The 72,089-nt window shown below is 44.9% G+C and overlaps 2 protein-coding genes and 1 pseudogene across 3 annotated transcripts; 2 read left to right on the plus strand and 1 right to left on the minus strand.

Moving 5' to 3' along the window:
* Nucleotides 1-5,521: 5,521 nt before the first annotated feature.
* On the plus strand, nt 5,522-8,263 carry LOC123449172 (thaumatin-like protein 1). Its single transcript, XM_045126281.1, has 3 exons — nt 5,522-6,158; nt 6,270-6,957; nt 7,677-8,263. The coding sequence occupies exons 1-3, from the start codon at nt 6,104-6,106 to the stop codon at nt 7,918-7,920; spliced, it is 987 nt and encodes a 328-aa protein (XP_044982216.1). The 5' UTR covers nt 5,522-6,103; the 3' UTR covers nt 7,921-8,263.
* A 3,758-nt stretch (nt 8,264-12,021) lies between these two features.
* On the minus strand, nt 12,022-16,225 carry LOC123449173 (calmodulin-lysine N-methyltransferase). 2 transcript variants are annotated; one of them, XM_045126282.1, is made up of 8 exons: nt 16,038-16,225; nt 14,861-15,083; nt 14,573-14,648; nt 13,799-13,859; nt 13,610-13,661; nt 13,276-13,391; nt 12,982-13,114; nt 12,022-12,446 (listed from the first exon to the last, which is right to left on the minus strand). In XM_045126282.1, the coding sequence occupies exons 1-8, from the start codon at nt 16,174-16,176 to the stop codon at nt 12,152-12,154; spliced, it is 1,095 nt and encodes a 364-aa protein (XP_044982217.1). In that variant the 5' UTR covers nt 16,177-16,225; the 3' UTR covers nt 12,022-12,151. The 2 variants fall into 2 exon arrangements, with proteins under 2 accessions (XP_044982217.1, XP_044982218.1); XM_045126283.1 differs by lacking the exon at nt 13,610-13,661 and having other exon boundaries at nt 14,569-14,648.
* Nucleotides 16,226-16,990: 765 nt separating this feature from the next.
* Nucleotides 16,991-19,329, plus strand: LOC123450667 (annotated as a pseudogene).
* The last annotated feature ends 52,760 nt before the right edge of the window (nt 19,330-72,089 follow it).

A 72,089-nucleotide genomic window follows, 5' to 3' on the forward strand; every position in this document is an offset into this window, starting at 1 on the left:
TAGAGTTTAATGAATGCAAAAAACCGCAGCCAAAAGGATCACCTCTCGAGAATGTATGGATCAGGTTCTCTGGTGTCCCTGAGTCACTTCGTAATGACTTCCTTATTGTCTGGAGTCTCGGCACTTTGCTTGGTAAGACGGATAAGGTCGATATGCCATTCACCCGCAAACACGGGATTGCGAGGTTGTTTGTTGGTGTGCTTGATCCCGAGTTCTTGCCACACTTTGTTCCATGGTCATATGATGGATTGCATTATGATCTGGATGTGGAGGTTGAGGAAATCTCAAAGCAGGTTAATGATGATGCGAATGGAGATGTAGATATGATGGATGACAGCGATGGTGGTGGAGATCATGGAACAAAAGAGAAAATTGGTAATAATGAGAATGAGGTCTCAAAAAGCCAGCAATGTCAACCGTCAAAATATGTTGCTTCATCACGCGAAAAGGGTTCAGCTCCTTCATCGACAGCCATGGCTCCTCTCTGTTTTGGCTCTTTCAAACCGGTGCCCGCTCCGAGCAGCTTGTGGGGGGTTCATGCGGACATGGATGATGGATGTGTAACAACAAAGTTGGATTTTGCTACGCAATGTGATAATGTGCTAGAAGATGGCGAGCTTTGCATGCTTCAGATGCCACGGTCACAACTGGCGTTCGATGGAGGGTCAGGCCCAGGTGATCGTGATCATGTCGTATAAGCAGATGGGGTCATAGGATCTCACGAGGTTGATCATGAGGGGCATCCTGCAGGCATGTCAATCCCCCCATTATCGGCCTCGGGGGTAGGTGACAGTCCGGCGCTAGAGGCTGTTGTCGAGGAGACAAATGCAGCTTCTGGTCATTGTTCCGGCGATGGAGGGACTCTGACAGCTGGTGTTCAGCCGATGGAGGCGTCCATGGAGGATGTCATCCGTTTCGGAGGAATTCCGGATCCTTCTACTGGGGAGCGGCGATTCAGTCACCGTATCGAGGGACAGCCTGATGCTGATGACATACTGATGGGGCGTGCTATGAGGGGCTCTAAGATTCATGATATCGAGGTGAACATAGGTATGTCAGTCAATACTGATTGTTCATTTCTTCATTTCTTTGAGCATGAAATCATTGACAAAGCACATAACCTACGAATACCTTTGGGGTGTAATGAAAAAGAAATTGTGAAATCTGTTAATGACATTCTAGACTTAGAGGCTGAGAGAGCCATGGAAATTATCACAAACCTAGCAACAATTAAACCTATGGATGATAGTGAGATTAGTAACCTAGGGGCCACAAAATTGCAAAGCTTTTGTGTCGACCTAATGGAAGAAGAGGGTGAGGAGGTGGAAGAGGAAGTATTGGATCACATGGGTATATGGCCCCTTCGATGTGTGACTACTTTCCTCATAATGCGCCCATCAATGGCCACGATAGCATGCTACATGATAAACCTAATAGACCTTGGAAGATGAAGGTGTGTCCTGTATCAGCGGTGCGGAGAAGCGCCACAATCAAACAAAAGAAAAAATTCCATGATGAAATATGAGAGGAATCTTTTGGAATAGCAGAGGTCTAGCGGACTTGTCTAAAATAAGATTTCTTAGGGAGGCTTCACTTGAGCATAAGCTCGAATTTTTAGAGTTGCAAGAATGGGGTAGAGACAACTTGACGCTGCAATTTCTTAGCAACATTTCTAGAGGAGTTGAGTTTAATTGGCATTGCTTGCCAACAAGAGGTAGATCTGGTGGGATCCTTCTTGGTGTTAAGTGTGATACATTAGAGGTTTTAAGTGTCGTTTATGGTGAGTTTGCCGTCAAATTTCGTGTAAGGTCAAAGATTGATGGCTTCAGATGGATCTGGTGGTTGTATATGGGGCGGCGCAACCGGAGCTAAAATCTGATTTTCTGGCTTATTTAGTGATAATCTGTGGTAGTGAAAGGCTTCCCATTCTGGTTAGGGAGATTTTAACATCATAAGAAGGAAAGAAGAAAAAAATAATGATAACTTCGATGGAAGATGGTCATTTATGTTCAATATGATTATTGAGAGTCTCGATTTGAGGGAGATTAACCTCACTCGTAGACAATTCACATGGGCTAATTCATTACCGATGCCAACATATGAGAAGTTGGACAGATTGTTGAGTAGCTTTGTGTGGGAGCAGAAATACCCGCTTATCAAAGTCCATGCCATGCAAAGGGCAATTTTGGATCACACACCACTACTAGTCGATTCTGGGGAAGCGACACATGTAGGTAATAAGAATACCTTCACTTTCGAATTAAGTTGGTTCGAGATAGAAGGATTCATGGGTCTTATTGCCTCTAAATGGGCAAGAGATTATGCTGGATCTTCTAGTATGGAGAGGTGGCAAAACCAGATTAGACACTTGCACTAGTTTCTGAGAGGCTAGGCAAAGAATCAATCTGGCAGTTACAAAGTAGAAAAAGACAGACTTATCAAAATCATTAATGAGTTAGATGTGAAAGCTGGATATTCTCTTCTAAGCACTTAGGATCGGGATATTAAGATCGAGGCTGAGAAGAAACTGCAAATCCTTCTACGAGAGGAAGAGATGAAATGGGCCCTTCGAGCAAAGGTGGCCAAGGTAGTCCATGGGGATGACAACATGCACTTCTTCCATATGATTGCAAATGGCAAGCATAGGAAGAAGAAGATTATTCAGCTAGAGCAAGATGAGGGTACAATCATAGGACAGGAGAACCTAAAATTGTACATTTCAAAGTATTACAAGAAACTATTTGGTGAACCGGAACACATTTTCGTCTCTCTTGACGAGACCGAAAATGGTGACATACCTCAGCTCAGCTCGGATGAGAATGAGATTTTGTCAATACCATTTACGGAGAAGGAGGTGTTTGACGCAATAGCACAAATGAAACCAAACAAGGCACCTGGATCGGATGGGTTTCCAACCGAGTTTTATAATAATTGTTGGCATATTATAAAGGATGATCTGATGCCTATGTTTCATGATCTATTCGATGGTGAGCTTTAGCTTTTTCACCTAAACTATGGAACAATAACATTGTTGCCAAAAAAGGTGGAAGCTATCTGCATTGAGCAGTTCAAGCCGGTATGCCTACTCAATGTCAGTTTCAAAATTTCCGCAAAGGTTGGAACGAATAGGCTAACGCAGATAGCTCATTATGTTGTACAACCAACTCAGACTGCTTTCATGCCTGGACGACACATCCTAGAGGGGGTTGTCATCTTACACGAAACATTGCACGAAATTCATAAAAAGAAACTTGATGGGGTTGTCTTTAAGGTGGATTTCGAGAAGTCTTATGATAAGGTCAAGTGGCCTTTCCCTCAGCAGGCCTTACGTATGAAAGGGTTCAATGAGTCTTGGAGGGATCAGCTGTCCTCTTTTATTCAGCAAGGAAGTGTTGGGGTTAAAGTTAATGATGACATAGGTCATTATTTCCAGACTCACAAGGGACTGGGACAGGATGATTCAATGTCCCCAGTGTTGTTCAACATAGTAGCGGATATGCTGGCAGTCCTTATTGTTCAGGCTAAAGTGAACGGCCATGTAGGAGGGCTGATCCCACACCTGGTAGAGGGGGAGTATCCAAACTACAATATGCGGATGACGCGATAATTTTTATGGGGCATGGTCTTTCAAAAGCTAGAAACATGAAGCTAGTGCTTTGCCTTTTTGATAAGTTGTCTCGACTTAAAATCAATTTTGACAAAAGTGAATTGTTTTGTTTGGGGAGAGCAAATGAGGAACAAGACGCGTATAGGCAGCTATTTGGGTGCGAAATGGGATCGCTACCATTTAGTTACCTAGGAATCCCCATTCATCATAGACGTTTGACGCATAGGGAATGGAAATTATTGAGGATAGATTTGAAAACAGACTAAGCTGCTGGAAGGGCAAGCTGATGTCGTATGGAGGAAGGCTGGTGCTGATAAACTCGGTGTTATCAAGCTTGTCGATGTTTCTTCTGTCTTTCTTTGAAGTATTGGTGGGGGTACGAAAAAGATTAGACTTCTATCGCTCTCGTTTCTTGTGGCAATGTGATGAGGTTAGGGGTACATATAGACTAGCTAAGTGGGAGATTATTTGCAGACCAAAAGACCAAGGGGGCTTAAGCATAGAAAATTTAGAGGTTAAAAATAGATGCCTTCTTAGCAAATGGCTATACAGGCTGTCTACTGAGACTGGTGGGATGTAGCTACAATTTTTGAGAAATAAGTACCTACATTCTAAGTCTGTGGCTCAGGCCACTGCTCAACCTACTGGCTCACCTTTTTGGAAAGGGTTAATGAAGGTGAAGATAGCTTTCTTTCAGAGGGTCAAGTTTTTGGTCGGCGATGGAGCCATGACCAGATTCTGGGAAGACGCATGGCTGGGGAATACGTCGTTGGCTTTGCAATATCCTTCCATTTATAATATTACAAAAAAGATTGTGTTGCGACAGTATTTCGATCAATACCTCTAAATATTCAATCCAGGTGAGCCCTAGTGGGAGAAAGATGGAATGCGTGGATGCACTTGATCAGACATTTGATGAATGTTCAACTGTCAGACCAGGTAGATTCCATTCACTGGAAATTAACTACGTCTGATAGGTTTACGGTGAAATCAATGTACACTGATCTAATTAATTCTCAAACACTTTCAAGATCTTTACATATTTGAAAGATTAAGGTGCCGTTTAGAATTAAGATTTTCATGTGATTTATACACAAGGGGTTGTGTTAATCCAAGATAACTTGATAAGACGATGATGGATAGGCAGTCCTAAGTGTTGCTATTGTGATTAAAATGAAATAGTTAAACTCTTTTTTCTTGATTGTCCTTTGGCTAAACTTTTATGACGCACTGTATATATAACTTTTAACATTACTCAACCAACAAGCATTAACACGCTATTTGGGACGTGGCTCAACGGAGTGGACGTAACTATAGCGAATCATATCAGGATTGAAATAAGTGCGCTATTTTAGGCTATATGGAACACGAGAAATGATTTGATTTTTAATGGCAAAAGTATTCACAACTTTTTGCAAGTTATTTACAGAGCTACACCTTGAATCCGTAAACGATCGTTACTCAGCCATGTGGACTTCAGGGAACTTATGAATACTGTGTGCAACCGGTGGGAGACGATGGCACGGGCTATCTTCGTCCGGATTCGATGGTGAGCTAATAATAGACTAATGTATATGCATCGTAGTTTATTTGTTTGTTTTCGTCGAATGTGAGAGTTATTTTCCACTTGTAAGCGGTTTTTATTCAAGTTTTGATCTATACTTCAAAACTTAAGACTATGTTTGGTTTCTTTCTTAATAAAATGACTGCATGCATCGATTGATGCAGAGGGGTGAGGCTTGATCCTTCTTTAAAAAAAAACATATTTACCGCTCGCTACATCAGGAATCAAACGAAGCAACAGCCGGTCGAGTACTGAGCTTTCAAAGATCAGCTCGGAAGCATTTAGCCAACAAGATTTTCAGCAAGGTTCCTCGACATTCCATTATCTTATCCTCCAACAATCCTCGCAACTGTCGGTTAAGCCATAGCCATCCTGGCCCTCCACTAAATCTCATCGCACAATCCGCAACTTTCTGCCAAAAGATACGGCCATCACCAAGCACCAAACCTCGATACAATCCTGATCGGCAGCCCATTCCATGGTGGAAATCACAGGCAACAATTTAGCCACAGGCCTTGGCCTCCCGATGCAAATTGCAGAGAAGAAAAGGTTATCTGAATCCAATCAAGCCCCATTCCATGCTTTCACTTTACTGAAGAAGGCATGATAAAGGTTGGTCAGTGAACGGCCGCTCCCGGGCTATAAATACGGCCGTGGAGGGAGTGCTCAGATTCCCCTTCTTCCCGCTCCTCCACTCTCTCATCCTAATCCTGATAGTTTATGGGTGGCTGCTCCTCCATCCTAGGTCGAGACTTCTCTACCTCCCTGTACTGTCTCCCACTGCTGTACTAAACTAGTACTGCGGCCGGAGTTGCTGGACTGCCAGTACTGATACTGACAGGTTGCGTCTACGCTGTAATGTGACACTATATACCTCTCCTTGCCCTCGCCATTAGTGACCACCAACACCAACACCAGCCACAGAACAGAACATGGGAATCCAAAGAGTTTGCTTCGTCGTTGCGCTGCTTTGTATGTGCCTGAGAGGTAATTCGATCGTCGTAGAAGAAATCGAGTGAGGTTTGATTGTAGGAGGAGTTCTTGTAATGGTGAGCTGGATTATTGACACCGTCTGTGTGTTCTGTTTGTTTGGCGCAGAGGGAGGAGCTGTGACATTCACGTTCCTGAACCGGTGCACGGGGACGGTGTGGCCGGGCATCCTGTCCAACGCCGGGACGGCGAGGATCGAGCCCACGGGCTTCGCGCTGCCGCCCGGCGCGGCGCGTGCTCTGCCGTTCCCGACCGGCTGGTCAGGCCGGCTGTGGGCGCGCACGGGCTGCGCGCAGGACGCGGCCGGGCGGTTCGCGTGCGCCACGGGCGACTGCGGCACGGGCACGCTGGAGTGCGCGGGACGGGACGGGGCGACGCCCGCGACGCTGGCCGAGTTCACGCTCGACGGCGGGGGCCACAACGACTTCTACGACGTGAGCCTCGTGGACGGCTACAACCTGCCCATCCTGGTGGAGCCCGCGGGGAGCAGCGCCACCGGCACGACGTGCGCCGCGGCGGGCTGCTCCGCGGACCTGAACCTGCGGTGCCCCGCGGAGCTGCGGTCCGCGGGCGGCGGCGCGTGCCGGAGCGCGTGCGACGCGTTCGGCAAGCCGGAGTACTGCTGCAGCGGCGCGTTCGCCAACCCCAACACCTGCCACCCCACCGCCTACTCGCAGGCCTTCAAGCTGGCGTGCCCGCGCTCATACAGCTACGCCTTCGACGACCCCACCAGCACCTTCACCTGCGCCGGCGGCCGCGACTACACCATCACCTTCTGCCCCGTCGCCACCCCAAGGTCCACCACGCGGCTTAACCACTGCATTAATTCACTAGCTAAGGCTTGCTTTCGCGTGACGTTTAGGTCGTGCGCGGTTAATCACACCATGATTTGCACGCACTGTTAGGTAAGCATGCGTCTTCTTGGAGACACGATGATGAAATCGGCATGGCTGGTTGGTGCCTGAACAATGGGCACTCCATGTCACCTTATCTCACTCACATACTACAAAGTGTTTGCAAGTGCGCGGTATTCCAATACGCCGTGCTTACGAAACGGAAGGGGACACTGAGAGCGAGAGGTTTGGGAGATGATGCATTGTGATGATTAGTCTGGACTGGAGTTACCAGTATATTTAGTAGGTCGTAGATGTCTCATTCATGTTGCATTTTTAGTGGGTGCTTAGCTTGTCGAGGGTGGTTTGACCCCCCGGTGGCTTCACTTTTCACTGCCGTCGGTTTGCACATCAACGTCAGCCGTCCGAGCAGGGCAGGGCAGGGCAGTCATTTTCTTATCTTGTGACGAGGTCAGAAAAGGCTAGGCTATAGGAATGATGGCCGATGTCGCCATGAAACTACCGCAACACTTTAGCGGAAAGGATAAAAGGGAAAGCTCAAAAACCAGCTTTCAGTGCTACTCATCCTCTTTTATTTTACTGCATGCATGCATTCATTCATTCGAGTCTTCACCAGTTGGAGCGTGAACTCATCGTACTCTGCCATTCTTTTCGTGTGCAGCCTGAAATCGGCGGGTGGGGCGACGGTGGTGCCGACGCCGACGATGCCGGGCTCGACAGCGTTCGCGCCCCCGGTGATGCCAAGGCAAGCAGGCGGCCAGGCCGACGGGCAGGGCGTGATACTGGGGGACAACTCCTGGCTCGCCAACATGGCCACCGGCGACATGTCGGCGGCGACGCCGAGCAGGACGGCGATGATCCCGGCCGCGCCGCTCGCACTGCTCATCCTCCGGCTGCTTCTATAGCATCAGATCCAGATCATTAGAAGACAAGGACTCGCCATATCCATCCATCCATCCATCCAAACAAACCAAAAAAATCAAAAACAGAGAAATTTGGGTCAGAAGCCCAACAGAAGAACACACTGTTTGTTTGCAAGTCGGCACGGTCCACCGGAGCGAAAGCGCTCCCGTGCCGTTGCTGCCGCCGTCGGCTGTGGAGTGCACGGCGAGTGGGGAATGATTCGATTTGACCAAGATCGCCATTGTAAAATCCATCCATCCGTCTTTTTCAGTTTTCTCTTTCTAGTTTGCACGGTTGTGGAGTACTTACAAAGGAAATATACTACTAGTAGAAAAGATTCTTACACGCATGGTGCTTGAAATTCGAATCGCGGCAGCTCTAGATGAGCCCAAGAGCTAGTATCTACTTATGATTGTATATACGCACTCGCCGTCCAGTTCTCCGGCCGATCGCTAGTGGCGAACAAACTATAACCTGATCAATCAATGCGCTTATTCTGGGATTTGCTCTCAGCTGTCAGAGGCCAAACCTGGTCAAGCCATGATATGCACCAAGGAAAGATTAGGATCAAGTTCACATCGTTTCAGTGATGAGCAGGACGTGCAGATACATGTCATGCTATCTCTGCTCTGTAGTGTCACAGTGCTTTCTTGGATGGTGTGGGTGGTTTTGCCATACATAACCAGTCACCGACGTGGCAGGTCCATTATCACTGACGGTCTAGCTGCCAAAACGATCATAATACTCGCACATTCACCAAACATTCTGTTGCAGCCGATGATTGGATCGGATGCGTGCCTGGATCAATCAACGGCTAAAAGGAAGATGGAAGAAACGAATGGCCCGGTAATGGCTGAGTTGGCGGCATGGACTGGAAACACTAGAATACCGATCCTACCACGACAAACTGTACGCTAAAAGTCACTGGTGTACAGGCTGATGGCTGGCGCAAGCCTCGGTGTTTGGCACATGGGGTGTGCGGCGCCATCTGGGAGGATCAGGCAGGCAAGCAAGATGCCGGACCGGCGGGCGTGGATGGTGGCCACTGGCCTGGTGGGGCGGACACGGGGACGGCGGTGGTGGCCATTCCCTTGGTTTGGTCCACTGCTTTTGGTGAGTGTGGCCAAAGGAAGGTTCAGTTCAGCTCGGTGCCTACTCTTGTTCCTGCCGACCAACGCCGTACTAGCTACCATACCATGCCAGCAGCCTCTCATCGGAATCACATCACCTTTATTATTTCCCGCATGCTCGACGTTATTCCGTGTGGGGCAGTCAGCAGGTAGAGTAGGTTGCAGCGAAGCTCATGGCACCTACCACTACCAGCTGCTCTCATATAGTCTCATGGCGAAACCCCGATTTCAGTTGCCCGGTCCATGCGACGGGACAAGCAGGCAGGGGCTACCTGCATCAGCATCGGAGACGGGTGAGGCGGCCATGGTTTTTAGCTTGGAGACCCGTCGCCTTTCCGTCGCCGAATCGGCCGCTTTCTCCGATATGGCTGTGGATCGCCGGGACTGCAGGAAATCGATCGCACGCGGCTGTTGGCTAGCGGCGACAGGGATCGGCCACCGACCGGGTCGTTTTCCTGCTGATGAGAGTGACGACGAGCTGCCGAATCTGATACGCGACTTGGATCTCCCGTTAGAATACAAAGCACAGTTAGTGAGTTGGATCGTCACTGCAACTGTGCCTCAGTTTTAACAAGTACTCCAGAAAAGACGCAGCACAGCAGTACAGCACTAATAATGAAGAAAAACACGGGATTATGATTGCGCTAACTACGCATCCAGAGACCAGTGGATGTGTGGTTCGGCGCTGCTGTGGTGCAGCAACACTGTCGTTACCTCTCTTTCTGCCAAATGGCACTACACTTTGCAGGTGGTTGTGCTTGGCCAGGGCGGTTGCTTATGCTTGCATGAAGGGTTCACCTTTTGGTTGACTCTCGTGCCATGTTGCCCATGAACTGAAAGAGAGGTTAGCTGTGACTTCAGTTTGTTAAGCTAGGCTTGAGGAATCTTGAGTCAAAAGTTGAGTGCATTGACAACAATCTGGTGATAAAAGGATCCCAAAGGGAGATCGTTTTTCGTGGCAAAAGGGGGTATATATACTTGTAAAGAGGAAAGAGAGAGAATAATGAATCCGGTGCCCACGACAGTTAAAACAGGTTGGTTGCCTTTGATAGATCCATCGCTATGGAATGGAACATGCCTTCCTCGGATCCCTCGTCCCTGAAATCAGCGCTGCAGCCTCACATGCTTAGTAGCAATTGAGAATGGACCATCATTATGTTGATATAGGTTATCATATGGCGCATTGGCGCATCTACGCTCGACGAGCGGATCATTGACAGGACCTCAACACGATTAGGAGGAATGGCACACGATCTAGCTCGATTGTCACTCAAAGATACACCGATTTCAGTGTAGCGATACCAGATTTCAGAGACCAACATGTTTTTTATCGATTACGAGCTAGCCTATTACAAACTTGGGGGAAGAGGTTGATGCGATCCACCGATTTCGGGGACGGTTTAAGGACATGTACAATGGTTGATAAGATAGTCTTATCTTAAATCTTACATATAATTTAGAGATGATAAAAAAAGAGTCTATAATGAATCGTTTCTTAGCCTTATCTTCTATAATTAGTGAATTTGCTAGTCTGCCCTAAAATTCCGGAAGGGGGGAGACCTTTTTATCTGCCTTATCTAGAAACGAAGGGGTACATCAATATACAGAGGGTTACTAGCAGGTAAAGACCAAAGAGGTTCAGTGCAGCATCACTTTCAGCTCCATGGGCAATCCCTAAAAGCGGGATTACCGGTGGGACAGCAAGTTCCATAACCCATTTAGTGTCACGACCTAAGACCGAAAGTTTCAAGCTGCGCACGCACGTACACAGCAATACCAACATATATATCTACATAGGAAAAACGCGCATAAACCTCCCTCGTCCTCCCGACAGGCCATGGAAGCTAACACATGGTGTCTAATACTCCACAAGTACTCGGAAAGCTTTCATGAAAGTGGATGGCTTTTTCCTCGTATTGTCGTTGCAATGTACCAATGTGCAAAAAAGAAGCCACCTTTTCCCATGGAATACGCACATTCGTCGTAAGATCCCCTGGCCCTAGGGCAGATGGGGGGCTGACAAGAACGCTGGACCTAATGAGGTGGTTGATGACGACGTTTGATCAAAGTAAAAAATCACTAGAAATATCAATGGGTTTGATGGTTGTCAGCGACTGACCACGCACATACTGTTCTGGCAATCAAAACGAAGTACGTAAGTGGTACAGTGGGTCACAAAAATTAGGAGATCTTACTGTAGATGAGCTTGAGATCTTACCTACACAACTTCAGAAGCATCAGCAGCAGCTGCGTATCATCTACCACCCCTGGAAACTTGCCGGCGTTTCTCAAGATCGCTTTCGTCCAGTCAGCACTCGAAAAGCTGTTTGAACAGCAATTAGTAGGGGTAGATAGGAACGACAATCTGACGAGGCAGTGAGGCGTCAGTCAATAAAAGAACATGGAGGACGTGATACAGCAACCACTAGATCGGGTTAACGTATGTCGTGAAGGACGTCAACTGAGTCGACGCAAAGCCAGAGAAAGCAGCTCAAAATAACATCGGTTTCAACCAGCAACGTCTAATCAATGGATAATCCATTTGGCACCGCCGACTAAAAGCATATGCTAATCAAGACAAAGATATGTTTTAGAGTGTCACAGTTGCACAAAAGGGGTTGTGGAATCTTGTGACTCAAAAGATTAGCTAGCTTCATGATGACTAATCTCAGTGACAAAATGGTAACTGATATGCTAAATTACTCTAGAAAGAGCAAATAGATGGATGGATATTTTTGGATACCAAAATGATGTCACAAATAAAGTAACCAAGTTTACAGGTGTATGAGTGGAAGAGTGTTGCATCAGTTGCAAATTTACGGATGGGGACCAAAATGAACTGTACTGAAGAAGGAACCAACAAAGTTACTAGCCATTGTTGGCTGCTATGAATCTACTAGAAGAAAATATTCAGGATTTGGAAGACTGTTGAGGAAATGGAATTAGCCAGTGTATCTATCATCTTTCTGTCACTTCGAGAAAATGGAACGATGCCATGGAAAAACTCAACTAAGATTCAGTTACAGATATCACACTGTTGTATTTCATAGTGAAGAATAACTAACACATAATGCTAATGCATACAAAATGAACGCATCTAAGATCAATCAAAATGTCCAAAAGTAATTCTGACCAACAAAGGGTAGCAATGCTCCTCATTATAGTTGGGCCACGATGTGTCATCTCCTGCCACATAGCTTTCGTGCAGATTCCAGACAGTGGGATCATAATTCTCTATCAACTCATAACATAAACCATATTCTTTGATTGTTTCTAGGAACTTGTTGAGTGAATCACCTCTCCTTGGGCTCAGAAAGATAGCCTGCGAGGTCTCCGAATGCTTCAACAAAGATTTGACTGTCCAGGCAAGGCTTTGATGGAATTGCTTGAAAAATGTACTGCAAGACAAGTGAAATGTGAATAAGACAACAATCCTTGTAAAACTGAGCACTGCCTACTAGTGCCTGACTTGACCTACAGCTAGGCTGCTTGCTCTATAGATTGTACACTCATTATCACCTCTTAAGAGGGGGAAGTACAAGTTTAACCATTTCTATATTTTGACAGGAGCATGTGAAGGAATGACGATTCGATCAAAGCACAGATGCAACCAACCAACATTTCTAATATAGCTTGTAAAAAAGTTTTTTCCCACATAATGGAAGGAAATCCAACTTTTTAACCTAAACAATATTACAGCTCCACCACACTTGAGGATGTCAAGTCAAAATATTACAGCCCCGCCACATTACAGCTTTTAAAACAGTTTTTTGTTTTCACACAATGGAAGAAACTCCAACTTCTTCACCTAATCAATATTACAGCCCCACCAGTCCACCACATTAGAGGATACCACTGACACAAGAGATAGCACTTCGCAGGAGTAGTTGATTAGTGTTCAAGAATAATGAAGTGGTAAGGGGTAGAACAAACCAGTCACTTGCAACAATGATGTCAAAAGAGTTCAACATGTCTGAAGCTTGCTCTTGATCCCAATGCAGTGTCATAGGTTTAACTTTCGTTTGACCAAAAGTTTTTGCATTGATCGACATGTTCTGTTGAATATCTGAGGGTTAATGGATTACAAAGCCATAAAAGGTAACATCTAGAACATCCCGATCTGATTTGCTGTTGTGTCATAGTATGCAGTATGCAGCTCATATTACATTAATACTAACGAAATTTAAGTTATGCAACAGCTTTTATATAACTCATTAAGAAGGATACATCCAACTACTTGTGGGTTTCCATCAGAAATAATAACCTCGCCAGCATTTGCACTGGCTGCAATAACAAGTCCCGCCAATCCGTAACCAGCTCCAAGTTCAAGCACCCTTTTAGACCTATAATGAATTTGAAAGGAAAATAATCTCACAAATATAGCACCTAGAGTGAATTTAGTCAAAGCAGCAATAGATGTTTGTATGCTATAAAACAAAAATTCAATCCACAGTTGTAGGTAGGAATGTAGGATTCATCAGAGCTGAAAACTATTACAAGGCTAAAACAGAGACCAAAGTAGCTGACCCTTGTGATAGTTTTGAGCTCTCACGATTCCTACCTAGAACTGTGGGTTGAAATCTCCCGAATCAAGTCCAGGACAAGTGGAATATCTGTGCAATTTACTCGAACACGAGGAACTCAAGTTACTCAAGCATGTTATGCAATCTGTAAAAGCAAGCGTACTGTTGATAAAGTAAGACGAATAAATTCAAGTGTGTCACATGGGTAAATACACCTCAGTACAGACCTGAACATATCTGAATGGTTGATACAGTAGAAGGCAAGGACCTCTTCAGACGGCCAACAACCTTCAGGGAAGAAAAAACATAAAGATAGACATAGATGAACAGTATCACATGAGCAGGATAGTGAGTGGAAGAACAGCAGAGAAATTGAAATTTCAGAGTTATATATTAGCCATGACACTATCAAATATGCATTAACATGTTATATAGCAGTCCTACTTCAGAAGTTCTAGGTTAACCATACTAGACTCAAGTGATTAATGCAGCATCTGGTGTCACAGCAAATTGATAGCTGGCTGGAAGCTAAGCCAGTTAGGTGTTTTGAGATGATCGAACCATTTTAGATCTTGAGGGCATGAATACTATTAATATGGGTGAATCTTGTAATAGATAACTTCAAGGGTTTGTTGGATGTGTGAGATTGCCATTTCTAATCCAACCAGGCTAACTTCCTATGCATAGGGGGCTTCAAACACCTTACTTGGCCAAAAATGACAGGAAAAGGTAACTAAAATAAAACAAGGGACCTATTTTCCATACAGAAAAAATGTTTATATTCCCTTTCCACACAAAGTATCAGCCCGTTCCTTTACAGCCCAAACAAAAATTTGTGAACTCTTCCATTGGCAGGCACTAACTCATGACAACTAAACTGTAATAACTGCAGCAAATGAGATAAACATGACCATACAGGGGAACTTAGGCTGACAGATAGAATGACATGATCCATGATATAACAAAGATAATAGATGAGCTTGAACAAGAAACTTACATACAAGTCCAGTAGTGTCAATATTAAATCGGTTGGAAGCTTCAATGTCATTTAGTTCAAGGGAATCATCTCTTCTGTATCTGCAATCAAACATAAAATATTATACAAAGGAATTACAGGAAACATTTCTAGTTTTCTAATTGGTGGTGCTTACGGAAGAGAAAGAGAAAAGTGAGATTCCCAATTTTATCAGAAAACAAATAGAAGACCAATATGTGTATTACAAGTTTACAACAGGAGAAAAACTGTATTTAGTATGGCAATAACTACGGGGAAATAGTTGACTGCTTACATTACATTAAGTTCCGGTGAACCACCACAGGGCAGCTTATAACAAACACAGACATCTCTTTGGCATTCAACACCATTTTCATTTCTATTTAATGAATCTCCTTGTGATTTATTTAGCTGTGAAATTGGCACTGTGTGACACTTGATCAGATTAAAACCACGCGATGTCTTCCTCGAAATTTTGTTGGTATCACCTTTCTCCTGCGGATCCTTAGAGGTTCCCTCTGTATATAAAAACGAATTAAAAAGCAAGCTACATTACAGCAACCAGAACGACATTGAAACGAAAGGAAATTACGGTGTTACTGTGGTGTTGTGTCCTATAAAACAGCTAATATGAGCTGCAAACATGTTCCTTACAGTTAAACAGGGTCTACCCAGATGATTATCTTGGTATTTAAAAACAGTTATGGCTAAATAATGTGCATTTGGCATTCATACAGTACTGCTAATATCAAAGGATAAGCTGTGAGCATAATAACGGCCCATATGCATAACAGTATATGGTTTTAAAGAAAGAACCTAATGCATCATCTCATTCAAACAAGAAATCATACTCCAGAGCAAACTAGACCTATTTATTTTAATCAAGTACTCAGATATAAGGGAAATGGGCCAAGCTCATTCAGTTGTGGGTGGATCTACAATCCCACCAGCTGGGTTCAAGTCCCGAGGGATGCAAATCTAAGTTTCTATCTATGATGCCGGGACTTCCCCTACATATATTTTTTAAAGTACTCAGTTATACACATAAATGGCATGCGCCACAATCAATATATGTGTGCAAACCATTTTGCCTGAATTAAAAATTTGCAGGCACACGAATTCGGAGCTGGAATAGCATAATAAGCCGTTGACAGCAATTGTGATGTATCTCGATCTTCTGAAATGCAAGTCGGCAGTAGCATAAACGCCAATGCTCCCCTTGCATTACAGGACACCTACACTCTTTCTATTTAGTCAGAAGGTATAGCCCAAGTCAGCGGTGCTACGAGGTGTCGAGAGTGAAGATAACTAGGGCCCAAAGACTTCTTCACCGTCCTACCTATGTGGAGGATATCTCGTCTACTGGACCGCCTGGCAGCGGCAGATCAAGTGGAATCGGGAGCTAAACGAAACCGATCGAGTACAAAATCTGCATTCGGGAGAGACGGGAACGGGGACGGAAACGGCGGGACCTGATGCGTGGGGAGAGGCGGAGCGAGAGAGCAGGGCGCGGCGGAGGATGTGCCACCGCAGGCTGGCATTGGAGGCTCCACCGGCAGGAGCGGACGACTGCGGCGGCTCCGGCGACGGGGAAGGCGAGGAGGATCCCATGGGGACTGGGAAGGGAGCCCGAGATGTCTGGTTCAGTCTTGTTTTTCCTCGGTCGTATGTGCATGGTTCAACCAAACCAGTTGGGCTCAATTGGCCACGCACTCACTTCTATTAGAAAATGAGTGATCTTATTCGTTTTATCAAGAAATGTGAGAACGGGTATATTTTGGCTTCTTCTCAAAAAAAAAAAAGAGAATATTTTGGTTTGCATTCTTTTTTTCCTTTTTATGAAAAAGATACAATGCGATCTTAAGGAATCAATCGAGGGGGAGAGAGACAGCCCCGCGTCGCTCCGCACTAGCGACTCGGACGGCGACCCAGCCGCCACCGACAGTCGCCTCGCCCATCGTCTCCCCCCTCGCCGCTGCCAGGATGCTCCGCGGGGCAAAGTCCGAGTGGCAGTGGCGGCGGGGCTTCTTCTCTAGGGTGGGGGCGTCCCGTGGCTGGCTCGTGCAGCGCGTGCGCATGGTCGTTGCCTGCTCTGTGCTGACGGGCTGGTGCTCCTCCGGCGGCGGCGGATCCAGGGCCCTCGCGCCCGGATCTGGTAGTGTGCAGGCGATGGACGACCCCGACGTTGTGGGGTGGTGGTGCTCTCGTCCGACACGTGCAGGTATGGCAGTTGCGAACGTGGCCAGATGGTGCTCTAGCGGGGATGTGCTGCCCAAGGGGTGGTGTGGCACGACGTGCGGCCGTGGCTGATGCTGGAAGTTGCAGCTGGAGGTGATGCGGGGTGTGTTGCTGCTACTGCGGGGCGGAACAGGCAGCGTGTGGCGATCGGACGTCGGGGCAGCGGCCCCGGACCTCTTCTTCGACGATGGCGGATGTGGTGGCTGTGTGGGTAGCGCCATGGCTGGAGCTCGGGATGCATCGGATTCTGCGGTTGCGCGTCGGTCATCGGTCATGCCAGGGACGCTTGGTGCTGGTCGGTGGGTTGATTGTGGTTGTGGTGCGGGGCGCCGGATGTGACCAGATGTGGCCGGTTTTGCCTCCTGCGGTATCAGTATTTGTGGCTTCGGGCTCTCGTGGTGGGTGGTGGTTCAGGAAGGCGGTGGCACTTGCATGCCGGTTCGAGGGGAAGACTTCTTTTGGTTGCTGATAACCCACAAGTGTAAGGGATCGCAACAGTCTTCGCGGGTAAGATAACCCAATTTATTAATTCGACACCAGGGGAGCCAAAGAATATTTATAAGCTTTAGTCGTTGAGTTGTCAATTCAACCCCACCTGAAAGATACTTGCTTGGCAATGAAATATTAGTAGTAACGGTGATATGGAAGTGATGGTAGCAACGGAAATAATGGTGGCAAAGCAACAAAAGTAAAACAGCAAAAGCAAAGCAACTTGTAAGTAGTAGGATTAAAACACTGTAGGCTAGGGAGATGGATGATTGGTCATGGATGAGAGATATCATGTATTTAACTTGGGGCAAGGCACACAGAAAAGTAATGATCATCTAGGCAAATATCAAACATTAGGCATGTATCCCAAGGTAGTCGTGCGTGCTTGCAATAAGAACTTGCACAACATCTTTTGTCCTACCATCCCGCTACCAACGGGGCTAAAAGGAACTTATGGAGATTAAGGTGCTCCTGTCAAAGACCACCGGAACAAAAGCATTAACAATCAGTGGATACATGGAATCCTTAAATTATAGTCTATCCCCTTTGGTGTCCCAAGTTGTCACCATTGGGATCGTCGGTTCCGGACTATAATAGGTGCATACTGCTCATAGATATGATCAAGAACACAAATATATTCATGAAAACATAATGGGTTCAGATCTGAAATCATGGCACTCGGACCCAAAGTGACAAGCATTAAGAGTAACAAGTAGTAGCAAAGATGATAAACACCATAGTAGATGATAGGCAACATGCCCCCAACAATCTGACAAACTATTACATGATCTAACTCATCCGATCCCTACCATCCCCTTCACCTACAGTAGGGAATTACTCACACATGAAAGAGGAAGTCATGGAAGGGTGATGGAGTGGCGATGGTGATGACGATGGCGACGATTTCCCCACTCCGAAGGCCAAGGCAACCTCCAGATTAGCTCTCCCGGAGAAGAACCGAGGGTGGCGGTGGCTCCGCGTCGAGAACTGGCGAAACGACTTCTGTTCTAGGATTTCTCCGTCACGGGTAAAAATAGGAGCCAAGGTAGGGCACCAGAGGAGGTGGGCCCCACCCAGGCGGCCTCTCTACGCGTCCAGGGGGCAGGCCGCGCCACCAGGTCGCCTAGAGGCCTGGTGGGCCCCCTCTGGCCCATCTTCTGGTCAAGGGCTTTTCCTGGTGCGTGTATTTTCTCTATTTTTTATTGGAATTTTCCGGGACGCCTAAAAATCCATTTTCCTGCACACAAGAAAATCATATAGGCAACTCTGCTGTAAACAACGTCGGTGCGGGTTAGTTTCATTCAAATCATGCAAGAATGAGGCCACAACAATAGCAAAAGTGTTTGGAAAAGTCGATACGTTTGAGACGTATCAGTTGCTCAGGGTGAAAGCCTTGCTCTGGCCTTAGCCGGAGCCAATGACGGCGACGCTTGTGGGCGTCGCACATCTTCTTGCACGCGTCTTCGTTTGAGGGCCTTAGACCTCTTCTCTTGCACTTCGGGGGGGAACCCTTGTTCCAGGTTCCTGGAATGGACGATGGCGGCGCTCCGGTGTCGCGTTCCTTCTTGGAGGCTTTGTTTTGGAGTGATCTTGGCTTGCATATGCCATCGGCTCGGGTGGTGCACGGTCTCGGGGCCAGCGCGGATGTTGGAACGACGGTTCCGGACCTCGTCTTCATGGAGGGGTGTCAGCATTGGTAACATGGGTGATAGTGTCTTTGGCCAGCCTAGTGAGTGGCCTCAGGGTCGGCGTAGATGTTGGACTGGCGGCTCCGAATTTGGTTGTGTGGTGTAGGTTTTGGTTGCTCGGGTGAAGAAGCAGGCGGCTAGCCTGGTGTGCAGCCTTGGGGTCGGCGTGTGCGGTCACCATCTGTACGTAGGAGCGGCGGCTCCGGAGATAGATGTAGGATGTCGGCTTCAATTGCTTGGGCAGTGGGGCAGACGGCTCGCCTCATGCGTGACCGCGGGGTCGGCATGGATGCCGGAGGGGCGCCTTCGGGTTTGGTTGCAGGGTGTCGGCTGCGGGTTGCTCGGGTGATGGAATCGGCGGCTCGCCTGGTGCGTGGCCTTAGGGTCGGCGTGGGTTGTTGGTGCCCTGTTGGGGGCGTGTTGTAACAGTTTTTGGCCGGGTTTCTGCTAATTAACTGGGCAACTCTCTGTACCAAAAACTCTCCCTCTTAATTAGTACATGAGGCAAATCTTTGCCTCTATTTTCAAAATAAAGTTATGAAAAACATTTGGCTTCAACCGTCGGATCACACATCAACATTCATTGTCCCATCCATGAGACGTGTGTCTTGCATGTTCGACATGACTGCTGCTGCTATCCGCTACAATGAGTTGCTGCAACAAAATTTCTATTGAAAAGATAAATAGTAACAAAAACTTTGTTGTTAAAGAATGACAATGAGGCATTTGTTACAAAATGTCGAGGGATGGCCATAGGTAGGTTCAAAAGAACAAGACGACATTTCAAAACATCGGGCGACGGGCAGCCAACGTCCCTTGGCCAGCTACTCACCATCCGACTGTTCTGGCCGGCTCCCCATTCGGCTGCTCCAGCCGTCCTGCTGCGCAAGGTCAACCGCAGTGTCCCATCACACAACATGAAGATACTATAGCCATGTCAATTCACTGCATCTTAATAGTCCAACATTGTTAACCAATAGTGAAGCACCATAGCTTGCATCTTACGTCATCTTGCATGTCCAATTCAACAGTGATGCTCTATAGCATGCACCATACGTCACCTCATCTCTCAGTTTTAATTGTATAGTTAGGCAATATGGGCCACCCCTTTTCCTAGGCACCCCTTTATAAGATGACCTAGGAAGCCCTCCCATGGCATTAGCTTCACTCCCTCTCATTCTCACACACATTCTAGGAGAAGAAAAGAGCTTAAAGTCTCCTTATTCCTCATCCAGAGCTTCAGGAACAACCATGTACCACTATATACACCTCATATATGCATCCGACATGTAGAAGTAAGGATGTTACCTTCCACGGAGGGCCCTGAACCTGGGTAAATCCTCACGCTGTTATCCAATCCCGTCCCGAATCTCCCTCGTAGCGTTGTTTTCACATCTCTTAGTCATTCCATGACATCTGTCGTGAAAAAATCTACTACAGTTGACACCCATCGTGAGGCTAGCTGCTGCTGGAAACGCGGTCCGGGCGGGACTCTCTTTGTGGCGACCACCGCGATGCCGGCCGTCCTTCATTGCGCCGCATGCGCCCCCGGCCTCTCGGCGCCCCCGCGTCACGGCGCGACCTGCGCCCCCAGCGTCGCATAGCTGCACCGTCCGCGCGCTAGCACCGGCGCACATCCTCCGACACCCCCGCATCGCATTGTGACCGGCTCCGGCGCACCCGTCCGCCTCTTCCAGGCTCGTAGGCGCTATCTCCACACCTCAAATTTTCCTCTCCACCAAATCATGGACGCGGCCTCCGGCCGGCGGTCCCAGGCCAATGTTGCACCTCCTCTCCCCCGAGAACGGGCCCACCCAAGCTGCTCCGCGCTCGCCCGCCCCTCCCCTGCCACGACAACACCTCCTCTGGCACCCTCGCGTCGCGCCGTACACGGCTCCCACTGCGTCGGCCGACCTACTTTTCACCCCGCCCTGCGTTGGCCCTTGGTGTTGCCCTGACCGCCCATGCGTGAACCTCATCCATGCATGGCCTCGGACGCTGTGTCACTCACCCACGACCGCACCTCTATGTTGTCACGCCGTGCTTCCTGTTATGGCTCTCCGTCCCTGGCGTCCGTGCGCCAGGCCGTCACCCCACCGTCGTCAGTAGCCCCATGCCCCCGTGCCTGATTGCCTTATCTCCTCCGTGCTCATGCCCCTCGCCTTCTCTCCCCCTACGATCGACCTGTTCCTGGGTCGCGCCAACGCGTGCTCATTCGCGCCCATGCCGGGTGACATCGTCACTAGCCGCACCCTCTCATTCGTTGGCCTCCTCTCCACGATGCTCACCGCGGCCATCGCATTGGCCTCCCGCGCGGGCGTCCGCCCCGGCAAACTCCGTGTTCCTTCCCATGCTCCGTCTCCCGTGGTGCGTGCTACCCGACGGTTGTGACGATCGTCCGCTCCCTCTTGGGCGCGCACCCCATCTTCCGCCTCCGCGACCCACATGTGCCTCTCCACACTCATGTGCCGTAGGGGGTCGCGACTTTGACCGCATCATCCGGCAGACGCCGCTGCACGGCCCAACTCCTGCACCGCCTCATCGTTCCTTCCCCACTCCCAAGCGTCGTTACCCTACGCGCCTCTGTTGTCGGCTCCGCGCCTTCTCCCTTCGCCGGCACCACACCTGTGTCGGTCCGGGTGCGGCAGCCGTCGGCTCTGCATTGCCCGCGTGCGAGCCCGCGAGCTTGCCCCCGTGCACCCTAGCCGGCTCCAGCACTACTCCGACTGCTCCCATGTGGCTGGCTTCCCATGGAAAAAAAACAAAGGGGTTGACTCCCCAAGTATAATAGAGCAGCCGGTTGAAAATAATAGAGCCGGCCGAAAAAAGAAAAGAGTAAAAACAGAAGACCATGAGATGTGCCCGCCTGCTCGCGTCGCCGCTGGGTCGGCCTTGCCTACCCACTTCAATGCCCGGCCGCCTGTGCCAAGCTATCTGGGGAGTAATACGCCCCCAACATATCTACTTTTCCAAACACTTTTGATTTGGTTTTGGACTCTAATAAATCTAATTTGAATGAAACTAATCCGGACTGACGATGTTTTCAACAGAACTACCTTGGTGTTATTTTTGTGGGGGGATAAAAGTTCGTGGAATTGGACGAAACTTTTTGTGAATTATTTTTGAAATATAGAATAGATTATGGAACAAAGATCCACTGGAGGGGGCTGCCTGTGGGCCACAAGGCAACAGGGTGCGCCCACCCCCTCGACGCACCCTCATGGCTTGTGAGGCCCATGTGTCTCCTCCGACCCTAATTCTAGTCCTATAAATTCACATCTTCGGAGAAAAAATTAGAGAAAAGATTTCATTGTGTTTTACGAGATGAGGCCGCCACCACCTCGTGTTCTTCCTCGGGAAGGCTAACCTGGAGTCCGTTTGGGGCTCCGGAGAGGGGGATTCATCACCGTCGTCATCATCAACCCTACTCCATCAACAACTTCATGATGCTCACCACCGGTAGTGAGTAAATCCTTAGTAGGCTCGCTGGATGGTGATGCGGTTTGGATGAGATTGATGATGTAATCGAGATAAGTTTGATATGGCTTGATCCCTAGTATCCACTATGTTCTGAGATTGATGTTGTTATGACTTTGCTATGCTTAATGCCTGTCACTAGGGCCCGAGCGTTATGATTTCAGACCTAAACTTATTATGTTCTCTCTGAATAGAAAGTGTTTAGATCCTATCTTGCAAGTTGTATGCACCTATTATGTTTCTTGATCCGCATACCCCAAGGTGACAATAGTTGGGATTCTTTCCGGTGATTGCCGTAGTATGAGGAGTTCATGTATTCACTATGTGTTAATGCTTTGTTTCGGTTCTCTTTTAAAAGGAGGCCTTAATATCCCTAACTTTCCAATAGGACCTCACTGCCAAGGGAGGATAGGACAAAAGATGTGATGCAAGTTCTTATCGCAAGCATGTATGACTATATACAGAATACATGCCTAAATTATATTGATGAATTGGAGCTAGTTCCGTGTCGCTCTAGTTTGTAATGGTTACATGATTGATGTCATACATATCTTTCCATCGGTGATCCATGTGCCTACACTTTACATATACTGAATCTTGCTAAGTTACTACTATTGTTTTTACTGTCACACATGTTACTCAATCACTAGTGTTACTTCTGTTACCAAAATTGCTGCTATCACTGTTATTCCTACTACTATCATTTGTCGTGCTACTAAACATTTGTTGTAGAGAGATATCCTAGGTGTGGTTGAATTGGAAACTCACTGTCAAGGACAATAAATATTCTTTGGCTCCCCTTGTGTCGAATCAATAAATTAGGGTGAAACACTACCCGTGAAGACTGTCGCGATCCCCTATACTTGTGGGTTATCAAGACATTTTTCTAGCATCGTTGTCGGGGAGCATAGCTATATTTATTGTGTTAACTTGAGGATATCCAATTGCTACTATGAATAACTTGAAAGATACTCGAACTATGATCATCCCCTCTCGCACGAGAGGAGGTAAGGAAATGTCATCTAGCTCTCCTTTTGATTCACCTACTATTTTGAATCAGCTTGTTACACCACCGCATGTTGATTGTTCGAATACGTCACATGAACTTGATGATGCTACTTCTGAAATTAATGATGATACCACTGTTATATTTGATGAAACTGAAACTATGCCAGTGAATGAATTACTTGCTTCTTATATTGCTAAAGCTAGAGAACTTCAAAATGCAGAAACTGATGAAGATTTTGAATTGTGTGTTACACCTTGATCTCCTAATAGATATGAATTGCCTGATGTGCCTGAATGTTATGTTATGGATGGGGAAATAGATAGGGACTTTTTGGCTTGTGAAAATAGAGATGATTTGAAGAAACTACTATGCAAACTAGAAGAAAAATCTACGATGGAGAAAGTGAAATATGATCCTAAATTTGCCACTTCTCCTATATTTTTCACTGATAAGGACTATGAATTATCTAAAGACCCTGAATTAATTCCTATAGTAGAGTCTCATCCTTTCCATGGCTATGAAAATGAAACTGTTATCGAACACCTCATGAAGCTGAATGATATTGTTGCTTTGTTTACTAATGATGAAAAGATACGGTACTATTATATCCTTAAGCTTTTTTTCTTTCTCGCTAAAAGGCGAGGCCAAGGAATGGTTCCTTTCTCTGGATCCTAGTTGTATGCATAGTCCCCAAGATATGCGTTATTACTTTTATGAAAAATATTTTCCCGCTCATAAGAAACAAGCTGCCCTACATGAAATATTTAACTTTGTGCAAATTGAAGAGGAGAATCTCCCTCAAGCTTGGGGAGGCTTCTCCAGTTTCTTAGAGCATTTGTTGATCATCCTCTTAAGAAAAATGAAATTCTTGATATCTTTTATAATGGACTAACTGATGCCTCTAGGGACTTCCTAGATAGTTGTGTTGGTTGTGTTTTCAGGGAAAGAACTGTTGGAAGAGCTGAATAATTATTGAGTAACATATTGCAAATTGCTGATCATTAGACACTCTCGGAACCACCTCTAGAACCTATTCAAAAGAAGAGAGGTATCTATTCCTGAGCCCTGAAGATATGCAAGAAGCAAAAAGGATCTATGAAAGAGAAAGGTATTAAAAGCGAAGATGTCAAGAAATTACCACCTATCAAAGAAATACATGGACTTGATACCCCATGACAGGTGGTAGAGGTAAGATCTCCCCGCTCCTTTAATGGAAGTGATATACCTTATAATAATATGCCTAGTCAATGCATGGATGAATTTGATAATTACATTGTTGAGCAAAAGCACTTCAATAATCATGTTAAGGATCAACTACGACGTAATGCCATGATGATAGATTACTTAAGTGACTTGATGTTTAGAATTGCTAATGATGTGAAAGGTCTAGGTAAACATGCTTCTATGGTTCACACCCAACTAGACCAAGTTGCTAAGTCACAAAATGATTTGCTTACTGAAATAAATAATAATACAAATGATCATGATGTTAGAGTAAAGATTTAAGGAGGTCGCATGACTCAGGAACCCCTTCATCCTGAAGGTCATCCTAAAACAATAGAACATGATTCTCATAGAATTAATGATGATACACCTAGTCCTTCTAAGAAAAAGAAAAGGAAAAATGATAGGACTTTGCATGCTCCTAGTGAACCTGTTATAGAAAAACATGTTGAGAATCATAATGATGTTTCTATTTCTGATGCTGAAACACAATATGGTAGTGAACATGTACTTAGTGATAATGATAATGATAATAATGATGTTCATGTAGAAGATCCACCAGATTGTAATAAGGAAACTAATAATGATGTGGAAACAGAACCTTCTTAAAATCTTGATAACCCACACACTAAGAATAAACACTATGATAAAAGAGACTTTCTTGCTAGAAAACATGGAAAAGAAAGAGAGCCATGGGTTCAGAAACCCATGCCCTCCCCTCGTAAACTTTCTAAAAGTAAGGATGGGGAAGAATTTGAATGCTTCGCTGAAACGATTAGACATGTATTTTTGCGCACTCGCTTGACTAATATATTGAAAATGCCTTTGTATGCTAAGTATATGAAGGATATTGTTACCAACAAAACAAAAAATACCTGAAACTGAAATTGCTACTATGCTTGCTAATTATTATTTTCATGGTGGAGTGCCTAAGAAGTTGGGAGATCGTGGCATACCCACTATACCTTGCTCTATTGAAAGAAATTATGTTAAAATTGCTCTATGTGATTTAGGAGCCGGTGTTAGTGTGATGACTTTATCTCTATATAAAAAACTGGATTTGAATAAGCTTACACCCACTGAGATATGTTTTCAAATGGCTCATAAATCCACTTCTTTACCTATTGGAATTTGCTAGGATGTTCATGTTGTGGTTGCAAATGTTACTATCTTAGCAGACTTTCTTAATCTTGATATGTTTGAGGACAACAATATGTCGATTATGCTTGGTAGACCCTTTCTAAATCCTACGAGGGTTGTTATTGATTGCAACAAGAGCAAGGTTACTTTTCATGTCAATGGCAAGCAACATACCGTGAATTTTCCAAAGAAGCAAACTTTGGTTAATAATATTAATGTCATTGAGCCTAGTCCTACGATTATCATTGGAGATTTTAAAGTCCCTCTACCTATTGCCAAGAAGAGATATAACAATCTTGTTATTGGGGAGATGCAAATCCGCATTGAGGTAACGTAGTGTTATATGAAAATTCTTCGGTTTCATGTCAACCGGAAATGGTTGTTAATAAGACTTGATCAACCTTATTAATTGATCCTTTTTGAAAGATATGTGATTGATTAATTGAGTATTCACAACTCTCTATATCACAAGTTTATTATATGTTATCCTTAGTTAAGAAAAAATGCCATGATTATCCTGTTTTCTGAGTTTTTCGTGCAATAGCAAAATGTCCCAAAAATAAAAAGTCTCAGATTGCCACAAAATTTTAACATGAATTTTTATGAAATATTTAAGAATTTTCGGCGTAAAATTTACTACAGGGAGGTGCACCTGTGGTGTACAAGCCAAGAGGGTGCGCCTAGATGGCTTGTGGGGCCCACATGCCCCCTACCTTATCCCTTAAGTTCACTTCATCACTTACCTCCGAAAAAAAATTCTCTACCTCTCTCTCTATCTATATCTCGTGTTCTTCTTGTGGAAACTGAAATTGTTGATCTCTTTTCTCGGAACTCCATTTCTGAAATTGTTTTGAGGAATTGTTGTTGGGGAACGTCGCATGGGAAACAAAAAATTTCCTACGCGCACGAAGACCTATCATGGTGATGTCCATCTACAAGGGGGATTTCAGATCTACGTACCCTTGTAGATCGCACAGCAGAAGCGTTAATAAACACGGTTGATGTAGTGGAACGTCCTCACGTCCCTCGATCCGCCTGCGAACCGTCCCACAAACCGTCCCGCGATCCGTCCCACGATCCGCTCCGATCTAGTGCCGAACGGACGACACCTCCGCGTTCAGCACACATACAACTCGACGATGATCTCGACCTTCTTGATCCAGCAAGAGAGACGGATAGGTAGATGAGTTGTCAGGCAGCGTGACGATGCTCCGCGGGTTGGTGGTGATCTAATCTCAGCAGGGCTCCGCCCGAGCTCCGCAGAAACGCGATCTAGAGGAAAAACCGTGGAGGTATGTGGTCGGGCTGCCGTGGAAAAGTTGTCTCAAATCAGCCCTAAAACCTCCATATATATAGGTGGGAGGGGAGGGGCCTTGCCTTGGGGCTCAAAGAGCCCCAAGGCTTTCGGCCGAAGGGGGGAGGAGGAGTCCTCCTCCAATCCTAGTCCAACTAGGATTGGAAGGTGGAGTCCTTCCCTTCCTTCCCACTTCCCCCTTTTTTTTCCTTTCTCTTTGATTTTCTTATCTCCTTGCGCAGGGGCCTCTTTGGGATTGCCCACCAGCCCACTAAGGGCTGGTGCGGCACCCCTAAGGCCTATGGGCTTCCCCGGGGTGGGCTGCCCCCCCGGTGAACATCCGGAACCCATTCGTCATTCCCGGTAATTCCGAAAACCTTCCGGTAATCAAATGAGGTCATCCTATATATCAATCTTCGTCTGTGGACCATTCCGGAAACCCTCATGACGTCCGTGATCTCATCTGGGACTCCGAACAACATTCGGTGACCAACCATATAACTCAAATACGCATACAACAACGTCGAACCTTTAAGTGTGCACACCCTGCGGGTTCGAGAACTATGTAGACATGACCCGAGGGACTCCTCGGTCAATATCCAATAGCGGGACCTGGATGCCCATATTGGATCCTACATATTTTACGAATATCTTATCGTTTGAACCTCAGTGCCAAGGATTCATATAATCCCGTATGTCATTCCCTTTGTCCTTCGGTATGTTACTTGCCCGAGATTCAATCGTCAGTATCCGCATACCTATTTCAATCTCGTTTACCGGCAAGTCTCTTTACTCATTCCGTAATACAAGATCCCGCAACTTACACTAAGTCACATTGCTTCCAAGGCTTGTGTGTGATGTTGTATTACCGAGTGGGCCCCGAGATACCTCTCCGTCATACGGAGTGACAAATCCCAGTCTTGATCCATAATAACTCAACTAACACCTTCGGAGATACCTGTAGAGCATCTTTATAGTCACCCAGTTACGTTGCGACGTTTGATACACACAAAGTATTCCTCCGGTGTCAGTGAGTTATATGATCTCATGGTCATAGGAATAAATACTTGACACGCAGAAAACAGTAGCAACAAAATGACACGATCAACATGCTACGTCTATTAGTTTGGGTCTAGTCCATCACGTGATTCTCCTAATGATGTGATCCAGTTATCAAGCAACAACACCTTGTTCATAATCAGAAGACACCGACTATCTTTGATCAACTGGCTAGCCAACTAGAGGCTTGCTAGGGACGGTGTTTTGTCTATGTATCCACACATGTAAATGAGCCTTCATTCAATACAATTATAGCATGGATAATAAACGATTATCTTGATACTGGAATTATAATAATAACTTATTTATCATTGCCTCTAGGGCATAATTCCAACAGTCTCCCACTTGCACTAGAGTCAACAATCTAGCCCTCACATCACCATGCGAATTACATTGTAATAAATCTAACACCCATACAGTTCTGGTGTTGATCATGCTTTGCCCGTGGAAGAGGTTTAGTCAGCGGGTCTGCTACATTTAGATCCGTGTGCACTTTGCATATATTTACGTCCTCCCCTTCGACGTAGTCGCGGATGAGGTTGAAGCGTCGTTTGATGTGTATGGTCTTCTTGTGAAACCGTGGTTCCTTTGCTAAGGCAATGGCACCCGTGTTGTCACAAAGCAGGGTTACTGGATTCAGTGCGCTCGGCACCACTCCAAGATCCGTCATGAACTGCTTCATCCAGACACCCTCCTTAGCCGCCTCCGAGGCAGCCATGTACTCCGCTTCACATGTAGAATCAGCTACGACGCTTTGCTTGGAACCGCACCAGCTTACCGCACCCCCATTAAGAATAAATACGTATCCGGTCTGCGACTTAGAGTCGTCCGGATCTGTGTCAAAGCTTGCATCGACGTAACCTTTTACGGCGAGATCTTCATCACCTCCATACACGAGAAACATCTCCTTAGTCCTTTTCAGGTACTTTAGGATATTCTTGACCGCCGTCCAGTGATCCACTCCTGGATTACTCTAGAACCTGCCTGCCATACTTATGGCTAGGCTAACGTCCGGTCTAGTGCACATCATCGCATACATGATAGAACCTATGGCTAAAGCATAGGGGACGGTGCTCATATGCTCTTTATCTTTATCAGTTGCTGGGCACTGAGTCTTACTCAATCTCGTAACTTGTAGAACTGGCAAGAACCCTTTCTTGGACTGTTCCATTTTGAACCTCTTCAAAACTTTATCAAGGTATGTGCTTTGTGAAAGTCCTATCAGGCGTTTTGATCTATCCCTATAGATCTTAATGCCTAGAATGTAAGCAGCTTCTCCTAGGTCCTTCATAGAGGAACTTTTATTCATGTAACCTTTTATGCTCTCCAAAAACTCTAGGTTGTTTCCAATCAGTAATATGTCATCCACATATAATATTAGAAACGCCACAGAGCTCCCATTCACTTTCTTGTAAATACAAGATTCTCCAACCACTTGTATAAACCCAAATGCTTTGATCACCTCATCAAAGCGTTTGTTCCAACTCCGAGATGCTTGCACCAGTCCATAAATGGATCGCTGGAGCTTGCACACCTTGTTAGCATTCTTAGGATCGACAAAACCTTCGGGTTGTATCATATACAACTCTTCCTTAAGGAAACCGTTAAGGAACGCCGTTTTGACATCCATTTGCCAGATTTCATAATCGAAAAATGCAGCTATTGCTAACATGATTCTGACGGACTTAAGCATTGCTACGGGTGAGAAAGTCTCATCGTAGTCAACTCCTTGAACTTGTGAAAAGCCCTTTGCCACAAGTCGAGCTTTATAAACGGTCACATTGCCGTCAGCGTCCGTCTTCCTCTTAAAGATCCATTTGTTCTGAATGGCCTTGCGGCCCTCAGGTAGTACCTCCAAAGTCCACACTTTGTTCTCATACATGGATCCTATCTCGGATTTCATGGCCTCTAGCCATTTGTTGGAATCTGGGCCCACCATTGCTTCTTCATAATTTGCAGGTTCATTGTTGTCTAACAACATGATTGATAAGACGGGATTACCGTACCACTCTGGAGCAGCACGTGGTCTCGTCGACCTGCGTGGTTCGACAGAAACTTGAACTGGAGTTTCATGATCATCATCATTAACTTCCTCCTCAACCGGCGTCGCAATGACAGAGGTTTCCCCTTGCCCTGCGCCACCATCCAGAGGGATGAGAGGTTCGACAACCTCGTCAAGTTCTATCTTCCTCCCACTCAATTCTCTCGAGAGAAACTCCTTCTCGAGAAAAGCTCCGTTTTTAGCAACAAACACTTTGCCCTCGGATTTGAGATAGAAGGTGTACCCAACTGTCTCTTTTGGGTAACCTATGAAGACGCACTTTTCCGCTTTGGGTTCCAACTTTTCAGGCCGAAGCTTTTTGACATAAGCATCACATCCCCAAACTTTAAGAAACGACAACTTTGGCCTTTTGCCATACCACAGTTCGTATGGTGTCGTCTCAACGGATTTTGATGGTGCCCTATTTAAAGTGAATGCAGCTGTTTCTAATGCATAACCCCAAAACGATAACGGCAAATCAGTAACAGACATCATAGATCGCACCATCTCTAACAGAGTACGATTACGACGTTCGGACACACCATTACGCTGTGGTGTTCCAGGCGGTGTTAACTGTGAAACAATTCCACGTTGTCTTAAGTGAGTACCAAACTCGAAACTCAGATATTCACCCCCACGATCAGACCGTAGGAACTTGATCTTCTTGTTACGATGATTTTCCACTTCACTCTGAAATTGCTTGAACTTTTCAAATGTTTCAGACTTGTGCTTCATCAAGTAGACATAACCATATCTACTCAAATCGTCAGTGAAGGTGAGAAAATAACGATATCCGCCGCGTGCCTCCACGCTCATCGGACCACACACATCGGTATGTATGATTTCCAACAAGTCACTTGCACGGTCCATTGTTCCGGAGAACGGAGTCTTAGTCATCTTGCCCATGAGGCATGGTTCGCACGTGTCAAGTGAATCAAAGTCAAGTGACTCCAAAAGTCCATCAGCATGGAGTTTCTTCATGCGCTTTACACCAATATGACCTAAACGGCAGTGCCACAAAAATATGGCGCTATCATTGTTAACTCTAACTCTTTTGGTATCAATGTTATGTATATGCGTATCGCTATCAAGATTCAATATGAACAATCCTCTCACATTAGGTGCATGACCATAAAAGATGTTACTCATAGAAATAGAACAACCATTATTCTCTGACTTAAAAGAGTAACCGTCTCGCAATAAACAAGATCCAGATATAATGTTCATGCTCAACGCACGCACTAAATAACAATGATTTAAGTTCATCACTAATCCTGATGGTAACTGAAGTGACACTGTGCCGACGGCGATTGCATCAACCTTGGAACCATTTCCTACGCGCATTGTCACTTCATCTTTCGCCAGCCTTCGTCTATTCCGCAGTTCGTGTTTCGAGTTGCAAATATGAGCAACAGAACCGGTATCGAATACCCAGGCACTACTACGAGAGCCGGTTAAGTACACATCAATGATATGTATATCAAATATACCTTATTTTTCTTTGGCCGCCTTCTTATCTGCCAGATACTTGGGGCAATTGCGCTTCCAGTGACCCATACCCTTGCAATAGTAACACTCCTTTTCAGGCTTAGGTCCAGCTTTGGGTTTCTTCGTCGGATTGGCAACAGGCTTGTCGCTCTTCTTCGAATTGCCCTTCTTGCCTTTGTCGTTTCTCTTGAAACTAGTGGTCTTATTCACCATCAACACTTGATGCTCTTTACGGAGTTCAGACTCTGCGACTTTCAGCATCGCAAACAACTCGCCGGGAGACTTGTTCATCCCTTGCATGTTGTAATTCAACACAAAGCCTTTATAGCTTGGCGGCAGTGATTGAAGGATTCTGTCAGTGATAGCTTCTTGCGGGAGTTCAATCCCCAGCTCAGCTAGACGGTTTGAGTACCCAGACATTTTGAGCACATGTTCACTGACAGATGAGTTTTCCTCCATCTTGCAAGCATAGAATTTATCGGAGGTATCATACCTCTTGATCCGGGCGTTCTTCTGAAAGATAAACTTCAACTCCTGGAACATCTCAAATGCTCCATGACGCTCAAAGCGACGTTGAAGTCCCGGTTCTAAGCCATACAAGACTGCACATTGAACTATCGAGTAGTCCTCCTTACGTGCTAACCAAGCATTTTTAACATCCTGATCAGCCGTAGCGGGTGGTTCATCTCCTAACGCAGCATTAAGGACATAATCCTTCTTCCCAGCTTGTAAGATTAGCTTAAGATTACGAGCCCAGTCTACAAAGTTGCTTCCATCATCTTTCAACTTAGCTTTCTCTAGGAACGTATTAAAATTCAGGATGACTGTCGCGTGAGCCATGATCTACAACACAAATATATTCAAAGTGGACTTAGACTATGTTCAAGATAATTAGAGTTTAACTTAATCAAATTATTTGCTAAACTCCCACTCAAAAAGTACATCTCTCTAGTCATTTGAGTGGTTCATGATCCACTTACACTAGCTCAAGTCCGATCATCACGTCAGTTGAGTATAGTTTCAGTGGTAAGCATCCCTATGCTAATCATATCATCTATATGATTCATGATCGACCTTTCAGTCTCATGTGTTCCGAGGCCATGTCTGCACATGCTAGGCTCGTCAAGCTTAACCCGAGTGTTCCGCGTGCGCAACTGTTTTGCACCCGTTGAATGTGAACGTTGAGTCTATCACACCCGATCATCACGTGGTGTCTCGAAACGACGAACTGTAGCAACGGTGCACAGTCGGGGAGAACACAATTTCGTCTTGAAATTTTAGTGAGAGATCACCTCATAATGCTACCGTCGTTCTAAGCAAAATAAGGTGCATAAAAGGATTAACATCACATGCAATTCATAAGTGACATGATATGGCCATCATTACGTGCTTCTTGATCTTCATCACCAAAGCACCAGCACGATCTTCTTGTCACCGGTGCCACGCCATGATCTCCATCAACGTGTTGCCATCGGGGTTGTCGTGCTACTCATGCTATTACTACTAAAGCTACATCCTAGCAAAATAGTAAACGCATCTGCAAGCACAAACGTTAGTATAAAGACAACCCTATGGCTCCTGCCGGTTGCCGTACCATCGACGTGCAAGTCGATATTTCTATTACAACATGATCATCTCATACATCCAATATATCACATCACATCGTTGGCCATATCACATCACAAGCATACCCTGCAAAAACAAGTTAGACGTCCTCTAATTTTGTTGTTGCATGTTTTACGTGGTGACCAAGGGTATCTAGTAGGATCGCATCTTACTTACGCAAACACCACAACGGAGATATATGAGTTGCTATTTGACCTCATCCAAGGACCTCCTCGGTCAAATCCGATTCAACTAAAGTTGGAGAAACCGACACTTGCCAGTCATCTTTGAGCAACGGAGTTACTCGTAACGATGAAACCAGTCTCTCGTAAGCGTACGAGTAATGTCGGTCCAAGCCGCTTCAATCCAACAATACCGCGGAATCAAGAAAAGACTAAGGAGGGCAGCAAAACGCACATCACCGCCCACAAAAACTTTTGTGGTCTACTCGAGAAGACATCTACGCATGAACCTAGCTCATGATGCCACTGTTGGGAAACGTCGCATGGGAAACAAAAATTTTCCTACGCGCACGAAGACCTATCATGGTGATGTCCATCTACGAGAGGGGATGAGTGATCTATGTACCCTTGTAGACCGTACAGCAGAAGCGTTAGAGAACGCGGTTGATGTAGTGGAACGTCTTCACGTCCCTCGATCCGCCCCGCGAACAATCCCGCGATCAGTCCCACGATCTAGTACCGAACGGACGGCACCTCCGCGTTCAGCACACGTACAGCTCGACGATGATCTCGGCCTTCTTGATCCAGCAAGAGAGACGGAGAGGTAGAAGAGTTCTCCGGCAGCGTGACGGCGCTCCGGAGGTTGGTGATGACCTTGTCTCAGCAGGGCTCCGCCCGAGCTCCGCAGAAACGTGATCTAGAGGAAAAACCGTGGAGGTATGTGGTCGGGCTGCCGTGGAAAAGTCGTCTCAAATCAGCCCCAATACCTCCGTATATATAGGTGGGAGGGAGGGGACCTTGCCTTGGGGCTCAAGGAGCCCCAAGGGGGTCGGCCGAGTCCAAGGGGGGAAGGCTCCCCCCCCCAAACCGAGTTGGACTTGGTTTGGTGGGTGGGAGTCCTTCCCTTCCTTCCCACCTCCCTTTTTTTTTCTTTCTCTTTGATTTTGCTTTGTATGGCGCATAGGGCCCTTTTGGGCTGTCCCACCAGCCCACTAAAGGCTGGTGCGCCACCCTTATGGCCTATGGGCTTCCCCGGCGTGGGTTGCCCCCCTGGTGAACTCCCGGAACCCATTCGTCATTCTCGGTACATTCCCGGTAACTCCGAAAACCTTCCGGTAATCAAATGAGGTCATCCTATATATCAATCTTCATTTCCGGACTATTTCGGAAACCCTCGTGACGTCCGTGATCTCATCCGGGACTCCGAACAACATTCGGTAACCAACCATATAACTTAAATACGCATAAAACAACGTCGAACCTTAAGTGTGCACACCCTACGGGTTCGAGAACTATGTAGACATGACCCGAGGGACTCCTCGGTCAATATCCAATAGCGGGACCTGGATGCCCATATTGGATCCTACATATTCTACGAAGATCTTATCGTTTGAACGTCAGTGCCAAGGATTCATATAATCCCGTATGTCATTCCCTTTGTCCTTCGGTATGTTACTTGCCCGAGATTCAATCGTCAGTATCCGCATACCTATTTCAATCTCGTTTACCGGCAAGTCTCTTTACTCATTCTGTAATACAAGATCCCGCAACTTACACTAAGTCACATTGCTTGCAAGGCTTGTGTGTGATGTTGTATTACCGAGTGGGCCCCGAGATACCTCTCCATCACACGGAGTGACAAATCCCAGTCTTGATCCATACTAACTCAACTAACACCTTCGGAGATACCTGTAGAGCATCTTTATAGTCACCCAGTTACGTTGCGACGTTTGATACACACAAAGTATTCCTCCGGTGTCAGTGAGTTATATGATCTCATGGTCATAGGAATAAATACTTGACACGCAGAAAACAGTAGCAACAAAATGACACGATCAACATGCTACGTCTATTAGTTTGGGTCTAGTCCATCACGTGATTCTCCTAATGACGTGATCCAGTTATCAAGCAACAACACCTTGTTCATAATCAGAAGACACCGACTATCTTTGATCAACTGGCTAGCCAACTAGAGGCTTGCTAGGGACGGTGTTTTGTCTATGTATCCACACATGTAAATGAGCCTTCATTCAATACAATTATAGCATGGATAATAAACGATTATCTTGATACAGGAATTATAATAATAACTATATGTATTATTGCCTCTAGGGCATAATTCCAATAGTTCACCGACAGACGAATTCTCCTCCATCTTGCAAGCATAGAATTTATCGGAGGTCTCATACCTCTCGATCCGGGCGTTCTTCTGAAAGATAAACTTCAACTCCTGGAACATCTCATATGCTCCATGACGCTCAAATCGACGTTGAAGTCCCGGCTCTAAGCCATACAAGACTGCACATTGAACTACTGAGTAGTCCTCCTTACGTGTTAACCAAGCGTTCTTAACATCTTGGTCAGCCGCAGCGGGTGCTTCATCTCCTAGCGCAGCATTAAGGACATAATCCTTCTTCCCAGCTTGCAAGAGCAACTTAAGATTACGAGCCCAGTCTACAAAGTTGCTTCCATCATCTTTCAACTTAGCTTTCTCTAGGAATGTATTAAAATGCAGGGTGACTGTCGTGTGAGCCATGATCTACAACACAAATATATTCAAAGTGGACTTAGACTATGTTTAAGATAATTAGAGTTTAACTTAATCAAATTACTTGCTAAACTCCCACTCAAAAAGTACATCTCTCTAGTCATTTGAGTGGTTCATGATCCAATTCCACTAGCTCAAGACGATCATCACGTGAGTTGAGGATAGTTTCAGTGTTAAGCATCCCTATGCTAATCATATCAACTATATGATTCATGATCGACCTTTTGGTCTCATGTGTTCCGAGGCCATGTCTACACATGCTAGGCTCGTCAAGCTTAACTCGAGTGTTCCGCGTGTGCAACTGTTTTGCACCCGTTGTATGTGAACGTTGAGTCTATCACACCCGATCATCACGTGGTGTCTCGAAACGACGAACTGTAGCAACGGTGCACAGTCGGGGAGAACACAATTTCGTCTTGAAATTTTAGTGAGCGATCACCTGATAATACTACCGTCGTTCTAAGCAAAATAAGGTGCATAAAAGGATTAACAACACATGCAATTCATAAGTGACATGATATGGCCATCATCACGTGCTTCTTGATCTCCATCACCAAAGCACCGGCACGATCTTCTTTGTCACCGGCGCCACACCATGATCTCTATCAACGTGTTACTCATGCTATTACTACTAAAGCTACATCCTAGCAATATAGTAAACGCATCTGCAAGCACAGACGTTAGTTTAAAGACAACCCTATGGCTCCTGCCGGTTGCCGTACCATCGACGTGCAAGTCGGTATTAACTATTACAACATGATCATCTCATACATCCAATGTATCACATCGCATTGTTGGCCATATCACATCAGAAGCATACCTTGCAAAAACAAGTTAGACGTCCTCTAATTGTTGTTGCATGTTTTACATGGTGACTATGGGTAGCTAGTAGGATCGCATCTTACTTACACAAACACCACAACGGAGATATATGAATTGATATTTAACCTCATCCATGGACCTCCTCGGTCAAATCCGATTCAACTAAAGTTGGAGAAACCAACACTCGCCAGTCATCTTTGAGCAACGGAGTTGCTCATAGCGATGAAACCAGTCTCTCGTAAGCGTACGAGTAATGTCGGTCCAAGCCGCTTCGATCCAACAATACCGCAGAATCAAGAAAAGACTAAGGAGGGCAGCAAATCGCACATCACGGCCCACAAAAACTTTTGTGTTCTACTCGAGATGACATCTACGCATGAACCTATCTCATGATGCCACTGTTCGGGAACGTCGCATGGGAAACTAAAAATTTCCTACGCGCACGAAGACCTATCATGGTGATGTCCATCTACGAGGGGGATTTCAGATCTACGTACCCTTGTAGATCGCACAGCAGAAGCGTTAATAAACACGGTTGATGTAGTGGAACGTCCTCACGTCCCTCGATCCGCCCCGCGAACCGTCCCGCGATCCGTCCCACGATCCGCTCCGATCTAGTGCCGGACGGACGGCACCTCCGCGTTCAGCACACGTACAGCTCGATGATGATCTCGGCCTTCTTGATCCAGCAAGAGAGACAGAGAGGTAGATGAGTTCTCCGGCAGTGTGATGGCGCTCCGGAGGTTGGTGGTGATCTAATCTCAGCAGGGCTCCGCCCGAGCTCCGTAGAAACGCGATCTAGAGGAAAAACCGTGGAGGTATGTGGTCGGGCTGCCGTGGAAAAGTTGTCTCAAATCAGCCCTAAAACCTCCATATATATATGTGGGAGGGGAGGGGCCTTGCCTTGGGGCTCAAGGAGCCCCAAGGGGTTCGGCCGAAGGGGGGGGGGAGGAGGAGTCCTCGTCCAATCCTAGTCCAACTAGGATTGGAAGGTGGAGTCCTTCCCTTCCTTCCCACTTCCCCTTTTTTTCTTTCTCTTTGATTTTCTTATATCCTTGCGCAGGGGCCTCTTTGGGCTTGCCCACCAGCCCACTAAGGGCTGGTGCGGCACCCCTAAGGCCTATGGGGTTCCCCGGGGTGGGCTGCCCCCCCGGTGAACATTCGGAACCCATTCGTCATTCCCGGCACATTCCCGGTAATTCCGAAAACCTTCCGGTAATCAAATGAGGTCATCCTATATATCAATCTTCATCTCCGGACCATTCCGGAAACCCTCGTCACGTCCGTGATCTCATCCGGGACTCCAAACAACATTTGGTAACCAACCATATAACTCAAATACACATAAAACAACGTCGAACCTTAAGTGTGCAGACCATGTGGGTTCGAGAACTACGTAGACATGAACCGAGGGACTCCTCGGTCAATATCCAATAGCGGGACCTGGATGCCCATATTGTATCCTACATATTCTACGAAGATCTTATCGTTTGAACCTCAGTGCCAAGGATTCATATAATCACGTATGTCATTCCCTTTGTCCTTCGGTATGTTACTTGCCCGAGATTCGATCGTCAGTATCCGCATACCTATTTCAATCTCGTTTGCTCGCAAGTCTCTTTACTCGTTCCATAATACAAGATCCCGCAACTTACACTAAGTCACATTGCTTGCAAGGCTTGTGTGTGATGTTGTATTACCGAGTGGGCCCCGAAATACCTCTCCGTCATACGGAGTGACAAATCCCAGTCTTGATCCATACTAACTCAATGGACACCTTCGGAGATACCTGTAGAGCATCTTTATAGCCACCTAGTTACGTTGTGACGTTTGATACACACAAAGTATTCCTCCGGTGTCAGTGAGTTATATGATCTCATGGTCATAGGAATAAATACTTGACACGCAGGAAATAGTAGCAACAAAATGACACGATCAACATTCTACGTCTATTAGTTTGGGTCTAGTCCATAACATGATTCTCCCAATGATGTGATCCAGTTATCAAGCAACAACACCTTGTACATAGTCAGAAGACCCTGACTATCCTTGATCAACTGGCTAGCCAACTAGAGGCTTGCTAGGGACAGTGTTTTGTCTATGTATCCACACATGTATCCAAGTCTTCATTCAATACAATTATAGCATGGATAATAAATGATTATCTTGATACTGGAATTATAATAATAACTTATTTATCATTGCCTCTAGGGCATAATTCCAACAATTGCTCCTTGGTATGTGACTCCACCATTCCTCCAATTAGTTTTTGCTTTAGTAGTTTATATTCTACATACTTTGCTGCACTTGGTGCTACTGAAAATGAATTTGCATGTATAATTCTTTGAGTACCAAGTAGTGGGAATGCTTGATATGTCCTCTAGGCATCCATTTGGGTAGTTGCTATCAATCTTGAAATTTTTTACTCACATAATTTTGTGGTCCAAAATTTTCAGAAATTTGTGTAGGAAAATGAACTTATTTAGGGGAAGTTCCTCAAGGAGGCGTTCTTTAGGTGAGTCACTGAGCGAGGGCTTGGTATGACAAGCTTATGTGGAACCTAGAGCAAGCCTTGTTGGAAAGATGCCCTAGATGCAATCATAAATTGGTTATTATTATATTTCCTTGTTCATGATAATCGTTTATTATCCATGCTAGAATTGTATTGATTGGAAACTCAAATACATGTGTGGATACATAGACAACACATTGTCCCTAGTGAGCCTCTGAAGGACTAGCTCATTGATCAAAGATTGTCAAGGTTTCCTGGCCATAGAAATGAGATGTCGTGTGATAACGGGATCACATCATTAGGAGAGTGATGTGATGGACAAGACCCAAACTATGAACGTAGCATATGATCGTGTCAGTTTATTGTTACTGTTTTCTGCATGTCAATGTATCTGTTCGTGTGACCATGAGATCATGCAACTCCCGGACACCGGAGCAATACCTTGTGTGTATCAAACGTCAAAACGTAATTGGGTGACTATAAAGGTGCTCTATAGGTATCTCCGAAGGTGTCTGTTGGGTTGGCATGGATCAAGACTGGAATTTGTTACTCTGTGTGATGGAGAGGTATCTTGGGGCCCACCCGATAATACAACATCACAATAAGCCTTGCAAGAAATGTGACTAAGGAGTTAGTCACGGGATCTTGTATTACGAAACAAGTAAAGAGACTTGCCGGTAACCAGATTGAACTAGGTATGGAGATACCGACGATCGAATCTCGGGCAGGTAACATACTGATACGTCCCAAACGTATCTATAATTTCTGCTTGCTCCATGCAAGTTTTGGGTGATATTGCTATGTGTTTTGTACACTTTCATACCTTTTTCAACATATTTGGACTAACCTACTAACTTAGTGCACCCAGTGCCAGTTTCTGTCTTCTGATGTTTGTGAATTGCAGGTTTATACCCATATTTACAGTGCCCGAAAAATTCCACAAAAATTATATAAAAAATCAGTGTTCCAGAAGACTCGAGACGGCCAAAGGAGGGCGAGAGGGGGCCACTAGGCCTCCAGGTGCCCTGGTGGCGCGGCCTGCCCCCTGGCCACGCTAGGAGGTCGTTTGGGTGGGGCCCACCCCCTCTGGTGCCCTACCTTGGCTCCTATTTTTACCCCCGTGTAGGGAACCCTAATTCGGCAACCCTTTTCTCCAAAAGCAATTCTGATCTTCGCCGCCATCGCCAACAAGTTTTGGGGGACCAGAATTCCTATGTCGGCACCCTGCCGGGACGGGGCAGTGCCCCCGGATTCATCTCCATCGATGTTGCCTCCTCCCTCCATGAAGCGGGAGTAGTTCCTCCTCGAGGCTGAGGTCTTCTACAGTAGCAATGTGGTTAATTCTCTCTCACATGATGTGATCTTGATTGTGTTCATAGGCTATGTTAACCTAGGGTGATCCCATGATGTTTCCTCTTCTTCTATGTATTGGATTGATGTACTCACTTGATATTATCTAGTATAATCCCGAAGACCATGCTGACAGCGGTTTATTGGACATGGATTAGAAGAATATTTTCATGAGTGAATTCCTCTTTTGTGAATTGATTGAAGATTGAGAGTATCTTGGTGCTTGTCTTTGACTATCCTTGAGATACGTTGTGGTGATTGTGGTACTCTCTTTGGATGGCCGCGGTTACATTGGGAAATCCATAGATGAGAACTACGAACTCCGAGGTGTGCTTTTGTAGCCCTACATAATTCTCGTCCTCTCTTGATCACAAAGGAATGACCTCTGAGTACGTCTCCATTACATGTTTTAGTGGAAATATCATGTGATTAGACTATGTTAATGTTGTTGGGAGTTGCCACTAGTGAAAGTATGAAGCCTAGGCCTTGTTTCTCACCATTGTTACACCATTTATGCTCGCTTTTGTCACTTGCTACCTTGTTGTAATTTTTATTACAGATTTATATTACCTTGCTTTGCCACACCTATCACCCATAATTTACCATCTCTTCGCTGAACTAGTGCACCTATACAATTTACCATTGTATTAGGTGTGTTGGGGACACAAGAGACTTCTTGTTTCTTAATTGTAGGGTTGCTTGAGAGAGACCATCTTCAACCTCTAGTTCCATGAGTTCAATAAACCATAGGTCATCCACTTAAGGGAAATTGTTGCTGTCCTACAAACCTCTACGCTTGGAGGCCCAACATAGTCTACAAGAATAGAAGCGTGTGTAGACATCAAGCTATTTCTGGTGCTGTTGCCGGGGAAGTGACTGGTTGAAGGTATATCTTTAGATCTTGCAATTAAATCTTTTTTTTATTTTTTTTATTTCAGTAGTTAGGCTTAATGGAGAACAACAAAAATATGAGAGATCTTTATAAACTTTATCTTGAACTAGGACATGAAGTGTTTGAGGAGAAAATTTAAAAACCTATGTAACTTTATTGTTTGCATAACAATTATGATGGTGGCATTGTTATTAGTATGATTTCTTTGAATATCAATATTGCTAATGACATGGAAAGCTCTAAGCTTGGGGATGATAGGTTTGATGAACATGATATTTTTAGTCCCCCAACTTTTGAGGACAAAATTTTCTTTGATGATACTATGCTTCCTAAATATGATGATTACCATGATGATAATGTTTGCTCTACTCTCACTATTCCTAATAAGAAAGATTTTTCTTATAAGAAGAGTAATGATACTTTTATGCTTTTGGATCATGAAAATAATGCCTTATGTGATAGTTATATTGTTGAGTTCATCCATGATGCCACTGAAATTTATAATGAGAGGGGGAGACATTCTAAATATCTAAAAAATAGGAAGTTCCCCCTATTTATGTCGAAGGTTTTGAAGCTGCACTTGTTTTGCCTTCCTATGCTTATTGCTTTGTGCTTCAATAAATTATTCTATTGCAATATTCATATGCATAGGAAGCATGTTAGACTTAAATTTGTTTGGTATTTTCTTCTTGATGCTCTCTTTTATTCTACAACTCTTATTCCTACGAGAGCATCATTAAAATCTTAAGCCTATCTTTATGGCTATCAAGAAAGAGATCTAGGGAGACAACCCTTGTTATCTTTACTTTGAGTTTTTACTTTCAGTTTTTAGTGGCCTTGATGTGTGTTACTACTGTAGCAACATCATTGTATCTTTATTTTTAAGCTTTGTGCCAAGTTTTAGCCTCCGATTGTAAGAAAGTTCAAAAGTTGTGACATGTTGTCCAGAAACACATTCTGTGTGCTTGACGGAAAAAATCACCAAAAATCACCAGATCATCTTGTTTATCTGAATTTTTTTACAGTATGATCTATACAATTGGCTTTCTTGTTTCTGTTTTGAGTTTTTTGATTTGAGTTGCAAAAGTGCCCTGAAACAATTATTTACTACCCGTTGGTCTATCTTTCACAGATTCGGCCACGTTTTGCGTTTTCATCGTTTTGCAAATCTCAAGCTTGCTTTTTCTTTGCAAAATATTTTTGGCAATCTTGAGGAACAGTAGCTCTTAATGAAAATATTTATTTCCAGTGGAGAAAAAATATTTTATTATGGGTACTAACCACTCTAATCAGCTTATGATGAGTTTCGTATGAAGGGAGTTTTCATGTATGCGATGGAAGATGATGAAAGAAGATCCAGGAGTGTCAAACGCTCAAGCTTGGGGATACCCCCATGCACCCCTGAGAAATATTCAAGGAGACTCAAGCGTCTAAGCTTGGGGATGCCTCCGTGCATCCCCTTCTCCATTAACAATCATCAGTTCGTCCTTCTCGATGCTATATTTTTATCACTTCATATGTTATGTGCAATGCTTGGAGCGTCCCGCTCTTTATTTTTTAGTTTGTTTTAGTTTTATTGCTGTTCATATAAAGTTGGACCCTAGCCTTCTTTGTTTGGAGGAGAAACACGCTCCACTCCACCATAGAACATAACATAGGTTTTCATGCTTATCTTTTTGTGTGTTCTTTATCTTTTCATAGCTGTTGTCATGCTTAGCTCTTAGTTTTCACGCTTTATATTTTTAAGAGATTTTATTTAGATTCTTTTGGAACTCTCTTGAGTTATCATGCTTATCTTGTTTAGAGAGTTGGCTTGTTGCATTGAGTTATGTGTCTTGCATGAGTAGGTAATTGAGGTTGCTATTTAAGTATGGTAGTAACTTGCAATAGTTTTGAGGTATTGATTTGAGTAATGTTTGGACTTTTGGTGTCAAGAGCTTGAAACTATTAGTGATAGGTGCCGTATTTTGGGAAATCTGTGTGTATTTTAAAAAACAAAAAAATTAGGTGAGAACTGTAGCTACTAGATGGATCTCTAACCTCTGGAGGGGTTGGAATATATAGAGTACCCTCACGTTATCATGGGTCAAGGATGCGCAAGGATAATCAAACCCCCAAACACTCCTCCTTGGGGTACTTGTCACTTTGTGAATCTCCTGACTAGATAGAGAGTTACCGATAATAAGTGCATGAGTTCTTCAGACTAATGCGAGTATTCGATTGTTGGCACTTCCACCATCCATATTTTAATAGCCTCTTCGGTACCGTGCATTGCCCTTTCTCATCTTTATAGTTGGTCGGTGCATCCAAACCCTTGGCATGATGCACTCTGTCATCATAAGCCTCATTATATGCTTCCTCAAAACAGCCACCATACCTACCTATTAAGGCATTTCCATAACCTTTCCGAGATACATTGCCATGAAACATCCACCATCTCATGACTTGATCTTCATGACATACATGCTTTTGCTTGATCGAGGAGCCGCATGCTAGTTGGGCCTTGCCCTTGTTATTGCTACATGACGCGCTAGTATAATTGCATATCCTGCTACACTGGCAGAGGCATACATTTGCATACATCATGATAGTTTTCATTTATCTTTATGTTGAGTACTTCTTATAAAGTGTGAAGATCTTCTTTTTATTCTTGTAAAATATAGAGTGTTTCCCTTAAGTGAGGAAAAGGTCCCAAAGAGGACAAATTAAAAGATCCCAAAAGAGGACACATGAAAAGATCCCAAAGAGGACAAATGAGAGATAAATAGAAAGAGACAAAGAGGCCACGAAAAAAGAAAGAAAAAAGAGAAATAAAAAGAGAGAAGGGGGCAACACTACTATTCCTTTTGAAAGATCCACACTCGTACTCCATTGTTATATTTGTACTCCACAGAGATTATCATTCATGCATAACTATGTGGGGACCTTTACACTATAGAACTTGGCTTGTATTTTCCAATGATGAGCCTCCTCAAATGACCTCTAGGTCTTCATGACCAAGCAAGTTGGATGCACCCCCACTAGTTCCATTGGAGATCTTACCTTAGCTCATATGTGCATATGTTGCATGGAAATCCCCACTCCTCACATCATATCTATCGTTTGGCTTTCTCTCGCTGTCGTGGTTTTGTCACGACAGATGTCCTCGTGAGAGAACTTAGGTGTGAGGCCATCGCAACCATGTGGCGGCTTGAAGGGGTTGGTCGGAATCGAGAGACACGAGTTTACCCAGGTTCGGCCCCTCAGATGGAGGTAAAAGCCTACGCCCTGCTTGTGCTTCATTGATGAAGATGATGATCCCAATTACACGGGTGCAGACTCGCCACCTCTAATCTCGTGGGTGTCTAATCTGTCTATTTCATGATTTGTCTTGTCTAGACCTAAGTTGTGTATCTTGTCTCCTTGGGGAGCCTTACCCCTCCTTATATAGGTGGAAGGGGTAGGTTTACATGTAGAGTCCTACTAGAAGTAGGAATAGGACTAGTCTCTCTTGAATCCTAATCCGGGTCTTGTTTCCTTTGTGAGGGAGTCTCTCCTCTTCTTGGGCCTTCTCTTGTGAGTCGGCCCTCCTGGCCTCTCTATGATCCGCCTTATGCCAGGGAGTACGCCGGGCCTTGGGCCTTTGTCATTTATCTAAGTCGCCTGTGGCGACAAATATGAGTCGCCGGTGAGTCGCCAAGTCCTTTGGCGGGTCATACTCGAAGCCGGGTTACACTGCGGGGTATATCCCCGACATTAGCCCCCAAGGATAGCTTGGATTTATTCATGGTAAGCTCCTGAAATAAGAATAATAAATAAGTTAAGGGACCGGCTTGCTCCTCTGGCCGACTTGATTTTACTGAAGTGGCTCCTTGAAAAATCCGGGTTTCTTCTTCATAATAACGAGCCGTCTTCACAATCATCTTGTTGGTACGCGTCCTTTGTAATAAAATACATATGCCATTGAGTCGGCCTCCAATGCTTTGGCTTGATGAAAATTTGGGAAATAAGAAATCCACACAATGTTGAACTAGCTTCTCTTGCTTCGGCGGGTTATGATTGACAATGGCGGGTCATGATTGACAATGGCGGGTCATCATTATTAGTAGTGCCCCGTCAAACAACTGAACTCCAATTGACAAATCCGTGTGATGTTGAGCCGGTCTTTCAGTGCTTCAACTAGATAAAAATATGCTGAACAGGTCTCCCAATACTTCACCTCCATGACAGAATAAAATGTGCTCTTCAATTTTTTGATATATCCATATTACCTGTAGCCCCCAAGGGCCGGGTCATCAGTGTATGATGGGCCGGGTCTTCAATTTGAACCTCATGATCTGTGAAACAACTTAGTGATGTAGCCCCCAAGGGCCGGGTTGTCTTGCCTGCGGCAACCTGGGACTTTAGATATTATGATCTGAATAGTGTAGCCCTAAGCGACGGGTCGATTGCTTGCGGCGACTCGGGACTTCCACGTTCTTCTCTTTTGAAAATAAAACATCATATGATGTAGCCCCCAAGGGCCGGATCATTATAAAAATGATGAGCCGGTGCTTCCTTGAATCCATACTTGAATAAAGAGCGGTATGTAGCCCTCCAAGACCGGTTTATCTGTTGGAAATATGCCCTAGAGGCAATAATAAATTAGTTATTATTATATTTCTTTGTTCATGATAATCGTTTATTATCCATGCTATAGTTGTATTGATTGGAAACACAGTGCATGTGTGGATACATAGACAAAACACTATCCCTAGTAAGCCTCTAGTTGACTAGCTCGTTGATCAAAGATGGTCAAGGTTTCCTGACCATAGGCAAGTGTTGTCACTTGATAACGGGATCACATCATTAGGAGAATCATGTGATGGACTAGACCCAAACTAATAGACGTAGCATGTTGATCGTGTCATTTTGTTGCTATTGTTTTCTGCGTGTCAAGTATTTGTTCCTATGACCATGCGATCATATAACTCACTGACACCGGAGGAATGCTTTGTGTGTATCAAACGTCGCAACGTAACTGGGTGACTATAAAGATGCTCTACAGGTATCTCCGAAGGTGTTCGTTGAGTTAGTATGGATCGAGACTGGGATTTGTCACTCCGTGTGACGGAGAGGTATCTCAGGGCCCACTCGGTAATACAACATCACACACAAGCCTTGCAAGCAATGTGACTTAGTGTAAGTTGCGGGATCTTGTATTACAGAACGAGTAAAGAGACTTCCCGGTAAACGAGATTGAAATAGGTATGCGGATACTAGCGATCGAATCTCGGGCAAGTAACATACCGAAGGACAAAGGGAATGACATACGGGATTATATGAATCCTTGGCACTGAGGTTCAAACGATAAGATCTTCATAGAATATGTAGGATCCAATATGGGCATCCAGGTCCCGCTATTGGATATTGACCGAGGAGTCACTCGGGTCATGTCTACATAGTTCTCGAACCCGCAGGGTCTGCACACTTAAGGTTCGACGTTGTTTTATGCGTATTTGAGTTATATGGTTGGTTACCGAATGTTGTTCGGAGTCCCGGATGAGATCACGGACATCACGAGGGTTTCCAGAATGGTCCGGAAACGAAGATTGATATATGGGATGACTTCATTTGGTAATCGGAAGGTTTTCGGGCATTACCGGTAATGTACCGGGAATGACGAATGGGTTCCGGATCTTCACCGGGAGGGGGGACCACCCACCCGTGAGGGCCCAAGGAGCTTGGGGGTGGCGCACCAAGTAGGTGGGGTCAGCCCAAGGCTGTCTTGCGCAAGAGAAAGAAAAAACCAAAAGAAGAGAAAGAAAAAAAAGGAAAGGTGGGAAAAGAGAGAAGGACTCCACCTTCCAATCCTAGTTGGACTAGGATTGGAGGAGGACTCCTCCTCCCCTTGGTGGCGCAGCCCTTGGGGCTCCTTGAGCCTCAAGGCAAGCCTCTCCTCCCTCCTCCTATATATATGGAGCAATTAGGGATGATTTGAGACAACTTTTTCAAGGCAGCCCGACCACATACCTCCACGGTTTTACCTCTAGATCGCGTCTCTGCGGAGCTTGGGCGGAGCCCTGCCGAGATTAGATCATCACCAACCTCCGGAGTGCCGTCACGCTGCCGGAGAACTCATCTACCTCTCCGTCTCTCTTGCTGGATCAAGAAGGCCTAGATCATCGTCGAGCTGTACGTGTGCTGAACGCGGAGGTGCCGTCCGTTCGGCACTAGATCGTGGGACGGATCGCGAGACGGTTCATGGGACGGTTCGCGGGGCGGATCGAGGGACGTGAGGACGTTCCACTACATCAACCGCGTTCACTAACGCTTCTGCTGTGCGATCTACAAGGGTACGTAGATCGGAAATCCCCTCTCGTAGATGGACATCACCATGATAGGTGTTCGTGCGCGTAGGAAATTTTTTGTTTCCCATGCGACGTTCTTCAACAGTGGCATCATGAGCTAGGTTCATGCGTAGATGTCTTCTCGAGTAGAACAAAAAAGTTGTTTGTGGGCGGTGATGTGCGTTTTTCTGCCCTCCTTAGTCTTTTCTTGATTCCGCGGTATTGTTGGATCGAAGCGGCTCGGACCGACATTACTCGTACGCTTACGAGAGACTGGTTTCATCGCTACGAGTAACTCTGTTGCTCAAAGATGACTGGCGAGTGTCGGTTTCTCCAACTTTAGTTGAATCGGATTTGACCGAGGAGGTCCTTGAATGAGGTTAAATAGCAATTCATATATCTCCGTTGTGGTGTTTGCGTAAGTAAGATGCGATCCTACTAGATACCCATGGTCACCACGTAAAACATGCAACAACAATTAGAGGACGTCTAACTTGTTTTTGCAGGGTATGCTTGTGATGTGATATGGCCAACGATGTGATGTGATATATTGGATGTATGAGATGATCATGTTGTAATAGTTAATATCGACTTGCACGTCGATGATACGGCAACCGGCAGGAGCCATAGGGTTGTCTTTAAACTACGTTTGTGCTTGTAGATGCGTTTACTATATTGCTAGGACGTAGCTTTAGTAGTAATAGCATGAGTAGCATGACAACCCCGATGGCGTCACGTTGATGGAGATCATGATGATGGAGATCATGGTGTGACGCCGGTGACAAGAAGATCGTGCCGGTGCTTTGGTGATGGAGATCAAGAAGCGCATGATGATGGCCATATCATGTCACTTATGAATTGCATGTGATGTTAATCCTTTATGCACCTTATCTTGCTTAAAACGACGGTAGCATTATGAGGTGATCTCTCACTAAAATTTCAAGACGAAATTGTGTTCTCCCCGACTGTGCACCGTTGCGACAGTTCTTCGTTTCGAGACACCACGTGATGATCGGGTGTGATAGACTCAACATTCACATACAACGGGTGCAAAACAGTTGCACATGCGGAACACTCAGGTTAAGCTTGACGAGCCTAGCATGTGCAGACATGGCCTCGGAACACATGAGACCGAAAGGTCGAGCATGAATCGTATAGTTGATATGATTGGGATAGAGATGCTTACCACTGAAACTATTCTCGACTCACGTGATGATCGGACTTGAGATAGTGGATTTGGATCATGTACCACTCAAATGACTAGAGAGATGTACTTTTTGAGTGGGAGTTCTTAAGTAATATGATTAATTGAACTAATTGTCATGAACATAGTCTAATGGTCTTTGCGAATTACGATGTAGCTTGCGCTATAGCTTTACTGTTTTTATATGCTCCTAGAGAAAATTTAGTTGAAAGTTGATAGTAGCAAACTTTGCAGACTGAGTCTGTAGAACCGAGGATTGTCCTCATTGCTGCGCAGAAGGCTTATGTCCTTAATGCACCACTCGGTGTGCTGCACCTTGAGCGTCATCTGTAGATGTTGTGAACATCCGACATACACGTTTCTGATGACTACACGATAGTTCAGTACAAAATACTTAATGGCTTAGAAGCAAGGTATCGAAGACATTTTGAAACGTCACGGAACATAAGAGATGTTATAAAGAGATGAAATTGTGATTTCATGCTTGTGCCCTTGTTAAGAGGTATGAGACCTCCGACAAGATTCTTTGTCCACGAAGTAAACGAGAAAAGCTCAATCGTTGAGCGTGTGCTCAGATTATCTGAGTACGACAATCGCTTGAATCAAGTGGGAGTTGATCTTCCAGATAAGATAGTGATGGTTCTCCAAAGTCACTGCCACCAAGCTGTGAGAGCTTCGTGATGAACTATAACATATCAAGGATAGATACAATGATCCTTGAGCAATTCGCGATGTTTGACACTGCGAAAGTAGAAATCAAGAAGGAGCATCAATAGTTGATGGTTAGTAAAACCACTAAGTTTCGAGAAAGGCAAGGGATAGAAGGGATACTTCGTGAAACGACAAAGCAGTTGTTGCACTAATGAAGAGACCCCAGATTAAACCCAAGCCCATGACTAAGTGCTTCTGTTATGAGGGGAACGGTCACTGAGGTGGAGCAACTCTAGATATTTGGTAGATAAGAAGGTTGGCAAAAGTCGAAAGAAGTATATTTGATATACATGATGTTGATGTGTACTTTACTAGTACTCCTAGTAGCACGAGGGTATTGGATACCGGTTCGGTTGCTAAGTGATTAGTAACACGAAATGAAAGCTACGACATAAACGAAGACTAGCTAAAAGGCGAGGTGACGATACGTGTTGGAAGTGTTTCCAAGATTGATATGATCAAACGTCGCACGCTCCCTCTACCATCGGGATTGGTGTTAAACCTAAATAATTGTTATTTGGTGTTTGCGTTGAGCATGAACATGATTGGATCGTGTTTGTTGCAATACTATTATTCATTTAAAAGAATAATAGTTATTATATTTGCTTGAATAATTACCCTCAATGGTTTATTGAATCTCGATCGTAGTGTTACACATGTTCATAATATTAGTGCCAAAAGATAAAAAGTAATAATGATAGTACCACTTAGTTGTGGCACTGCCACTTGAGTCATGTTGGTGTAAAATGCATGAAGAAGCTCCATGCTGATGGATCGTTTGGACTCACTTGATTTTGAATCACTTTAGACATGCAAAACATGCCACATGAAACAAGTAGAGTAACTTGTTGGGAGTAATGCATTTTTGATGTGTGTAGTCCAATAAGTGCTAAGGCACGCAGTGGATACCATTATGTTCTTACTTCACTGACGATTTGAGTAGATACAAGAGTATTTACTTGATGAATCACAAGTCTGAAATGTTGAAAAGTTCAAAGCTATTTTAGAGTGAAGATCGTCGTGACAAGAGGATAAACAGTCTACGATATGATCACAGAGATGAATACCTGAGTTACGAGTTTTGGTACCGAGTTAAGACAATGTGGAAATTGTTTCGCAGTTCATGCCACCTGGAACATCATACTGTGATGATGTGTCTGAATGTCATAGCCACGCACTATTTGGTATGGTGCATGCTATGATGTCTCTTATCGAATTACCACTATCGTTTATGGGTTATGCATTAGAGACAACCGCATTCACTTTAAATAGGGCACCGCGTGTTTCCGTTGAGATGACATAGTATAGACTGAGGTTTAGAGAAATCTAAACTATAGTTTCTTGAAAGTTTGGGACTTCGACACTTATGTGAAAAAGTTTCAGTCTGATAAGCTCGAACCCAAAGCGGATAAATGCATCTTCATAGGATATCCAAAACAGTTGGGTACATCTCCCATCTCAGATCCGAAAGCAAAGTGTTTGTTTCTAGAAACGGATCCTTTCTCGAGGAAAGGTTTCTCTCGAAAGAATTGAGTGGGAGGGTGGTAGAACTTAATGAGGTTATTGAACCATCACTTCAACCAGTGTGTAGCAGGGCGCAGGAAGTTATTCCTGTGGCGCCTACACCAATTGAAGTGAAAGCTGATGATGGTGATCATCGAGCATCGGATCAAGTTACTACAAACCTCGTAGGTTGACAAGGTCGCGTACTACTGCAGAGTGGTACGGTAACCCTGTCTTGGAGGTCATGTTGTTGAGCAACAGTGAACCTACGAGTTATGGAGAAAGCAATGGTGGGCCCGGATTCCGACAAATGGCTGGAAGCCATGAAATCCGAGAGAGGATCCATGTATGAAAACAAAGTGTAGACTTTGGAAGAACTACTTGATGGTCATAGGACTGTTGAGTAAAGATGGATCTTTAAAAGGAAGACAGACGATGCTGGTGATAAGTCACTATTAAGAAAAGCTCGACTTGTCGCAAAGATGTTTCCGAGAAGATCAAACAGTTGACTATGATGAGACTTTCTCACTCGTAGAGATGTTAAAAGTCTATTAGAATTATGTTAGTAGTTGTTGCATTATTTATGAAATATTGCACATAGGATGTCAAAACATTGTTTCCTCGATGGTTTCCTTGAGCAAACATTGTATGTGATACAACCAGGAGGTTTTGTCGATCCTAAAGATACTAGCAAGTATGCAAGCTCCAGCGATCCTTCAATGGAATGGTGCAAGCATCTCGGAGTTGGAATATACACTTTGATGAGATGATCAAAGATTTTCGGTTTGTACAAGGTTTATGAGAAACTTGTATTTCCAAAGAAGTGAGTGGGAGCACTATAGAATTTCTGATAAGTATATGTGGTTGACATATTGTGGATCAGAAGTAATATAGAATTTCTATAAAGCATACAAGGTTGTTTGAAAGGAGTTTTCAAAGGAGTACCTGGATTGCGCTACTTGAATGTTGAGCATCAAAGATCTATGGAGATAGATTGAAAGCGCTTAATGGAAGTTTCAACAAGATCCATGCCTTGACAAGTTTTTGAAGGAGTTCAAAATAGATCAGCAAAGAAGGAGTTCTTGGTTGCGTTGTGAGGTGTGAATTTGAGTAAGACTCAAAACCCGACCCCGGCAGAATAAAGAGAATAGACGAAGGTTGTCTTCTATGCCTTGGTCGTAGAATCTGAAGTATGCCACGCTGGGTACCGCACCTGATGTGTGCCTTGACTCAAAGTCTGTTGAGAGGTACAGAGAGTGATCCATGATTGAATCACTAGCAGCGGTCAAAATTTATCCTTAGTAACTGATGGACTAAGGAATTTTTCTCGATTATGGAGGTGGTTAAAGATTTCGTCGTAAAGGGTTACGTCGATGCAAGCTTTGACACTAATCTGAATAACTATGAGTAGTGAAACGGATTTGTATAGTAGCGTAGATATTTGGAGTATTTCCGAATAGCACATAGTAGCAGCATCTATAAGATGACATAAAGATTTGTAAAGAACACACGGGTCTGAAAGTTTCAGAACCGTTGACTAAAACCGCTCTCACGAGCAAGACTTGATTAGACCCCATGACTATATGGGTGTTGGATTTGTTGGAATCACATGGTGATGTGAACTAGATTATTGACTCTATTGCAGGTGGGAGACTGTTGGAAATATGCCCTAGAGGCAATAATAAATTAGTTATTATTATATTTATTTCTTCATGATAATCGTTTATTATCCATGCTATAATTGTATTGATTCGAAACACAGTGCATCTGTGGATACATAGACAAAACACTGTCCCTAGTAAGCCTCTAGTTGACTAGCTCGTTGATCAAAGATGGTCAAGGTTTCCTGACCATAAGCAAGTGTTGTCACTTGATAACGGGATCACATCATTAGGAGAATCATGTGATGGACTAGACCCAAACTAATAGACGTAGCATGTTGATCGTGTCATTTTGTTGCTACTGTTTTCTGCGTGTCAAGTATTTGTTCCTATGACCATGAGATCATATAACTCACTGACACCGGAGGAATGCTTTGTGTGTATCAAACATCGCAACGTAACTGGGTGACTATAAAGATGCTGTACAGGTATCTCCGAAGGTGTTCGTTGAGTTAGTATGGATCGAGACTGGGATTTGTCATTCCGTGTGACGGAGAGGTATCTCGGGGCCCACTCGGTAATACAACATCACACACAAGCCTTGCAAGCAATGTGACTTAGTGTAAGTTGCAGGATCTTGTATTACGGAACGAGTAAAAAGACTTGCCGGTAAACGAGATTGAAATAGGTATGCGGATACTGACGATCGAATCTCGGGCAAGTAACATACCGAAGGACAAAGGGAATGACATACGGGATTATATGAATCCTTGGCACTGAGGTTCAAATGATAAGATCTTCGTAGAATATGTAGGATCCAATATGGGCATCCAGGTCCCGCTATTGGATATTGACCGAGGAGTCACTCGGGTCATGTCTACATAGTTCTCGAACCCGCAGGGTCTGCACACTTAAGGTTCGACGTTGTTTTATGCGTATTTGAGTTATATGGTTGGTTACCGAATGTTGTTCGGAGTCCCGGATGAGATCACGGACATCACGAGGGTTTCCGGAATGGTCCAGAAACGAAGATTGATATATAGGATGACTTCATTTGGTTACCGGAAGGTTTTCGGGCATTACCGGTAATGTACCGGGAATGACGAATGGGTTCCGGATCTTCACCGGGAGGGGGGACCACCCACCCGGGAGGGCCCAAGGACCTTGGGGTGGCGCACCAAGTAGGTGGGGTCAGCCCAAGGCTGTCTTGCGCAAGAGAAAGAAAAAACCAAAAGAAGAGAAAAAAAGGAAAGGTGGGAAAAGAGAGAAGGACTCCACCTTCCAATCCTAGTTGGACTAGGATTGAAGGAGGACTCCTCCTCCCCTTGGTGGCGCAGCCGTTGGGGCTCCTTGAGCCTCAAGGCAAGCCTCCCCTCCCTCCTGCTATATATATGGAGCAATTAGGGCTGATTTGAGACAACTTTTTCAAGGCAGCCCGACCACATACCTGCACGGTTTTACCTCTAGATCGCGTCTCTGCGGAGCTCGGGCGGAGCCGTGCCGAGATTAGATCATCACCAACCTCCGGAGCGTCGTCACGCTGTCGGAGAACTCATATACCTCTCCGTCTCTCTTGCTGGATCAAGAAGGCCGAGATCATCGTCGAGCTGTACGTGTGCTGAACGCGGAGGTGCCGTTCGTTCGGCACTAGATCGTGGGACGGATCGCGGGACGGTTCGTGGGACGATTCGCGGGGCGGATCGAGGGATGTGAGGACGTTCCACTACATCAACCGCGTTCACTAACACTTCTGCTGTGCGATCTACAAGGGTACGTAGATCGGAAATCCCCTCTCGTAGATGGACATCACCGTGACAGGTCTTCGTGCGCGTAGGAAATTTTTTGTTTCCCATGCGACGTTCTCCAACATTATCTCCTTGAGGTAGCCGGGTCTGTTGATGATGTGATGATTTGAAAAGCGGATTGCATTAGCCCCCAAGTGTCATGGTGTATTTTTGCAGCGACATGGAACTTTCATACTTTGATGTAATCTTGATTTAAATAATGTAGCCCCCAAGTGTCGGGTTGTGTGCGTGCAGCGACTCGGGGCTATTCCTTCCATTGTAGAATGAAATCATATCCACTCTGTGAGCTGATGATGCCTTTGTGCTAAAAGAAATCCTTGACCGTGGTTGCAATGTAACCCGGCAAATATATCCTTGAGAAATCAATAAGTGTTATAGTTTACTACAGAACACAAGTTGAAGAAATCCAAGGGCCGGTCAATTAGATGACTCGGCATTATATGTGATAAGGAGACTCTTTGACAATAATCAATTCTTTCGAGCTGGCTTTAAAAACTCCCAATCATTTAACACTGATTATGATAAACCATGATAAAAATTCAGCCAAATTGGCTATTCAAAGATTTATTTGCACCTGCAAGAATTTATGCTTTGACCCGGTTTGAAGACTGGCATGATATGTATGTATGATGTATGATGTAATGCAATATGATGCATGTATATGATATGATAAGTATGGCATCAAGCTATTTTAAATAAGCCGGCTCAGTGAGTTACGGTGGCTAGCACCTCAGTGAGTAATGGGTGATAATAAATAGCAATCGGCCCAAGATATTCTGAGGCGAGTCAGAAAAAGCCTGAAAAACCTTGTGCAGCGCCAGGAAGGTAAAAAATAGTAATTTCGGCTCATCAGGTCGCGACAGGATGGGGCGAGTCAGAAAGCTCAAACGCCACCCAAGAATGATTTCGTCGGCTCATAAGGTCGCGACAGGGGGCGAGTCAGAATAGCTCAAGCGCGCACCCTAGATGATGGTTTCGTTGGCTCATAAGGTCGCGATAGGATGGGGCGAGTCAAAAAGCTCAAGCGCCACCCTAAGATGATGGTTTCGTCGGCTCATAAGGTCGCGACAGGATGGGGCGAGTCAGAAAGCTCAAGCGCCACCCTAAGATGATGGTTTCGTCGGCTCATAAGGTCGCGACAGGATGGGGCGAGTCAGAAAGCTCAAGCGCCACCCTAAGATGATGGTTTCGTCGGCTCATAAGGTCGCGACAGGATGGGGCGAGTCAGAAAGCTCAAGCGCCACCCTAAGATGATGGTTTCGTCGGCTCATAAGGTCGCGACAGGATGGGGCGAGTCAGAAAGCTCAAGCGCCACCCTAAGATGATGGTTTCGTCGGCTCATAAGGTCGCGACAGGATGGGGCAAGTCAGAAAACTCAAGCGCCACCCAAGATAATGATTTCTCTGTAATGACCTGTGGTTCTTGAATTATTCATCCCAGTTGAGCCTGCCGAGCCATGTCCACGTAGCCCCCGAGTCTTAAGTCTACTCAAGGAGGCGGCTTGAGAGTCTCCATACTTGATTGTGGCATAAACCGGCAGAGAAAAGATACTGGTACTCGCTCCATCTCCGAGATATAAAGCTACTGCACCGGCAAGTTGACGTTGTCCGGACCGTGAGGGTGGCGACTTGCGTCCTTCTGTTAGGCAGCTCGTACAGGCGAGCATTGCACCGGCAGGTTGATGTAATCCGGGCCGTGAGGGTGGCGTCTTGCATCCTTTGTTGGGCGGCTCGTATAAGCGAGCACTGCACCGGCGGGTTGATATAATCCGGACCGTGAGGATGGCGACTTGCGTCCTTCTGTTGGGCGGCTCATACAGGCGAGCATTGCACCTACGGGTTGAGTTGAACACGAGAATTGTCTGGCGATTGGGTACAGAATCGAAAATCGGCCGTGGTGTTGTAAGCCGTCTTGGTTGCGCGGGCAGGAAAGTTGGCCGCGTCATTTGTGAACCGTCTTGGTCACGCGAACATGAGAGTTAGCCGCGTCGTTGTAAGCAGGCGTAGGCGGTGAGTCGCCCATGTCGTTGATTGACACGAACTTAGTACTCGTAATATAACGCCACTTTGTAACGAATAATTGTCCTGCGTAAAAAATTACATGCCAAAGTAATTGTTCACAAAGAAATTAATATGTGGTAATAAAAATAAATTAGATAGATAGCACCTGATCTTTTGGCGGATGAACACGGATGCGGCAACTAGTCTCCCTGGCATAAGGCGGCGCCTTGCGCGTGTGTTCGTCGATCAACATCGTGCGGACATATGTTTTTAAGGCCCTCGATGTGTCTGCCGTAAACTGGATTGTACGATGACAGGCTGAATAGATCTGATACAGTCTTGGTAGACGTAGCAATTGAGGAGAGAATAGAATCTGAACCACTAGTAAATTTTTCTTCACGTGAAGTAACGTATTATCTTTGGAGTGGTATATGTCCAAACTTCACGGGGACTCAGCAAAGTTGTTTGCGGTGTACGAGTCCGTTGACTCGTTCGCCTAATCCCTTGGCTTTGGGGGCGAGCCATGGTGGCGACTCGGAAGCAGTCCATAGAGGCGAGCTAAGGCGGCGGCTCGGAGCAGTCCGCAGGCATAGGGACACGACGCGGTTGCCACTATGGCTAGGGCCGTGCTGTTGCGAGGCGACGCGGTCGAGGCGAACTCGGAGCAGAGCGGGTCGTAGCGGAGGCAGAGTCAAAGTGCGCGGCCGGTCGGCTCAACAGGGTAAGACCGCAGGGGCGGAGGTGATGCAGCTCAAGGCGGAGCAAAGCAGGAGAAGCAGCAAATGGAACCAGGCGGATCCGGCCGGGGCAGAGCAGCGAGCAGAGTCGAGGCAGGTGAACAGGCGCAGTGGCGAGGCAGTACTGGCGTGGATCGGCGACGTGCAGAGTCAAAGTATGGAGCTGCAGGTCGGGGCGGCTCAGAGTGAGGCTGCGGCCGTGGAAACCGGCGCGACGGGGCTAGGTAGCGCGGTACAGGAGGTGCGGCCGAAAGTACGGCGAAGCAAGGCCTTAGCGGCTGGTCGGCTCGGCGAGCGGTGTATCAGACTAGTCATCGGAGTTTGCTCGTCCAGGTGCAGCAAAAAATTGATCCGACATCTGCTTGATCATGGGATGCTTTGCCGTGTGTAATACTATTTGCCTCACGTTGATGTGAATTCTTGATTGATTCTTCTCCCGGGTCGATCCCCTGGCTGCCTCATACGAAGTGCTCCGATTTCGATTCAGTCTGTTTTTTTACCTCAGATCTGAATACGACCACGTATACAAAAATTATTGCAGTATAACGGAGGCTGGATCGATCCTGGCGCTAGGTGTCATGTATATCGCCGTAAATAACTTCTTCTCAGGATGATCTCGAGAACAACGATGATCATGCATAGGCTGCTTCACGTGTCGATTGCCACCGTCGAAATTTATTCTTTTACCCTGATGTGATTTGTGCTGGCGCTGAAAATTTCAATCTTAACTGATGACCTCGGAGTCGACATAGATTCTTCCGTGCTGTCTCTTTTTTATCCGGCCTATCACGAGCCTCTCGATCCTTAGAACAGATCCCTTCAAAAACACAATTCCAACATGCGATTAGCCCCACGATGGGCGCCAACTGTCGTGGTTTTGTCACGGCAGATGTCCTCATGAGAGAACTTAGGTGTGAGGCCATCGCAACCATGTGGCGGCTTGAAGGGGTTGGTCGGAATCGAGAGATGTGAGTTACCCAGGTTCGGCCCCTCTGATGGAGGTAAAAGCCTACGTCCTGCTTGTGCTTCATTGATGAAGATGATGATCCCAATTACAGGGGTGCAGACTCGCCACCTCTAATCTCGTGGGTGTCTAATCTGTCTATTTCATGATTTGTCTTGTCTAGACCTAAGTTGTGTATCTTGTCTCCTTGGGAAGCCTTACCCCTCCTTATATAGGTGGAAGGGGTAGGTTTACATGTAGAGTCCTACTAGAAGTAGGAATAGGACTAGTCTCTCTTGAATCCTAATCCGGGTCTTGTTTCCTTTGTGAGGGAGTCTCTCCTCTTCTTGGGCCTTCTCTTGTGAGTCGGCCCTCCTGGCCTCTCTATGAGACGCCTTATGCCAGGGTGTACGCCGGGCCTTGGGCCTTTGTCATTTATCTAAGTCGCCTGTGGGGACAAATATGAGTCGCCCGCCAGGTCACTGCTGAGTCGTCGGTGAGTCGCCAAGTCCTTTGGCGGGTCATACTCGAAGCCGGGTTACACTGCGGGGTATATCCCCGACACTCGCCTATGATTTTCCTCATTGATGTGAACCTTTCACACCTTTTTTTTCTTTCTTGCCCATCATTATTCTCTTTGCCATCCTAAGTGCCAACATATCTTGCTTGCGCTCATCCATTGCATGAGTGCTCAAAGTAGAAAGGGAGAGGATCATTTTGACTTGTGCCTGACTAGTGGTCTGGGGATGAGTCAAAATAAGATTCCAAAGGAGACCAAGTGTGAAGTTTTAGTAGATTGAGTTCTCAGTTAAACTATATAATATTTTTTATGCTCTAAACCCATCTCCCACTTTTTGCACGCAAACACCATTTGGAGACATTCGAGTCACGGACAGCGAGAGCTCTTGCACCTTTATGTTCTGACTTTGCTAGTTTCAATACTAGATATAGACTCTTGCTTGTTATTCTGTTGACTTTAATTGCATATCTTACTTGATCTACTTAGAAGTTCTTATATGTGTGTTAGCATGTCACCACAAAAATTATTTGTGTTATCATTTACCTACTCGAGGACGAGCATGAATTAAGCTTGGCGATGTTGATGCCTTCCAAACGTATCTATAATTTCTGCTTGCTCCATGCAAGTTTTGGGTGATATTGCTATGTGTTCTGTACACTTTCATACCTTTTGAACATATTTGGACTAACCTACTAACTCAATGCACCCAGTGCCAGTTTCTGCCTACTGATGTTTGCGAATTGCAGGTTTATACCCGTATTTACAGTGCCCGAAAAATTCCACAAAACATATATAAAAAATCAGCGTTCCAGAAGACTCAAGACGACCGAAGGAGGGACAAAGGGGGCCCACCAGGCCTTCAGGGGCCGTGGTGGCGCGGCCTGCCCCCTGGCCGCGCGAGGAGGCCGCCTGGGTGGGGCCCACCCCCTCTGGTGCCCTACCTTGGCTCCTATTTTTACCCCCATGGAGGAAACCCTGATTCGGGAACCCTTTTCTCCAGAAGCAATTCCGATCTTCGCCACCATCGCCAACAAGTTTCAGGGGACCAGAATTCCTGTGTCGGCACCCTTCTGGGACGGGAAAGTGCCCCCAGATTCATCTCCATCGACGTTGCTTCCTCCCTCCATGAAGCGGGAGTAGTTCCTCCTCGGGGCTGAGGTCTTCTACAATAGCTATGTGCTTAATTCTCTCTCACATGATGTGATCTTGATTGTGATCATAGGTATGTTAACCTAGGGTGATCCTGAAAGGACGTGCATGTCGCCTAGAGGGGGTGAATAAGCGCTTGAAAATAATTACGGTTTAGGCTTGAACAAATGCGGAATAAAACTAACGTTTAATTTGTCAAGCACAAAACCTACAACAACTAGGCTCACCTATGTGCACCAACAACTTATGCTAAGCAAGATAAACAACTAAGTGATAGCAAGATATATGAAAATAAACAATATGGCTATCACAAACTAAAGTGCATAGTAAAGGGTTCGGGTAAGAGATAACCGAGGCACGCGGAGACGATGATGTATCCCGAAGTTCACACCCTTGCGGATGCTAATCTCCGTTGGAGCGGTGTGGAGGCACAATGCTCCCCAAGATGCCACTAGGGCCACCGTAATCTCCTCACGCTCTCGCACAATTCAAGATGTCGTGATTCCACTAAGGGACCCTTGAGGGCGGTCACCAAACCCGTACAAATGGCAAACCTTGGGGGCGGTCACCGATACCCGTACAAATTGCTCGGGGCAATCTCCACAACCTAATTGGAGACCCCGACGCTTGCTCGGAGCTTTACACCACAATGATTGAGCTCCGAGACACCACCAAGCTTCTAGGACGCCAAAGCATCCACGAAGAACAATATCTAGGATACTAAGTACCAAAGGTAATAAGCTTCTCAAACTTCACTTCCACGTATCACCGTGGAGAACTCAAACCGATGCAACTAATGCAATGGCAAGGGCACACGGAGTGCCCAAGTCCTTCTCTCCCAAATTCCACCAAAGAAACTAATGCTAGGGAGGAAAATGAGAGGAAGAACGAAGAAGAACATGAATAACTCCAAGATCTAGACCCAAGGGGTTCCCCTCACTTAGAGGAGAAAATGATTGGTGGAAATGTGGATCTAGATCTCCTCTCTCTTTTCCCTCAAGAACTAGCAAGAATCATTGGAGGGATTGAGAGTTAGCAAGCTCGAAGAAGGTCAACAATGGGGGAAGAACACGAGCAAAAGAGATAAGGTTCAATGGGGAAGAAGACCCCCTTTTATAGGTGGGGAAAAATCCAACCGTTAAGCCTCACACCCCGCACAGAGCGGCACTACCGCTCATGGGAGCGGTACTACCGTTCGATAGGTTCACCAACCATGATGAGGCCAAAAAGGATGCATAAAATAGTTCGACGGAGCGGTATTACCGCTCCTAGACCGGTAGTAAAAAATTACTACCGCTCCGGGGCGGTACTACCTTACCGCACTAGGAGCGGTACTACCGCTGGATAGTGAAACTGCTCTAACTTTCGCATACGGACTCCGAATTCAACGAAACCAAGTTTGTTGGAAAGATAACGACATTGGCTATTACAATATTGATAGAAATATCAATAAAAAGCAAGTGAGAAAAGTCCCATAAGAGAATGGTGAGAACCCTTCTTCGAATAAGACCGGTAAAAACTCCCAACATCGAAAACATCATAGAAGACGCATATGGACTTCGTTTTCGATGAACTCGAGCGTGTCATGAAGATGACCATAAGGTCTAAAACTCACAAAGAGAAATACCAAACAAGAACCAAGAAGTATGATGCAAGGATGCAAATGGTTTGAGCTCTCAACGAATGATATGATCAAGCTACTCACTTGAGAGCCCCCCTTGATAGTACGACAATCTATCCTAAAACAGTAAACCTAGCAAGGGCAAACCTATACCTTGCACCTGGTCCTCTTGAGCTAGATTACGATGATCTTGGCTTCCTCAAGATGGACCACCTTTCTTGCTCGCGTTGGCTTGATGAAGACTAGTTGATTGCTCCCCGATACACACTATGGGTGAGCCGCTCTTCAGCATATCTTCACAAGTCCATTGCCACCATCCTCCATCACTTGACGTCATCCTCCATGGGTTGTATGAGATATTCCTCTTGCTTGCGTTGGCTTGATGAAGACTAGTTGATTGCTCCCCCATACACACTATGGGTGAGACGCTCTTCAACATATCTTCACAAGTCCATTGCCACCATCCTCCATCACTTGACGTCATCCTCCATGGGTGGTATGAGATATTCCTCTTGACGCAAGCCCATGGAAACACACCTAACCCCACATAGAACTCTCAAGAAGACCATGGGTTAGTACACAAATATGTACTGGACAATGCTTACCATACCATGGGATCACTTGATCCCTCTCGGTACATCTTGTACGCTTTGTGTGTTGATCATCTTGATTTACTCTTTGTCTGACGATCTTGATCAACCTTGTGTCTCTATGACCATTCTTTGGATAATACCTTTAATACCACCTTGGTCATCATATAAACTCCTTGAACCCAACAGATGGACTTCAAGAAGTGCCTATGGACAAATCCTATAAATATAACTTAAGGCAACCATTAGTCCATAGGAATTGTCATCAATTACCAAAACCACATATGGAGATATATGCTCTAACAGATCCCATGATGTTTCCCCTTCTTCTATGTATTGGATCGATGTACTCACTTGATCTTATCTAGTATAATCCCAAAGACCATGGTGACAGCGGTCTATCGGACATGGATTAGAAGAATATGTTCATGAGTGATTTTCTCTTTTGTGAATTGATTGAAGATTGGGAGTCTCTTGGTGTTTGTCTTTGACTATCCTTGAGATACGTTGTGGTGATTGTGGTACTCTCTTTGGATGGCCGCGGTGACATTGGGAAATCCATAGATGAGAACTACGAACTCTGAGTTGTGCTTTTGTAGCCCTACATAATTCTCGTCCTCTCTTGATCACAAAGGAATGACCTCCGAGTACGTCTCCATTGCATGTTTTAGTGGAAATATCATGTGATTAGACTATGTTAATGTTGTTGGGAGTTGCCACTAGTGAAAGTATGAAGCCTAGGCCTTGTTTCTCACCATTGTTACACCGTTTATGCTCACTTTTGTCACTTGCTACCTTGCTGTAATTTTTATTACAGATTTATATTACCTTGCTTTGCCACACCTATCACCCATATTTTACCATCTCTTCGCTGAACTAGTGCATCTATACAATTTACCATTGTATCAGGTGTGTTGGGGACACAAGAGACTTCTTGTTTCTTAATTGAAGGGTTGCTTGAGAGAGACCATCTTCAACCTCTACTTCCCTGGGTTCGATAAACCTTAGGTCATCCACTTGAGGGAAATTGCTGCTATCCTACAAACCTCTGCGCTTGGAGACCCAACATAGTCTATAAGAATAGAAGCATGCATAGACATCACATACCGATGGACGAAGGGAATATCATACGGGATTAACTGAATCCTTGACATAGAAGTTCGACCGATAAAGAACATTGTAGAATATGTAGGAGCCAATATGGACATCCAGGTCCCGCTATTGGTTATTTATCGGAGAATGTCTCAGGTCATGTCTGCATGGTTCTCGAACCCACAAGGTCTGCACACTTAATGTTTGGTGACATTTTAGTATTATTGAGTTATGTATGTTGGTGACCGAAGATTTTTTGGAGTCCTGGATGAGATCCCGGACGTCACGAGGAGTTACGGAATGGTTCGTAGGTAAATACTGATATATAGGAAAGTGCTATTTGGATTCCGAATTTTTTTTGGGCATTTCCGATAGTGTACTTGGAGTGACGAATGGGTTCCGGGGGTGGACCAGGTGGGGCCACCCACCCCAAAGGGTCTCATGGGTTGTGGGAGGACGTGGACCAGCCCCTAGTGGGCTAGCTGAACCCCCACTAAGGCCTAATGCGGCTAGGAGGTGGGAAGGAAAGAAACCCAAGTGGGAAAGGGAGGAATCCTACTCGGAGTAGGATTGGAGGTGGACTCTTCCACCTCCTCCACTTTGGCCGAACCCTTTGAGGGTTTTGAGGCTGCCTCCTCCCCTCCCTCCCTCCTATATATACTAGAGGATTTGAGGGCAGCCCTAACCCTAATAAGCCACGTGTTTCCCTCTCTCTCTAGGTCGTTTTCTCTTCTAGATTAGTTCAGGAGAGCTTGGCGAAGCCATGCTGGATTAGTTCACCACCACCACCACCACCACCACGCCGTCGTGCTGGAGAACTCATCTACCTCTCTGCCCCTCTTGATGGATCAAGAAGGTGGAGATCATCATCGAGTTGTACCTGTGCTGAACTCGTAGGTGCCGTCCTTTCGGCACTAGATCGGGAAGGATCATGATGAGATCTTGGGACGGATCATGATGAGATCTTGGGACGGATCATGATGGGATCGAGGGACGGATCGTGATGAGATCTTGGGAAGGATCATGATGAGATCTTGGGACGGATCATGATGAGATCTTGGGAAGGATCATGATGAGATCTTGGAACGGATCATGATGGGATCGAGGGACGGATCGTGATTGGATTGCGAAGACGTATGACTACATCAACTGCGTTATATACGCTTCCGCTTAGCAATCTACAAGGGTATGTAGATGCACTCTCCCCTCTTGTAGATGGTCATCACCATGGATAGATTTTGTGTGTGTGTAGGAATTTTTTTTCCCATGCAACGTTCCCCAGCACTCGTATCAGAGCTAGTGTTAGAGCATATATCTTCATATGTGGTTTTGGTAATTGATGACAATTCCTATGGCCTAATGGTTGCCTTAAGTTATATTAATAGGATTTGTCCATAGGCACTTCTTGAAGTCCATCTGTTGGGTTCAAGGAGTTTATATGATGACCAAGATGGTATTCAAGGTATTATCCAAAGAATGGTCATCGAGACACTAGGTTGATCAAGATCTCAGACAAAGAGTAAATCATGATGATCAACACACAAAGCGTATAAGATGTACCGAGAGGGATCAAGTGATCCCATGGTATGGTAAGCATTGTCCATTACGTGTTTGTGTACTAACCCATGGTCTTTGTGAGAGTCCTATGTGGGGGTTAGGTGTGCTTCCATGGGCTTGCGTCAAAAGGAAGATCTCATACAACCCATGAAGGATGACGTCCAGTGGTGATCGTCATGAAGATTGTGGTGTGCAAGTTCAAGTGGATCAACACGAATATATCATTGAAACTATTGTTAATGATCATGCGTTGATAAGGACAAGCTCTTGTGCTAACAAGGACAAGATCAAGATAAGCATTCCCGAGCACTACATGCTTGATTCTTGTGGATGTTCACATGGTGGACAAATGAAGATGAATACATAAGCTAGGCTTTCCACATTGTGTATGGGAGAGGTGCTTGAAGACTTCATCATGTCTTGCTTTCAACTTGAGCCAAGAAGGAACAACAACATCAAGCTCAAGTGAAAGGGCTAACTCAAAGGTATCAGTTCCTTTGACGTTAGTGGTGCGGAGTGATGATCAGCGAATAAAAGTATACACTCAAGTATGGATCATCGGTACCCCTTTTATAATTATTGAGTCGTTAGGGATCCCGCACTATTAAGAGGGGATCACAGGTTTTGTGATGAACTTGCTCAAACTAGATATCCACTGTTCTGCTCTTACCACATCTCCACTTCTGTGCTCTTATGAGAAAACAGGACCAGTGCCTCGGACATCCGGCCTCCTCTGGACGTCCGAGGCCCGGACTTCCGGCTCCCTCCGGACGTTCGAGGGTCGGACGTTCGACCAGCTTCGGAAATCCGGAGCTTTGCACCAGAGAAATTTGAGCCATATAACTCGGACTTCCGGCTCCCTCCGGACGTCCGACCAGCTTCGGAAATCCGGAGCTTTGCACCAGAGAAACTTGAGCCATATAACTCGGACTTCCGGCTCCCTCCGGATGTCCGAGGGCCGGACGTCCGACCAGCTTCGGAAATCCGGAGCTTTGCACCAGAGAAACTTGAGCCATATAACTCGGACTTCCGGCTCCCTCCGGACGTCCGAGGGCCGGACGTCCGTCCCCTTTCGGAAATCCGGAATCTTGCACCACAGAAGTTTGAGTCGAATAACTCGGACTTCCGACCTTCTCCGGACGTCCGGTCCCTGTTCAACTCCACAGTGGTTCCAGATATATTTACAACCCTCGGACGTCCGACCCCTGTCGGACGTCCGACCCCTTGTGGACACCCGGACATCCGTGAACTGCCGGATGTCCGACCCCTGTGTGACTTAAAGTGTCCCCAACGGCTGGTTTTCTCTCCCCATTATAAATACCCCCCTCCCACTTCATGAGAGGGGGCCCCAACACAACCTTATCCTCATAAGAAGTCATTTCTACCTCACACACATTTGCTCACACCAAATCTTAGATCCCAAGAGCATTTGTGAGCCCCTTTGAGAGTTGTTCCAATCAAAAGATAGATCGTCTCCCTCTCCTTCTCTCAACCCAAGCTATTTGAGATTTGAGCAAGTTTTGAGCATTCCCCGTCATCTTGTTACTCTTGGAGGTTGGAGACTCCTAGGCGGTAGGAGTTCTTCGAAGAGGAATCAATCCGTGTGATTACCCCCCGGAAAAGTTTGTGAGGGTTTGGAAGCCACCTCAAAGGCTTACCACTAGTGGTTGAGAAACGCCTTCGTGGTGTTATCTCAAAGGGAGAATAGGGTGTGCCTTCGTGGCATTGGTGTGCCTTCGTGGTAACATCCACCTCTCTAACGGTGACTAGTTTCCCTCCAAGGAAGTGAACATCGGGATGCATCTTCGTCTCAGTGACCTTGGTTATCCTTAACCCTAACTCCTTAATTGTGGTTTACTTTTGTTACTTGAGCATACATACATTGCATATTGTTTGTGCTCATTATATTGTGTTGGCTATTTCTTGTACAAGATTAATCATTCAAGCATACCTTCTACACCCACACGTTCACACTTGCAGCTTTTGATATATCGTGTGCTAGTGTGATCTAGTATCTTGTGTCGTTCACCTACTTGTCGTGTGATATAGCTCAAGTAAGTTTGTGTAACTTACTTGTGCTTGTTAGTAACTATATTGTGTCCATCTTGGTAGATCGTGTTGTTGATACACGTTGCAGTGCCTAGTGCATTTAGGATTTGTGCTTGACAAGTATCCTCTTAGTTTATTTCTGCATTAGGTTTAAGCCAAATCCGAAGAAGTTTTTAAATAGCCTATTCACCCCCCCCTCTAGGCGTCATCGAGGTCTTTTTAATTGGTATCAGAGCTATGTCTCTCTTTAATTAGGTTTCACGACCTAGAGAGTATCGATGTCGACTATTGGATTAGTGCACAATGGCACCTTTGACTTTGATGGCACAAATTATACCCTATGGAGAATCCGTATGCTTCATCACTTTTGGGCCATGGGCCTAAATACTTTACGAATTGTTCTTGTAGGGATTGCCGACAAAAAGGATGATGCATCTTCATCTACTAATGAAATGTATCTTGATTGTGAGGCTTTTCTTGCCATTCATCGAACCGTAAGTCCTGAAGTGTTTAAGTCTATCTCGACTTGCAAGTCAGCTCATGAAGTTTGGACTAAACTTGAAGATATATATGGTGGGTCCAATCTTGATGAAGACGATATTATGATGAAGGAGTTGGTGCATGAGCTCTTCACTCTTTTCGATCATAAAGAGTCCACCACTACTTCCATATCCGATTGCTTGCACACCTCAGCATCTTCAATCTCACAAGGTAATGATATGGTGAGTGAAGAAATATATGTTGATGAAAATGTCATAGCCTCTATGGACATGAGCATATCTAGCAGCACACATAGTGTAAATTATTGTGCTGATAGGTCATGCATTTCACCTAAAGATCCCTCGACAAATGTCTGTGGTGATATGCCTGCTCTCCCGTGTCCTCTTGATCAAAATATCTTGTTTCTCCCTAGTTGTTCTATGACTAATCATTTAGGGGAAATCAAGAAATATGAAGTACTTTTGACTAATGAAGAATCCGATTCACCAAAAGAATCATCATCAACTCCTCTAGTTCACATGTGCCTCATGGCAAGAGGTAATAATGAGGTATCATCTTCCCTGTGCAATAACGATGATATTTGCGATGAGGATGATGATGATGAATTGACTGAAAATATCTATGTGATCAGTAAAATTCTTCATAAAGCTAAAAATAACGCTCTTCAAAGGTTCCAAGATGTTCTTGCTTACTTTGAAAATTGTAATGACTCACTTAATCATGAACAAGCTAAAAGTGAACAACTTGAACATGAACTTGAGAAGAGTCATCAAGCATGTAGAGACTTAAGATCTTAAAAAGGAGAGATTGAAGTTACTCATGATAAACTTAAAAGGGATTTTGAGGTCCTTCTCCTTAAATTCAAGAATGTCAAGGGAGAGCTCGTCAAAACCTCTAAGATCTATGAGGAGCTTCAATCTACTCATGAGAAGTCTCTAATCGCTACTTACTCCTCTCATATTGTTGATGATACTTGTACATATAACCCTATCTCTTTTGAAGTATTAACATTGAAGGAGAATGTTGAGCTACGTGCTCAACTTGATTTACTAACTAGCAATTATGGGAAGTTGGAAGAAAACCATGTAATGCTCACAATCTCTCATGCCGATCTTCTAACATCCCATAATGTGCAAAAGTTAGCTCATGAGGCTATCATCACCAAGGTAAGATCAAGTGAGCCTCATGTGGACAATGGCACTACTTCTAGTCAAAGTACTATATTTCCATGTGCTAGTCCTCGTAATTCGTCTACTCATAATGTTGCTACCTCGTGTGATGAATTACTTTCCTTGCATTTTTGCTCTAACATTGAAGCTTACACTTCCTCTAGTACTTGCATTGATACTAACCGTGCAGAGGAAATCAGAGAGATCAAGGCCCAAGTCACTTCCTTGAAGAAAGACTTGGAACAGTGTCATGAAGGGATGTCCACACTCAACAACGTCCTGTGTGAGCAAACATCTCCGAATGACAAAAATGATGTTGGAGTAAACTCAAACAAGAACAAGAGGGGCCTAGAACAAGTCAATAATTCGGCCAAAATCATTTGCTTCAAGTGCAAAGTTAAAGGGCACCATGTTAGATCTTGCCCTCTGAAGACGAAGTCTCAAAGTCACAAGCAACAAGGGAAGCGGCCACAAACTCAATCACATATTCAGCTACAAGTTGAAGGAAGGCCTCTTCCCAATAAGACCCAAACCAACACTCCCCGAGGTGAGAAATCAACTGGGAAGAAAGCAAAGGGTAGATGTTGCTACTTATGTCGTGAGAAGGGTCACGTCGCTTCGTCTTGCACAAGAGGTAACTTATCCAACCCAATCACTATTGATGATATCTATTCCCTTGGGAAGGATAAGGTTGGCAATGTGTTTGCCAAGTTTGTTGGTACTCAAAATGGTGTCAAGAAAAGAACCATTTGGGTTGCCAAGCCTATTGTGATTAACCTCTTAGGACCCAACGCAGCTGGGGACCAACAAGCTCAAACTTGATCAATAGGTGACTATGGAGGACATTAGAGACTTGGATACATAATGAAGAATTAAGGGGTCTTCATCATTCATATTATCTCAAGCCAAGTCAGTTGGATTATCGAGTTTCTATCTTATATCCAATGTGCCTCCTTACGGTAACTTGTACTTAAACTGTTTACATTGTTGGGTGCTTACCCCTTTGCATGTTGTGGTTTTGTACCTTGCATACGTTTGTATATGTTGTGCTTCCAACTTGCTTATCTTGAGTAATCGAGTATGTGTATGTTGGTTTGCATATCATGTACATGTGGGTCTTGTATTGAGCCTTGTGCATCTTGTTTGTATTTTTGTTGGCTCTTGTGAGAGACTAATGGATTATCCCATTGTGGGGGAGTGATGTGCTTTGCACACCTCACAATCCTATAAATGTGTATACATGGGGAATACCACTTAGTTTTGATATTTCAAGATTATCTAGTTTCTATGTGGTATGTCTTACTCATGAGAAATTCAAATTCTATATGGTCCATTAATTATCGCTTGTTGGTTTCAATTTGACACTTGTTAATATTGTTGGTTTATCACATTATGGGGGAGTAATATGCTATGTGCATATTACAAACCTAGAAAATGTGTACATTTGAGGTGTTGCCACTTAGTGTTGATATTGTAAATTATATTGTTCCTAGGTGGCATGTTAGCTCTACAAGTGTCATTTGCTTGCGTTTTATGGGTAAAGATGATCTTGGATATATTTGCGATCTACCAATGAGTATCACTTCCAAAATACTTCTTGTCCATGACAATTGGTATTCCCATCATGTGATAGGAATTGCTAATCGTCTCTACATTGGATTTTGTGTTTCGTTTGTCTTCCTTGCCTCTTATGGATCTATTTTAACATGTCTAGTGTTTTTATAGATATAGAGAACGTGATGATCCCATCGTGTGCATTTTGTATTTAAATGCAAATTATATATAATGCACGTCCCTTGGGGGAGCTATCCTATTTTCTTTAGAACACTCTCTTTATTCACACATCATAAAATCTTTTGATCCCCATCAAGTGTGTGTTGATGGGAGGCAAGTCTTGCACTTTATGATGCTTTGTGCCATCATGAAAATTTGTCGAGGGCTTAGTTTGTTGGAACCTAGCTCTCTTTTGGAAATTAGATACCTCGTGTTTGTTTTCCTTCAATTGGTTTCTTGTTTCCTTTTATTTGGCATGTGTCAATGGATATCTCATTCCTTGAGGTATCTTTTAATTGATATCCTTCAAGTGATAGTTCCTTTTTTTTGTTTAAGATCTTATTATCACTTGATACCTTGTCTTTTGGTGACTTATCAACTTTGTGTTGAGTTGATTCTTGAGAGTCTTGAGCATGCATATCTACTATATACAACTTCTTTTGCTTGCTTTCCTTCTTTGACCCAATATATAGGGGAAACTCCACCTTGTCATAAATTGGCTAAAGTGTGCATGAAATTCAAATTCATATCTATATGCACATATGTACGTGGATTTTGTCCTATGTATTGATGGTTTTCTAACTCTTTGGTCCCAATGAGTTTGGGCACCATTTTGTTTGTTTTTGCTGTTCCAGGAACAACTGGAGATGCATTGGATGCTCGGCTTACCTATAAGTAAGGTGTTGAGACCATGTGATTATTGGAGCCAAGTTAGGATGATCAAAGAACAACTATCTACTACATCAATCCAATGTTGTCTCGGTAACAAGTATCCACTTCATGCATTCTTTTCTTAAAAAGGCCCCAACCTGTCTTTTCTTTTCCAGGTTGCATCATGGCATGAATCTCTTGATTCGTTCTTGTAGTACTTGTTTGCTTTCTCAAAGCATCCGAACGATGATGTCTTACTACTAGTTGGGATGTCTTTGATGTTCGTATGTTGGAAGTTCATATTGTACAATAAGAAAATATTAGGCCATGTGCTATGCTTCCAAGCAAAAGATCTCATTGATATATTTATGACTTCCTTTTGGATATCTAGTTTGTTCCTTCTTGTAACCATTTTGTGTGTACATCCTTCTTTGTGGATATATATCATCATGATTGTCTTCTACTTAGAATCTTTTACACATGAGAGAAGTTACATCTCTAATTGATATCCTCTTTTCTTTCACGTCCATCGTTGCATTTCCTTTTTCTGTTTTTGGTGGCTTCGTGAAAGGATTTGTTTTGAGTGCGTATCTCATTTTCCTACATCTTGATGCACTCCTTGGCCGTGAAGATTATTTTTCCTCATGCTTGTCTTGATGAGGGTTTCGCCATTTCAATTAGTATCCCTCCTCTTGACATGGTTCTTACTTCCTAGCTTCACAATGGGTTGTCACAAGCGTTGGTTCTTATTTTGTTTATTAGTAAGCTTGTGAACCCATTTTCTAGTATGTGTGTGTGGGAATGATATGTCTTGCACTTTGTATCTCATTTCATCAAGACTATGTTGATGAGTAATGCTCATCCTTATCTTAGTCTTCTCAAGTGCTTTGCCGTGACTCACACAAATTACTTTGGTTGAGCCTATTCTTAAGTTGCTTCTTTTACATGTTGCTCAACCATTTGTTTTTGTGCAATTGATATG

This window comes from Hordeum vulgare, chromosome 4H (assembly GCF_904849725.1).
Source record: "Hordeum vulgare subsp. vulgare chromosome 4H, MorexV3_pseudomolecules_assembly, whole genome shotgun sequence".
Taxonomy (NCBI): Eukaryota; Viridiplantae; Streptophyta; class Magnoliopsida; order Poales; family Poaceae; genus Hordeum; species Hordeum vulgare.

Excerpts from the sequence above, each read along its gene's own strand:
- LOC123449172 (XM_045126281.1), top strand. The coding sequence starts at position 6,104 with ATGGGAATCCAAAGAGTTTGCTTCGTCGTTGCGCTGCTTTGTATGTGC. Across the intron at positions 6,159-6,269 it reads GCTTTGTATGTGCCTGAGAG|AGGGAGGAGCTGTGACATTC; the intron begins GTAATTCGATCG and ends TGTTTGGCGCAG. Across the intron at positions 6,958-7,676 it reads TGCCCCGTCGCCACCCCAAG|CCTGAAATCGGCGGGTGGGG; the intron begins GTCCACCACGCG and ends TTTCGTGTGCAG.
- LOC123449173 (XM_045126282.1), bottom strand. The coding sequence starts at position 16,176 with ATGGGATCCTCCTCGCCTTCCCCGTCGCCGGAGCCGCCGCAGTCGTCC. Across the intron at positions 15,084-16,037 it reads CGCCTCTCCCCACGCATCAG|AGGGAACCTCTAAGGATCCG; the intron begins GTCCCGCCGTTT and ends TTTTATATACAG. Across the intron at positions 13,392-13,609 it reads ATTTCAACCCACAGTTCTAG|GTCTAAAAGGGTGCTTGAAC; the intron begins GTAGGAATCGTG and ends AATTCATTATAG.